The sequence below is a fragment of the Sus scrofa genome, chromosome 2 (genome assembly GCF_054392235.1).
Source record: "Sus scrofa isolate SSC_HxYL_T2T_F1_AM1 chromosome 2, Sscrofa_HxYL_maternal_Yorkshire_Landrace_v2.0, whole genome shotgun sequence".
Lineage (NCBI taxonomy): Eukaryota > Metazoa > Chordata > Mammalia > Artiodactyla > Suidae > Sus > Sus scrofa.
Genome location: NC_139384.1, coordinates 115,541,700 through 115,605,664, shown reverse-complemented (window position 1 = coordinate 115,605,664; position 63,965 = coordinate 115,541,700). Strand labels below are relative to the sequence as shown.

Here is a 63,965-nt window from a genome sequence, read left to right as displayed (position 1 = left end):
TTTCTTCATAAAAACCTCCAGCACTGCCTGCATTTTTATATCTCCAGTCTATGTTTTTTATTAGCTGTATACAACCTGCCTCCTTTGTCTCGCTCTCACCCTTTACTTCTTTGTCACTTTTTTCCATTTTCTCTTTCCTATTTCTATTATTTTCGTGGTCTTTTTCACACCTCTTCTTTTCATTAACTTTTTTCTGTGTTGTCGGCATGGAATTTCTTGCAATTCCTACCCTTTAAGAATCTTTTTTTTTTTTTTTTGTCTTTTTGCCTTTTCTAGGGCCGCTTCTGTGGCATATGTAGGTTCCCAGGCTAGGGGTCTAATTAGAGCTGCAGCCACCGGCCTACACCAGAGCCACAGCAATTCAGGATCCGAGCCGCATCTGCGATCTACACCTCAGCTCATGGCAACGCCAGATCCTTAACCCACTGTGCAAGGCCAGGGATCGAACCTGCAACCTCATGGCTCCTAGTCAGATTTGTTAACCACTGAGCCAGGATGGGAACTCCAGACAAAAAATTTTTAATGGCCACATCTATGGCATATAGAAGTTCCCCGGGGCCAGGGATTGAATCTGATTGGCAGCTTTGGCAACTCAGGATCCTTTAACCACTGCTCTGGGCTGGGGATCGAACCTGCACCTCTGCAGCAACCTGAACCACTGTAGTAGGATTCTTAACCCACCGTACCGCAGTGGGAACTCCTCCTCTTACTTCTTAACATTTGAGAGCGTGCAGAATCCTAACCACTAGACCACCAGGGAGCATCAACTTTCTCACATTTGAAAGAAAATCCTAACATCAGAGAGCAGAAGGACTTGCTCAAAGTCTGTTAGCTGCCATGGTAGCCCACTCCTCTTTCCTTTCTCCTCTTTTTACTGCCAGCAATTCTGAGAAGGCAGGACTGTGCTAACTGGCCTAGTCTGAACAATGAGAAGACATCTAGGGGTAGGTGTTACATTTATGTGTGAGCACTGGAGGCCCTGCTTCCAAACCTTTTACAAGCAACCCAATCTATGAGGACATTTCAGTGTCCTTCCCCAAAGCTGGATGCTCTCTCCGCGGGGACTCCTATTTGCTGAGGTGTATAATACATAATACATGACCAGAGATCTCTAACAATGATTTCACAGGGAGCAGCTTTTCTTCAGAGTTCCTCCTGTGCCCAGGGCACACTTAACCCCTGAACTTCTGTTCAGGGCAAATGGTTGCTCCCAAGTCAGGATTGCTCTTAGTGGAGCCCTTACAGAGTCACAGCTACAATGAGGAGCCAGGCAGGAGGCATCTTGTAGGCACGGCTCTGGTCTTACTAATTCTCCTAGGAGTCATGGTACAGAGTTCATCTCCTTCAGAGATAGGTTGAATCTCAGCAATCAGTGGAACTTTGACCCTGCCCTAAATTCTGCAGTGGTCACAGGGGCATAAACGCAAATTTCGTTCTAGAAATAGCTCAAGGGTTTGCTCATTCCTAAAAGTAAACACACACTTCTCCATCTCAGGTATATTTTTATGTAACATATATTAAAGGCTAGAGCCTAGTAGAACTTTATACCTCAAACATTCTTCTTGAGAGTTAAATATACTATCACATGTAAAGTTCACAGCAGCTAGTAGAGACCTAAATATTAAAGAAATACAAATCAAAAGTACAATGAGGTATCACTTCACACTGGTGAGAATGGCCATCATCAAAAAGTCTACAAACAGGAGTTCCCGTCGTGGCTCAGTAGTTAACGAATCCGACTAGGAACCATGAGGTTGAGGGTTCGATCCCTGGCCTTGCTCAGTGGGTTGGGGACCCAGTGTTGCTGTGAGCTGTGGTGTAGGTCGCAGGCACGGCTCAGATCCCGCGTTGCTGTGGTTCTGGTGTAGGCTGGTGTCTATAGCTCCAATTAGACCCCTAGCCTGGGAACCTCCACATGCCGTTGGAGCAGCCCTAGGAAAGGCAAAAAGACAAAAAAAAAAAAAAAAAAAAAAAAAAAAAGTCTACAAACTATATGGAGTTCCCATTGTGGAACAGTGGAAACAAATCTGACTAGGAACCATGAGGTTGCAGGTTTGATTCCCAGCCTCACTCAGTGGGTTAAGGATCTGGCATTGCTGTGAACTGTGATGTAGGCTGGCAGCTGTAGCTCCAATTGGAATCCTAGCCTGGGAACGTCCATATGTTATGGGTACAGAGCGAAAAAGCAAAAAAAAAAAAAAAAAAAAAAAACTACAAAAAATAAATGCTGGAGAAGATGTGGAGAAAAGGGAACCCTCCTACACTGTTGGTGGGAATATAAATTGGTATAACCACTGTGGGAAACAGTATGGAACTCCTTCAGAAAACTAAAAATAGAACTACCATATGATCCAGCTATCACACTCTTGGGCATCCATCTGGTAAAACATAATTCAAAAAGATACATACATCCCAATTGTTCATTTCAGCACTAATCACAATAGCGAAGACATGGAAGCAATTAAATGTCCATTAACAGAGAACATGTGGTATACGTATATATACACACTATGGAATACTACTCAGCTATAAAAAGAATGAAATAATACCATGTGCAGCAATATGGATGGACCCAGAGATTATCATACTAAGTTAAGTCAGAGAAAGACAAATATGATATACTATCACTTATCTGTAGAATCCAATAAAAATGACAAAAATAAACTTATTTACAAAATAGAAATAGACTCATAGATCTTGAAACCAAACTTATGGTTACCAAAGGGGAAACATGGGGAGAAGGGATAAATTAGGAGTTTGGAGTTAATGTATACATATTATATATATAAAATATATAACTAACAAGAACCTACAGTATTGCCCAAGAAACTCTCCTCAATATTCTGTAATAACCTACATGGGAAAAGAATCTAAGAAAGAATGGATATATATATATATATATGTGTGTGTGTGTGTGTGTGTATAAAACTTATTCACTCTACCTGAAACTAACACATCACTGTATATCAACTGTTCTTCAATAAAATTTAATTAAAAAAAAAAAAAGATGAGGATAGTCTTAGGCTTGGCAAGCCTAAGGCCACATGTCTAGTGAAGTGCATTGACGTGAATGGAGAACGGTGGGATCCCACCACCCACAATCTTGAGCACTATGCTCTGCTTGCCTTCTCTAAGGAAGAATATAGAAAATAACACATTTACACTGATGGGAACCCTTAATAACGGTCCTGTGGCACCAGACGTAACCATATGCATTCCACATTTGTCCTTCTGGTTTGCAGGCTAATGTCCACTTGCCACACTTCCTCCCAGATTCCCAGATAAACTTTCAGCTCTTTCCCAACCTCTAAAGGTCAAATTTCCACTTTGATGGGAGGCTAAAAAATCTTATATTTTGTGCTATCCCAAGTTATTTCACTAACCTTTCCTTTTCCTTCCTAAGAAGGTAGATGAACATTCATGCAGTGACTCCGGTCGAGAAGTTTTACTTGCACTTGGAGCCAATTGTCAGCTCCCACGATCCTCACCCACTGCCAACTGCCAACAATGTAATCATGGCATTGCTATTTGGCAGCTCCAAAGAAGGTCTTGAGAGAGAAAATGAGTTTATTGCCCCCCGCCCCCCACCATTTCACCCCTTCACCGTCAGTACCTCCTACCATATTGCTTCCTGTTAGCCTTTGGAAGCCCTTGGTGATAGTAAATAGCACCCTTTCCCTTGGCAGTACTACATTACTGATTGAGTTAATCCTGGCTCTTAAAACTGCCATTTAAGTTAGGTCCAATTCATACCTGGTTAATTTGTGTGTGACTTAGACTCGTATATCCCATCTGGTAGCAGAATGTTTACTTTTTTTTTCCTTCTGGAATTGGAGTGTCCGTAGCTGCAATTAAAAAAGTGGGTCCTAGAGTCATCACCCATGAAGAACTCTGTTAGAAAACATTGCCCCATTGCTTTTTTTTCTTGCTAGAGTTTGATACACCTACTTTAACATGTTTTAGTTAACAGGACTGGTTTGAACATCATTCTAACGAGGTCAATGGCATACATCCTATCTCTATGGGATATGTTAGTATATCCTACTGGGGCTTGGAGGCCCAGGGTCTTTGTAAATCCACACACTCTGTACAAGGGAGAGGCTAGAAATGCCCACTCCAAGCACATACCTTACAGATATCACATTTAGGGCACAAAGGACTGTATCTTCTATTATTGAGTTGGTGGGGTTAAGCACCTTGCTTACTAAAGATACTTGGCGAAAGAAAAGCAGTAAATTCAAAGGAAAATACCATCTAAACAATAACAATGTGAATATGACTTAATCATTTAAAAGACACACAGAATATAGATGGAAGCAGAAACAATATGGGGAGCTAGGTAGTGAAATAACAAAGAACTGTGAACTGCTTCCTGTTTCTTGAAATGTCTTGATTACATTCTCTATGAGGGAGAAAGGTGTTCCCTAGTTCACAAACAAATCGCTAATTAATTATTGGATGAGGGGGAGAGGAGGCTGTGGCGAAGTATTTTTGCACTGAAAGGCCAACAATCAAAGGCCATGTCATTCCAGGTGACCCCAGGCAATAGGATGCTGCTATACACTGTGGATACAAACAAAAAAAACAAAACAAAACAAAAACAATCAAAAAAGGGGAAAATTCAGATAACTAACAAGATTCTTAGGATTTGGTACTCACCATTTTCTGTTCAAGATAGTAACAACCTGTTCTTTAGTTTGCTGAACAGATGCTCAAGTTTCAATCCCTGAAAAGTTGGAGGTCTAGACATGAATAGAGCATAAGGAAGAAATTTTTACTTTTAAGCATAGACTTCACTGTGACTATTCTTAGTGTTCATTCAGCACAGACATATGCACTCGGTACTTAGTGGCTGTAACACCATCATCCTACTTTGTGTGTATGGTTCAGCTGACATAGTATTCCTTTTTTATTTGTTCTGAACCGCTACACATCAACACGAAGTGTAGGGTGAACATTCTCCTTAGGAAATGATTACATGTTTCCCCCAATCAGAATTTGCTCCATTTAGTTTTCTATCTAGTAGCACCAACAGTGCTTTCCTGTGCCTTCAGTTTGGGTGTAATTATTTTTCAAGCTTTTCTACCCATTGGCATGTTTCTTGAACAAAGAGCAACTTGTGATCTCTTGATGTCTCTTTCTGGAACACCCATGAAGTGGGGATTTACAAGTTTCCAAAACCAGAAAATCCTACCCCCAAGATTCTTCCCACCAGGAGTATGTTGTTGGTATGCAGGGTACCTTCAAAGAACCAAGCGCAGGTCCTACGTCTGCAGGCGACCAAAACTTACATTAGACACAGACCTTTGCGATAATACCAGTGGACCGATCCCACAGATTTGATTTATTAGCAATTGCTTAAAATTTTAAAAGGAAAAACTACAGTAGTGATGTAGTTTAGAAAATAAGTGAGTTTGTGAACAGGTCATACAACTTATTCAGTAGCCATAAAGGATTTTGCATAAACACACCCTCACGCCTTTCCTTCTGACATTTCTCCGCTCTTCCAGCAGGTGTCACTATAATCACAGAATAAACATTCCACAGCATGGTATGTAGCTTTATTTTTCTAGCATAATAATTTAAAGTATTTACACACTGCACACTCACTGTTTCACACAGATAGTTATTCATATACCTATGAACCACATCGAAAGGTTTCTTTGCAAAGACTCGACACACTGTGGGGGTTTCCAAGCATAACAAAGAGAAGGAAAGGCCAAAAAAAAAAGAAAAAAGTTTTGAGTCTTTTTTTAAAGACAGCCATGTGGAGCATTTGTGAAAACCAGTGTTTTCCCACAAGTTTCAGCTCCCCCAGAAGAGCTGAGAACAGCTACAGCCTAGCCATGTGTTGTATGACCCTAAACTCTTCTGGTTAAGGAGGATTTCAAAAACCAACATGTGCAAGTTAGCATTTTCTTTAGACATTCCACAAAAGAAATAGGGGGAAATAAACCAGGCCCTTCTCTCAAGAAATACCTGTATTTCTGAAACAGGTATGTCATAGAGGTATTTCTGTATGACACTAAGTCCTATCTGTGGGGATGACTTAAGTGTCATACAGAGACACTAACTATAAATGGAGAACAGCTAAATATACCAAAGCATCCTTCCCAGGTAAATGACACAGCAAAACAACCCAATTTTCTACTCCCAACTATTTATTAAGTAGAGGTGGTTGTTTTGCTCTCCCTGAAAAGAACAAAGGTATGTTAATCATATACACTCTAAACCCAGATATTGTAGAAACTTCTACTATTGTTTTTACTTCACTTTTAGACTATTTGCACAAAAATAGTGGTTAGCAGTACCCTAGATGTTTTTCCTCCTTCATTCTACTCAATTACACAACAAAATTACCAGCTAACCATAGCTTCTAACCTGGCACATGATTCCGTAAGTGAACAAAAGCAGCCGCAGTTCAGAGCTGATGGTTAGGTAAGCCCCCAGTCCAGCTTTTATCAGAGGATAACAAGTTTGGGGTTCAACTCTCTGGCACTGCATATTTACACACTGCAGGATGCCCTAATGATTTTCCCAGACTGGCCAAGATTATTCTCTCATATTCCAAGGGATGGTGGAGAGGAGGTTTGCCACCTCTGAATGAACCCACAGCTCCATCCTGTGACTGAATGACAGATCAGTTCACGAAGAAATAGAACTTCACCAAATGACATCCTCTTTCCTGCCAGTCTGGGCCTCTGTCAATGCCACTGATCAACAGGTCATGGCAAAAGGAAGAAATTACCCAGTCAGTTAAAATTAAGAATGACCCAAATTGCTGTGGTAAAGTTCAATAACTATTGTTTGCATTTATGTAAATGGTTAAGGTAAAGGAAAAATTCTACCACTAGTTCTTGAAACCACACATTTACATTTTCAATGTAACAATAAAAACCTACCTATCCTGGAGTTCACATTCTGTTACTCTTGCTCTTGCCTTTTGTTGGTGGTGTTTTCCTATTGCGAGAGGTGCCAACAAGGGAAATGGAAGAGGCAGGGAGATATTTTACTTTATAGTGATTTCACCAAGTTACATGAGCAACATTCACCTACAGAGGGAGTGGATCTGATTCAAGGGAGAAATCAGAGGGAGAGCATCTGATTCAAGAGAGAAGCCACCTAGGATGCAACACTGCACAACAAGAATGTCTGGACTAACCAGCACCAGAGCTAGCTGCACAAGGAGTCAAGCCAAGGAAGCCTTTCTGTCAGAAAGCCCTCGTCTGTTCCACTATGCACATGACATGTCAAAGACCGTGAGGAAGAACCACGGTGTGGAGGGCAAGGAAGAATGGAAAACTTTGTGATGGGTCTTGGGCCTTGATATTAAAGAAAGAATCTAACAACCCCCAGCCCCCAGGCTGCTAAAGTAAGACAGAGGAGGGCTTATTGGGGGTAGACACAGGGAACAATGTGTTTCTGGGACCAAGAGCCAAGAAAGAGAAGGCAAAGAGCATGGACTTGCACACATTACGGAGACAAGTCATGATCATTCAACTTATGTTTTTGCACTTTCTCTGTTCAATGTAGAAGAGAAAAGCTATAGTTCTAACAGGGACATGGGATGACAAAAAGTCAGAGCTGCTGGGGTCTAGCAAAACACCTGGTGTTTATCTATGAAATTGCCACCACTAGCCCCTTCTGACTTATAAAAACAGCAGTTTCATATGGTTCAAGCTACCATACTATAAGTGCTCAGGTATAACAACCCTAGTTAATAAGAATTGGGCTAATATTCTCCCCACCCTCTGAAAAAGTGACAGCCATGAAAGAGGGAGCAGGCTTCTTAGACTTCAGTGTTTCAGAGCCAAAAGCATCTGCAGGGGTGTTAACTATTCTTCCAAATTGAGTGGGGGAAGAAGAAAGGGGTAAGGACCTAGTTTAGGGAATGAGGCAGCTGCCTTAGGAGGCAGCAGGTGACAAGCTGCAGCCCTGGCAACCAGCTGCGTGGGAGAGGACGGGAGGGCTCAGCTAGGAAGAGCCACAAACAACTTCACTGGTCATCTTCAAAGGGAACGCTGCATATGGTGTCTGTGCATGTGTACTATATACATACTAACCAGGTACACACATAAATATTTAATATATAAAAAATAAAGTGCTTTCTAACAGGTCCCAGGCAGGGACATTATAAAACATTTCACAAAACTGCAAAACAAAAATCGATACAATCAAAGAACACTACATCCAACATACTTGAAAACAGTCAAACACAGTATGTACAATCAGGCAGGTGTCTCAGGGCAAACGTCCTATCATATACATGGTATATACATATATACTCTTTTACTCAATATATTATGACAATATATATTTTAAACTTTGTTATAGACAAAAATAAAAATAAAAAAAAAAACAAAAGACAACTCCTACAAAAACACACTGAGCATCAAGCATAGGAGTCCTAGACAGAGAGAGAGATGGCTGCCTCCAGGGGGCGCCCTGTGGCCACTGCTTGGGAAAATGTGCCAGCGTTCCTTCCTTGGGTGCAGCGCCGCCACGTCCTCCAAGGCACTGTGGGCTGCGGCGGTGAAGTTGGCATCACCGGTGGTGAGCAGGTCAAAGACACAGGACTGGAAGTAGATGTCCTTCACTGGCATCTTCTCGTGGCATTGAGCGTTGGCAGTCTCCAGTGTGTAGCCAGGCCAGGCCGGGGCTGAGGAGGTGCGAGGCAGGCTGTGCCCCAGGATGGCCGACACCTGGCCCTGCCCGTCATCGATGCGCTCGCCCAGGGGGCAGCCATTCACACACAGCTGCAGGTCCTGGCTCTCCTCGTAGGACATGGCCAGGTCTTCTGGCATGCGGATGGCGAGGGTCAGGTAGCGACCCAGCTGCCGCACAAACACCGTGGTCCCTATGTAGCGGGCGTGCATCTCCACGTAGCGGCCGCTCTCCCTCTCCACGATGCGCAGGCTCTTGGTGTCACCGTCCCCGCCGCTGGTGCTACCATCCACAAAGGCAGCTGGCAGGTCATCCGTCACAGCTTGGTATACTTTCTGATCTGTACACTCACGATGGGCTTTGAAGATGATCGTGATCTGTGGGACGGAAGGTGTATAAATTTAGCATGATAGGAGGGAAAGAGGATGGTGCAGCCCTGTGTAGCAAGAGCTGCCCTCCATTCTGAGGTGACTTGCTAGAGACAGAAATTCCAAACTCAGCCCATTTGCTCCTGCCTTGCAAATGAAGGGTGTCACTCTTTGGGAACATTTGAAAAGTCTTATACGTTTATAATGTAAATGTAACACAGATCCAGGGACTGTGTATCAGGAAAAATTTTTAGTCTCCTAAAAAAAGAATGAGGCTTTTTTTTTTTTTTTTTTGCTTTTTAGAGCCGCGCCTGCAGCTCCCAGGCTAGGAGTCAAATTGGAGCTACAGCTGCCGGCCTACCCCACAGCCAGATCTGAGCCACATCTGTGACCTACACCACAACTCCCGGCAACACCGGATCCTTGATCCACCGAGTGAGGTCAGGGATGGAACCCACAACCTCATGGTTCCTAGTAGGATTCATTTCCGCCATGCCATGACAGGAACTCCAGAGGCAATTTTTATTGATAACATATCTTGTCTCCTTCCAAAATCAGAGCAGCTGTGGTATAGCTCTGAGAAAAAAGATTCCTGAGTTAGGCAGAAACTTTAAAGGGCTTAGTTAACAATGTATCTATCAGAATTTTGATTTTGAAAAAGATTATCCATTGGATTCTAAAACCATATCCCATGACTTATCACTACAAACTCACATACACTCTGAGGAAAGAATCATCAGGCTGAGGAGGGGGCCAGCCCAGCTACAGCTACCAACCCTGCCCTTAGGAAAGATTTCTCTAAGTCTCTTAATCAAATGTTTCACATGACTGGCTAATCCCTGTGTCAGGGAAATCACTTGACAAAGACAGGTCCCAAGCACTGGCAGGGCATACATACCCTAAACCTAGTTACAGCAAATGTTTTCCCCAAATAGCACGATGGCCCTTCCTGTATCTCAGATCTGTTCCCCAGTCAAGACTCAACTCTCCAACTTAAGCAGACGATCCATGGAGGAAAAACTACTGATACTGCGAATGCTTCCCTTTAAGTGAATCTTTTTTCTTTCCTTAATTAGAACATTAAAAAAAAAAAAAAAAAAGAACTTTGAGCACCTTTGCCTGCAGCAGTCTCTACATCTCTGGTACAGGGCATGCAAAGACAATGACAAGGAAGAGGCCAAGCCTTCTGCATCATACAAAGTGGGAAAACCGTCCCAAAGGAAGAAGACTATACTTTGAGACTGGAGTTACTCTAAGTAACTGAGGTAACAGGGAATTACTTTTTCTTCTTGAAGGAAAAAAAAAGTATCAGGTAACTTCAGTCAAGGAGGAAGGTAGGCAGGCCAAGCACTCTACAAATTACTCTGGACGGAGGGAACCTTCCCCCTCCTGCAAGGGAACTAATCAAAACAATAGACCCTTGTTAAAAAGGCCAGAAAATGCACTGGTGCCCCCTCCCCACCCCTCTCTCTACAAGTCCTCACCACCACCCTCAAGTTTATGTCTGAAGTTTTTTTTTTTCCCCAAACCAGCCAGCATTTGCTCACACTATTTAATTCCACATGTTCCCACTGGTGTTACTTGACTGGAATTTTCCAGCCATTTCATTTCACTTCAGCCAGTTATAAAGCCAGATCTGAACCAGCTGCACTGTAGCAACTGGTTAAATTCATATCCGTTGTTTGCAGCTGCAACTAAAAGCCAGACAATGTACTATGAAAATGCTTGGTTTTCTCCCTTCCTAATTACCTGGAGCCACAATTTAATTTCACGACTGGCCTTCTCACATTTCAACACCTTCTTAACAACCTGAAGGAGGTGTACCAGAGATGATTTCAGGAAATTTGTTGTGCATCCAACCACAGGACCTTCCAGAGTTGAGTGGGATTTTGAGCTAGATATCTAATGGGACCATAAAAGAGATTTATTTGGTGGCTCGAAAAACAGTTTGACAAGTGCTTTTTTAAGGCAAGCTGGGATTCTTTCAGAGGTGAAAAAGATGAATTCAAGCAAATTCCGCACCGGAAAGAGTTAAAAGCTAGTATTGATGATTAAAATAAGAGTAACAGAGTTTTCATCGAATCACTATCCTCATTTTTCAACTAGAACATACACACTCAAAGAGTAAACAAGCCCTTCTACAATAGCAAAGCAATCTGTTCTAGTCTAACAAACCTCAAATTTAAACCAGCTTGGTCTTATGTGTAAGAATTAAGTACTTTTGTGTTTACCTTAGGAAAAACAAAGAGGAATTAGTTTTGTTGGGACAACACAGCAGAGAGATCCAATGCCAAACCCGAGTTTCCAAAAAGGCAAGCAGGGGTCAACATTAAGATGAGTGGAATAGTTCCACGTCTTACCAAGTCTCTGTTGTTTTCATTAAAAACACGAATTCCAACTCAGGAGTCCTTTCAAACACCTCTTATGTTACTGTCCTCTGCTATGCCTGTGACACAGTAACTCCCACTCCCCTAGAAGATCAAGTAAAACGTGACGCTACACCTGCACTACTATCTTCAAAATACTCCAGCTTATTACCTAGTGGATTTTCCTAGGACAACAAAGCTGTTATTTCTCTTGTTTCTCTTTTAGTTGAAATCATTCTCAGAGAATAGGTACAGAGCAAGTTCTTGAATCAAAATGTGGAGAGTAATGAATCAATCTCCAGGCGAGGGAGAGGTTTCCTGAGTGGCCTCTGTAGCTTAAGTAAGTACGGAAGAGGTACCTAGAGACAGAATCAATGTACGACGTAGAAAAAAACACAGGGTAATAGTTTCACATGACTTAAGTCTTGTAATGTAATTTCATTCCTCACACAATTACCAGTTGAGGTTTTAAAAAGCAAGCATTCAGCCATGAAGGGCCAGAAATTCATTTTTAGATTCTGTCTTCCTCTTCAGGAAAAAAAAAAAGAAAAAAGAAATATAAGAGTGTGTGTATATATATACATATATATATATAAAAGTGTGTATATATATATATATGAGTGTATAATATATACACTCAATAATCTTTACTTTAAAAACATTCAAAATTTAATCAGAGTTTTTGGAAATTCCCTATGTTTCATATTTCCAACCACCAGCTATCAGAGGGTAGGAACAGGGCATTTAAAATTATATTCTAAAGCTCTCGAACAGATAATTAAAAAACACCAGCTATGCTGCTTACTTTTCCCCTTCTATGAACTGATCCATATGCTGTAATAATTCAATTTGGCACATCTGTTCTATGCCACACCATTTATTATTGATGGATGGCATTTCTGTGCATTTAAAACATCAATGCCTTTTGTTAAACCTCCTCCACCCAGCCCCTTCCAACCCCCACCTTGGACAAACTACTCCAATCTCCTCATTCATTTTTAATGTTTCACTCCCTGAAACATTACCACCCACAGGGTCTTGTAGGGAGAGAAAGATAGTGGCTAGAAATCAACCTTTCCACATGTGAAAGGCAGTAAGGATTTAAGGTCTGCTATGCAATATCAACATTTAGAGGCACCTGCCTCTACTTCCCAACAGGAAAAAAAAAAAAAAATTTAATTTCAAAATGAGGCAGGCAACAAAAAGAAGAACCAGGCACTGCCTTGCCAATGTACAGACAGAGCTTCCCCAGGCTTGATAGCCTTGCAAAGTGCTGTGCATAGATTTTCGAACAGCAGAATTCCCCAACGGCTGTGTATTTAACTATGTGTGTTTATTGTATTTTGGAAGAAACATTTTTTTGGTATTTAATCAGGCCATTTGGCAGTGCAAGTACAGAACCTTACTGAAATCCTCAAATATCAGAATTGGGAGTTCCCTTTGTGGCTTAGTGGGTTAAGAACTGGACATAGTGTCAATGAGGATGAGGGTTAGATCCCTGGCCTTGCTTGTGGGTTAAAGATTGCTGCAAGCTGAGGCATATGTTACAGATGTGGCTTGGATCCAGGGTTGCTGTGGCCATGTTTGCGGTGTAGGCCTCAGCTGCAACTCTGATTTGACCCCTAGCCTCGGAACTTCCATATGCTGCAGTTGCCTCCATAAAAAGAAAAAAATATATGTCAAAACTGAACTTTTAGGAGTTCCCATTGTGGCTCAGTGGTAATGAACCCAACTAGTAACCATAATGTGGGTTCAATCCCTGGCCTCGCTTAGTAGGTGAAGGATCCAGTACCGCCATGAGCTATGGTGTAGGTCACAGAGGCGGCTTGGGACCTGGCATTGCTGTGGCTGTGGTGTAGGCCAGCAGCTGTAGCTCTGATTTGACCCCTAGCCTGAGAACCTCCATATGCCCTGGGTGCGGCCCAAAAAGACAAAAAAAAAAAGAACTGAACATTTAGATCAAGAGACTCCATCTTTCGGATTAAGATGGGCCAGCAAACCAAACTGAGTCACAGAAATCAGCCTGAGACATAGGGAAACACAACTGACACATACCTAGTTAAAATTCTACTTGTGTTAAAGGAAGCTAAAATGAATTTTATTTCATATAACTGACTGATATGTCTGTCTACTTCCTCAAATCCTCTGGGTGCAATTACAGCTTGAAATAACAGGCGGCTGTGGGAGAGTTAAGAGAATGCCGTGCCCATGGCCCCTTTGCTCTTACACAGCTCAGTGGCCTACAGCCTCTGTGCTCAGTCCTCGAGACTGAGCAAAAAAGAAACCATTCCAGCAGGAACATGTGCTTCAAATAAAAAAAATACACATGTTGTATTTCCAGCTCTAAAACACCTAATCTTAACTTAAGAGGGTCAATTTTTCTAAACGTTGAGAAGTCTGAGCCTGGGAAGCTCTGAAGCATGGGAAGGAAGGAAGCGGAGGTCCTTGAAGACAACTACCTGCCTTCCAGAGTTTTCCCTGCACCCCCTCACCCCACCTGCTCCCCCCAGGGAAACCAGGATTGTATGTTTCCTGCACAAGGGAGACCTCTGGATTGCTCTCCCTTTTGTGGAGCAGGAAACAAAAGAATACTCGTCTAGAGTAATTTTCTGTTTGAACGATTTCACGCAAAAACTTGGCGAGTACCACATTTAAGGAAAAAAATGTGGGACAGGTTAATAACTGATGCCATTGATAATTTTCCTAAAACACTAAGAAAAAAAAATTGACAGGAAGGTGTGAACTCAATGAACTGAATGTAATTTTACAATCACTACTCAGCCTACATATCAGCTGTCTCCCTACAGGAAGTCTGAACTTAATACTACAAAATACTTTCCTACAAAACTGTTTCCTTAAATAATTTCATTGGACTAGGACAAGACACTACCAGAAAGAGAGTAATCCGTGTGTTTAAGAGGAGGGTGGCAGGTTGAAAATCTTACTCCAGACTTCTTTTAGGGCTTGAAGGCGACTATAAAAATCTACTAAAGAGATTATTGAAATAGGTTTCTCTACCCTCATGAGTTTCTTTACACAGAGCTCTGTTCTAGGAGCACGGACAAGATTCCAGAGAAATGGAATGGATCAGACTTACTTATTCCTCAGTGTTGCCCTAGGTAATACATGCAGGAACAAGGGCTGCCTTGGCTGCTGGAGGGGTTCTTGGCAGCAGGTGGAGAAAGAAAAAACCAAACTAGAGGGGAAAGACACCCACAGCTGAGGCTGCTAGGGTGGTCCAGGGGAGAAGCATGGGGCTCAGCGGCTGGAAAGAGCATGTGAGAGAAGAAGGAAAGCAGGCCCAGGGATGACACCTAAAAGGGACTGGCAAAAAAATGTCGACTTCCAAAGGGCAATCTCTGTACACTTCAAATAAGGAGGGCTGGAAGCATAAATAGGCTCAGAAACAGGGAAATCGGCCAGCTTCCCTGTACAGACCAGAGCTACGACGACACTGGGCTGAGTTGGGGGAGGAAAGGCCTTTGGTCCTCACAGTCTTTGCCCTCAGAGAACTCCAAAGGGAAATTCCTGTCGGTTTGTTGTGTTTAGACTTTGCATTATGAGGAGGCCAGCAAATGTAGGAACTCTCTATGCTTCTACATGTCACGTTAAGCATGTATGGACAGTATTACAGGCCTAGGCTGCCACTGTGCTTTAGACCAGAGGCTAAAAATACTCTGAAAGGTGAGAGCCAGGGCCGGAGGCAGTAACTCTAGGGGCAGGAATCTGCCCTAGCAGGTCCTGCTTTCAGGGATCTTCCTGAAATAGCGAGGAGGTGGGGGGGTGGGGGGTGGGCGCAGCGCCACAGATTCTCAGGCTCTAGCGGGACCTCTGGCAAAGGCTCTGGGCCTAGGTTCAGCGCAGCTGTTTCCCAAACCAATGGGGATTAGGAACTCAGAGCCTCTTTGATCATTTTTCAGTTTGGGGTGGTGGTTTGAAAAGCAAAAGGGCTTGAAGGTCTTCACCATACACTCACCCTCTGTTACTTTTAAGTCAAGTTCCCAGGACTATTAAAAAAAAAAAAAAAAAAAAAAAAAGGAAAGCCCACTCAGGAACGAGGCAGTTAGAGACAGTGACCATATATTCCAAGAGGCCAGTTAACCAGAAATCTACGAAACAATGTCCTTCTGTCTTCACTTTCCTGAGACAGGGCGAGGGGAAGACACAGACATCACATAAACACACAAGTGCGTGCGTATGTTTGTACTCACACACACATTTAAATGGAAATTATACCCTGACCCCCAATCTCAGGAGCATATGCAGAGCAGATGAGAGGTTAGTGTTTAAAATGCTATCACATCAATTCTATCTCCAGTGTACAGACTTTGTTTCAACACTGAAAGAACCCCAGCAGAAATAGGCTCTAACCCCTAAAATAACCAGCTAACTGGGACGTACAGAACTCCTCTCTCCACAGACTCAATTTCATCTGAAGTTTCTTCTAGACTCAGCAGCATTGTTTTCACTGCAAGGGTGTTCTTTAAATTTTGTATCTTAGTTGTGTGTTGCTATCCTTGTTAGTTATCACTTACTGACAAGTTGAGCAGTTTAAGCTGTCCTAAAGTTACCCCACCCACAAAATTCAGAACAGTGGAAGAGCAAGTTCTACTGCAGTCAAAACAAACAAAGACAAAATGGGTAAGGTAGCCTTTTTCATTGTTCAACACCATAGGTAACTCTTTTTACACGCCACCACACATTCCACACAGGTAGAAACTGTTTGCTTTGCATTAATTGAAGCCAACAAAACAAAGGACCAACCACCCAATGTTTCCTTCGTGCCCCTTCCTCTCAAAATGTTGACTCAAAGAAAATTTAACAGGGCAGAGAGAGACATTTGGAAATGTGACAGGAAAACAAGTTCTAACTCTCAGCTGTGTATCTGACTTGGCCTCCTGCCTCTGGTTTAAACTAAGGAGGAGTGTGGATTTGCTTTAAAGTAGCAGAGGCCCACAGCACCCACATGGAATCCTGCCTGGCAGGTGTGGGTTAATTTCATTTACAAATGGGGGATTTTGAAGGTCCCCTTCATCCTTCCAAACCACATGTGGGTCAGAGAGAGTGGCACAGTCAGAGAGATGCAAAATATAAAACGCAGAAAATATCCAGACATGTATAAAATACATTTATACATTTTTAGATGGTCTCCACTAATATCTTCCACATTTCCTCATTCCAGAGACTAGAAGGATGGCAAAAGACTTATTATCCAGAGTATTCAAATGTCTATGGACAATATAAAGGTGTACCTTGTTTGGGAAGTACAGCATCAATAACCAAGGTAGGCCCATTTCTATCTCATAAAATGATCTTTCACACTTAGAGATATATCGTAGAACTAATAATTTCTCCTCCTTTTTCTGCTTTCTCTGCCCACATATACTTAGAAATCCTTTTACCTTCAAGCAATATGCTGAAACTATATAAAGCAAAGTTGAACTGTTCCTAGGCCTAAGACCTTGTAATCCAGGACAAACAAGAGCTATGCAGGAAACAGAAAGGGACAAATAGAAACACTATCACCTAGAATTATAGCTTATTTCTGCTCTTCTAAAAAGTGTTTTCCTTTTTTTGGCTATGCCCTCAGCATGTGGAAGATCCTGGGCCTGGAATCAAACCCTTGCCACAGTAGTGACCTGAGCCACTGAAGTGACAATGCCGGATCCTTATCCCACTGGGCCACAAGAGAACTCCTATTCTTTCATGTTGCAATATTGTCTGTACCATAAGTTCATAGAAGATAAGGATATCGAAGACATGCTTTCATGAGTTTTAAAGAGGAGGTGGGACTCTAAAAAATGAATTTACCTAAGAACTGGCTGACTCTGATGGTCAAATTCCCCAGGAAGCTTTTTGGTATTAAAGCAGAGATCCACAACCTTTCAGTAGTGGCAGTCAGGGTTTTTAGACCTTGCTTGGTCATACAAGAGGGAGTAAATCTGGGTGTAGGTGAGGAGGCCCTGTGCCGGTGGGGAGTGAAAAGGGAGATGGTGTCAAACCCTAGGAGTAGAACACTGACCTATGACAGAGACAAATGAGGATTAGGCCCTGGGTACAGGAGCCCATCTCTCTGGCCCACACTCCTGGTGCTTCCCAATATCTGAGACAACTTGCAGCACTAGAAACCAGCTTATAATGTGGGCCACCAATGCTATACTAAGAAACCCTGAATATGCATTTTTTCCCCCATACAAACCCCACAATTCTCCACTGACTGCTGCAAAATTTAGTTATGTGCTTAGACCGAGGCTACACTCACTTCTACATCTCCCATATACAAGAGGCCCTTTAATGCTTGTTGTTTCAAATGTAGCACCAAATGATCATACATTTTATCAGAGAAATGAGCATTTTTTTTTTTTAGCCTTTTTGTAAAACAAAGAGGACCACGACCAGAAGCTAATACATTTTAAAGAGATGGCAAGAATTACCTGCATCACAGATAGTAACAAAACAAAGAACAATTTCAGGTTTTAAGGATTAGTTACAATGTATCCACAAGACACTTTGTGCTCGCTGGAAAAAAAGGGCTCTATTCTATTCTCAAAGAAAACGCCACATGTTGCATGCAAGAACAGTGTCCATGCGCTCAAAACATAGTTCTACAGATGGGGTAACTTCCTTAATCAACAAAAATAAGGATGATCACCACTGTCTAGCTCACATTGTCTCCATAAAGATACTAGAAGGTAACTGGTTACAAAAACTTGGCCACAAAAAATGCACTAGGCCTAGGGTCAAGAGAGAACAGATTTCCAAACCTTGATCTAGAGATATGCTTAAAAAGATAGTTGAAAGTCTTTGCAATGCAGGCAGGCCTGGCTCTGATTTTGTAACCAACAGAGAATGATCCAGAACACTTGACTTCGGGCCCACATATTATTGCTGAACAACAGCTCATGCTAAGGGGCACATGAAACCATTTCAGGGTTTCTTTTTAGAGCACCACTTTGAGGAAGATAATAAGCAAGAATGAACCAAAGGAAGTAAGTCTTCCTATTATCTCTAATATCATCAACCAGTGGAAATCTTCAGGAAATTCCCCTGAAAGTAGCTAGAGTTAATTACGGATTTTTAAAAATATATAGACATCTGAAGCACAGGGACTCTTCTCATGCTTTGGAGAGGCACTGAGTGCTACTGCACATTGGCTTACTAGGACTAGTGACCCATGGCACAGGAACACTCGAGGCACTTCAGAATGCCCACTCACCTGGCCAACGGTCACCTGGCTTGGTCAAGCACAAAGAACATACCGCTTTTCCAAAATCGAATTGCCTAAAGGTAAACCAACTCCTCTCTGTACTCTGATGAAGCACAGATCTGTAGGAGAAGATCTATAAAAGGACATGCTGTCATCTCAATCTCCCTTCATACTTGCAATTTTGTTTTACTGAGTCTAAAGAAGAGGGTAAGAAAACCAGTGTGATGAGAACTGACATGATAATATTAAAATGAAAGGAAAAATAAGGCAAAGGCATACAAATTATTTGTACAAAAGAATTTATGAAAATATCGCCCTTGCTTATTAGGTATACAATAAATGCATTCTTGACCTTTTTTTTTTTTTTGCAAGAAGAATCATTTTAAAGGCACCTGAGAGATTGTCGATTTTGGTATGTGCCACTAGGAATGAATACATCTGTAAGGTTCGGAATCCTTTCATCAAATCATCTCTCTCTCACCCAGAGTGCCTGCAGGCCTGAAGCTGCCTCTTACAGCCAAAAGTGGGGAAGGTGGCCCAGAGCTGGCACAGATCTCAGCAGAGGTGTGCAGGTGGTGTGCCAGAAGCTCCGGCAGCCCCCAGGGTGAAGGGAAGAGATGAAAAAACAGCCCTGGCCTCCACTTGCTAGCTGGCAAGGTGGCTAACCGCACAGACTCCTGGGAACAAAACAGGTTGGCACGACAAAAACCCAATGGGTACACCAGGACCACCTGGAGAACCCTCCTGCGTTTCTCAGGGAAGAGGAGAGAAAGCAGACGAGGGGAGGTGAGGCCACACTGCTGAGCACTGTGGGCCTCACTGCCCTAAAATGAGGGAAATGTGGGTGTTTAGGGGCAGGTAGACCTCACAGAGACAGGCTTATAGCCAGTTTGCTCAAGAAGCCAGGTTCCCAGGACTGAGCTGTTTTAGGGACTTCCCTTAACAAAACACTTGAGTCTAGCGCTTTAGTTTAGTGTGCAAGGAGGTGAAATGAATGAATGCTTAAATACAATAATTTCAGTAGCACACGTGGCCAGCCTCTAAGATACGATACCCATGATCAGTCGTTAAATCTAGTGAACTGAACACATGGGTCATTACCAATGCTTGACCACAAAAATAACACAGATTTTTTTCCAAAGTTTTTTCTTTTTTGGTAAGAATTTCATTTTTTTTATTATAGTTGATTTACAATGTTCTGGCAATTTCTGCTGTACAGCACAGTGACTGTTTTATATATATACATATATATGTGTGTATATATATACACACATATATATACACACATATATAATAAATATATATATATATACACACACATACATTCTTACGCTCATTGGAACTTATTTGTACTTTTTTGGGTCTCATATCGTTTTTATTTTTACTGCCATCATTTCTCCCCCCCCCCCCCCCATTCCTTAGAATTTGTAAAAGGTTTTATTTTGACCCTGGGTGGGTAAAAGGAAACTGCACTGCAAATTTTTAGGCCTTTGTTTGGTTTCATCAGCAAAAGTCATAGCAACATGGAGAGAGGCCCTCAGCAGTAACCTTCCAGATGCTTTTGGGGGCTTTGGAGAGAGTTGCAAAAAGAAGGAAAAAACCAACTACTAGAGGTCATGGAGCCATAGAGTAATTTGTTGCTGAACAGCATGGTCACCAGATGTGGGGAAATACTTTCCAATGGTGCAATTAAAGACCAAGCAGTCTCATTGTCTGCTTGAATTTATGTTAGAGGATAACTTTCCCCCTCTCCTTTCTGGAATGGGGAAAACCTTTGATCCCTACCCAAGTGAGAGAGAAAACAAACTGTACTTCTTATTTATCTGCTAAAATCCATGACAGATTCAACCACAAGCGAAAGGTAATGATCTAAAGTACTTCAGTGTCAATTGTTCCATTAATATAAATTAATATGTATAAGGTAGCTAGCTGTCCCCAAATATTTTCACCATCATCAGTAAAAAAATATAAAATTCTGAAAGTCTGAACAACAAACAAGTGACATGTGACTGGATAGAGGGCCTAGAAAATTATGGGCTTATGAAAAGAAACAATATAATTGACTTTGAACAACATGGGGGTTGAGGCAAAGACCCCTGTGCAGTTAAAAATTCACACGTAACTTAACAGCCTACCCTCTGTATCGAGGGTAATACATCCATGGATTCACCCAACCACAGGTTGTGTAGTACCTAAGTATTTACTACTGAAAAAAATTCACACAAGTGGACTGGTGCAGTTCAAACCCATGTCGTTCAAGGGTCGATGGTATCTTCCCATATACACAGCATGTATGAATCTCAAAAGTAGCATTCGGTTACCCCTCCGAGCTGTCAATTATTTGCACAATCGATGACTTTCTCCATTCCCAAAGGAACTGCCTTCTTGAATTTTTAGTGTTAGGTCTTTCCAAAGACTATTGCCAGGTTTTATGCCCTATGACTCTGCAATAATGCTTGATTTTTGGTCATGGCTTGTCTTATAGCTTCAGACTTGTATTAATTTCACATCATAAAGACATAGCAAATACACATTTTAATACATAGACAGGAAAAATTATTTGCATGCTTATAAAAACCAGAGGAAGAAAAGTTTGAGATACAAAATTTGGAAAGGTAAGCTTGGGGTTTATTGGGAGTTGAAGTGTACAGTTTTTAAGTTCCTCTAAGATGTCTAGACCAATGGGATAGTCTTTGTTCAGAGCAATGGCTTCTAATCTTAGATTTGTGACACCCCTGGGGCATCTCCAGGTATCTCCGGAGGTGTTGTAAAATTCCCTCTCCAAAATGCCAAGTAAAATAATTTAAAGTCTAAAAACTATGCCACAGGTTTGGAGGCAAGAGAAGGTGTCCTAGAATCAAAAGACGACATATTCCATAAGAATAATAGTAAGTATTAAAAAGCTTGATCCTTGTCAATTATATTTCAGCCTAAACCCACTGATACTATAAATAAAATAAACAAGGGAAATTAAGCAGGATGAGATAATCTGTACATGTGATTTTTGTGGCTGGGGGAAACAAGAAAGCAGCTGGTTACTTGAGATGTGATTTTTGTAGAAAATCCTTTTTAACCTCTTTATATTTATTTACTACAAATGCCTGAATTATCGTAGACTGGCAATTGGAAACCCACTCGCAGTTGTCCTCTCCTCCTACTTGCACTAAAGACATTGGTTAGAGGATCTCCATTCAGTTTCGCTTTCTTTAAAACAACCAACCACCCACCACAGACACCCGCAGCTAGACAGGGTAAGCTTAGCTTAATTTTGTCAGTTTTTTGCTTTGCTTCTGAAGGAACAGATTGCATGGGGTTATCACCGCTCTGTAACATCCAATTCTTAACTTCCTTGGTTTCCACGAGGTTAGGAATTGAAATACCACTTTGGGTTTGCCAGAAGCTGGCTTATAACCCATTACATTTTACTATAGCCTTCCAAATTTCCAGTAAAACTTCCTGATAGGTTACCACCTCAGGCTTCTTTATTCAGAACAACCATTTCAGTCATCTGATAAACTGGAACATGGATTTCTTCAAGAGCCACCCACATTCACACTCAGAAGACATCACTGAAAAAAAAAAAGAACTTTTTTTTTTTGGTCTTTTTAGGGCCGCACCCAGGAGGTTACCAGGCTAGGGGTCGAAATGGAGCTGCAGCTGCTGGCCTACACCACAGCCATAGAAACACCTGCTCTGAGCTGTGTCTGAAACCCACACCACAGCTCACCAGATCTTTAATTCAGGAGGCCAGGGATCGAACCCACATTCTCAAGGGTACTAGTTGGGCTTGTTACTGCTAAGCCATGATGGGAACTCCCTGTTTTTCATTAAACAGGCCTGCCTTTTCCCTAGAGAATCCAACCTCACTGTTTACTTTTTATTTTTCAAATCACTGCCTATTTACATTTAGACTTATATTTTACACAAGCTCTAGAACTCCAGTGAGAAATTCTTTTACCAAGTAATTTTCATTTAATCCTTTACCCACCCTGATAATTGCGTGCCAACGTGAACAAGAAAAGTTCCTTTTAAACTAGATCTTTTGTATCACTCTTCAAAAGCTATCTGAAGAATTAAACATCTGAATGTTGTAAGAAAGAAGAAAAAAGTTCACTTGCCTTATTTGTAGCAGTAGCACTGGATCCAGGGACCACAGGCACATTAGTCACTTGAACTGAAAGATAATTATTATCTATAAGTGGCCAGGCCCCTTCCACTTTGCACGTCTGAAAGTGATCCTTGAAAGTTCTAAGGTGAGGATCTCCGAACAAGCCACAGAAAAGATAACTGGGAGGGTTCTGGTCCCCTCCCCTGTGTTCTCGGGCTCCCGCGTGGCTGTGATAGTTACAAGGGTCATGGGTTACTTCGGGGTTGGTAGAGGATGTGGGTCCATCCTTGGAACAGTTCCTCTGGCTCATGAGGTCACTGATACCCAACACAGCAGAATGGTACACTAGATTACCACGGCAGGCTTTTGAAGTTCGCTGGGTGCAGCCAGCGTAGGCACGCAGAGCCTTGCAAAACTCAGAGTCAAAGCCATCAACGGCAGAGTTCAGGTGTGAAGTCAGGGACACAAAGTCCGTGGTACATTTCTGGATTCGACACTGGGCTGGCTGTTGGCAGTCACCTATGAGAGAGAAGATAAGACCAAAGGTTTTTTACATGCTTTACAACTTCCTGAGCTACATGAGAAGATGACATTCTCCTCCGGGAACTGTGTGTTCTATTTCATACAGTCCTATTTTAAGGAGAGGCTTCCAGACACAGGGTTGTATTATGCTACTTTGCCTCTCACAAAACAAGCCACGGGGAGAAAAACTGCATGCGGCTAGTTAACCTAAATTAAAGCTAGTTAAAGCATGGGCCATTGGGAGTAAACAGGAGTTTACCCAGTGTTCTTAGGTTAAAATTGTAAGAGAATGATAAACGAAATATTTTATCAACTTCCCTACTGTTTTGAGATTTTGACAAAGATTCTTTTGCTCTAAGGTCAAAACAGAGATGTGAACTTTGATTTTGAAAACTACATAAGTAATTTGCTTCCGTCAATGCACAAAACCATGAATAAAGCCTGCAAACCTCAGGGAGAGGAAACTCCAAAATTACAGCATGATTACTTAAAACACCTTTATCTGATTCTAGTACAGCTATACAGAAAGAATATCAAGAAAAAAAAATCCAGGTACTAAGTTATTCTGCATTTCTCAAGAAACATTTATTGACAAATGGTGTATCAACTAACACTAAACCTCCTGGTTTCCACAAAGTGTAAATATTTTCTAAAAAAACATAAAGGGATTGACTTGACCAAGCTATGTATTCACCTAGTCCCCAACACCCATCACCCCTAGGATTCCAACTCCCAAACAGTTCACCATTAAAAGTGCACTAAATCAAAAAGTATACAACACTGACAGGTGATCCCACCAACTATGTTTTTTTTTTTTTTTCCAGAAACAGAATCAGAGAACTACAGGACACAGAATTCTTAGAGTATATATAAACTACTTTTTGCCTTGAATCAATAATTTCACATAAACAATGAATTCAAAGCTAAAATTCAGTAATGAAAAATCATGTATTACTGCCCTCCTACTTAAAAAGTCAATTTTTCAAATGATGGTTTCCTCTTGTTTCTCATATAAAAATCTACAAAATCGCCCAAAGCACAAAGACCACAATGAACTGCCAATACTAGGTTTGTGGTGTGTTCCAATCAGGTTAATACTGCATTCCTTAAAATGCAGAATATGAGAATTACTGAAAAGTATTTTTCTTTATCATCTACCTCAAATTTTATACAAATGAACTGTAACACACATTTGTGTTACTTGCATGTTCTTTACAGGTCTCTCAAGTGTGAAGGAGCCTCAATATCTTCATGTCTAAGGTTTCCCATATGAGAAATGCGGAGGTTGTTCTAAAGGAAACTCTGTGGTCTTTTTAGGCATAAAATACCTATGGGGGGAGGGAATCGGTCAGTAGAGCATTATTAAATGTGTAATTACTCAAGATTTGGGCATAATAAAACTTCAGGATGATATCAAGATTTAGGACTTCATCTGATAAAGACTTAAAACTAACACTACTAATCATCTTAGAAAGATAATGAAATCTTTTCAGTAGTAAAGTGCTTTTAAATCTGAACGAAACAGCCTGTAATCTGTTTCTGGCTTTAGCAGGAAAGCAGCAAAGGGCAGGAGATGACAACCTTTTCAAGACACCCCCCACCACCACTTTTAAATTTCAAAGACCTAAAAGGGGAAAATGTAGTGTAGATTGGATATTTGATTTAACACAAGTAAAAGGGAAGATTAAAATACTTTAATATTTTGGAGCTATGAATTTACTGCTATCATTAAATCACACTTAAAAAAAAATCACAAATGCAACTTCATGTGTTTGGTTCCTTTTATGTTTGCTCATTCCACAGTTGACAAAAGCAGCTCTGATATTTATATAATTCCTGTCTCCAAAGTTGATCAAATCATTCTTCAAATATTTTTGCTCAAAAAAGCAAAAATGTAAACAAAAAAAGCCAACCAGCCAACAATCCCAAAGGCATTATAGCCATTTTACAGGTGGGAAAATCTAGATAAAGGGACACAAAAAAGGCCTTATTTTGGCTGGACTGTAAACACTTAGTATGAAGTCCAGGGCATGGTGCCTTTCCTCAAATCTCATTTTCATTCCTCTAAACATCACATCTCCACTAAATTCCTGATTCTCAAGACAGTACTTGATCGTTTTGAAAAAAAAATCAGTAACTACAGTATTATTTCTTTTTTTCTTTTTAGATCAGATTCATAGTAAACAGAAAGAAAATATGAGCCAAGATCACTTGGTCATGAACAATTCTTAGGCTGTTCATATAAATGACAGCAAAAGAACTTTCCGCTAAACTTGCAGTGCCTATTTGTTCTTTTTATGGTCTATAAAATCTAGCCGAGCATACACTTACTTATAATTATTTCAAATAGTCATAATAAAATATCAAAAGTAAGTCCAGCACCAAAAATGCGGATGCGATGCAACTGTTCAGAAGGGAAGAGAAAAGCAGAATTTAGATTCTCAGCTCCTTTTTTCTTTCTTCTCTCCCTCCTTCCTTTTTCAGAGCAGGGAGGTGCTGATTCTTTTGAGAAATCTCACATAAAACAGAACTCCTTGCTTTTGTTGTTGTTGTAGATGAAGTTTCGAACAGGTTTTCTGAATACAGAAAGTGCATTTGGCTCAGCAGCTTCAGCCCCATCCCAGGCTCCTGTATAATGACTAACTTGCAGCATATATCCAGAAATATTCAGGCTTCATGAATTTATAATGACAATCCACACTCTGCTTGTTATAGGCGGTAAAGTAAGCCTCCTGTCAAAATGCCAAGACAATGCAGAGCAGAAACAAGCTCAAGGATGCAGCCAAGAAGGCCATGAAGTGTATGAGTAAGCAAGAAACTCCCATATTGGATCTCCATTCAGGAAGTGCAGAGGTTTGTGTAAGGGGGAAAAAAAATGAGTCAAAGTACTCTTTTCATTTCCCTAGGGCAGAATTCAAAATCTGCAGTTCAGATCTATTTTCTGAATCAGATCACCTATGATCAGTGTGACAGTATTTTCATTCCAGTAAAGGAAATTTATTAAAGGATTTTTGGGTCTAGAGCTTTCCATCAATGAATGATTTCAGACATAAAAACCCCACCATTCAAGACAGTTTCCTCAATGCCAGGACTGCATGTGTAAATTTGCAGCTAAACTGCCAATTCATAATAAAAGAAAGGAGATATGCTAAAGTGTATTAAGTGAAATGCAGGGCCATATGGGGTGTTGAGGCGTATTATATGGACCCAGGCATAAAACATATGGTAGCCCATCTGCAAAGAGCACTAGGCTAGGCTCCCTGCTCTGAGGAGAAACAACCTCTGCATTTCAACAGCTTCGTTCTTCAAAGAAACCTCTCAAAAAGAGTCCTCTTTTCTATAACCAGATTAATTGCTCCACTCCAACAAGCTGTTCACAGCTATCACTCACCACAGCAACCCTAGGTAAAATCTAACCGTGATTTTAGTGAGGGCGCATTAGGATACTGAGAGGAGTTTCACATTCCAAGTTCTTGAGCTAGGGCACCTTAATTTTCTAAACCCTTAAACCAACTTCTTAGGCCTTCACAGGCCAGCAAAGAAATCTTCACATTCCAATTCTGTTATAGGACCCTGTGGCAACTAAAGGAAATGATATCCAAGCAGTCAAGAGGGACACAGTCCTGCCTACCACTTCAATTTCCACGTCAAGAAACCTACATTTTGACATTATGGACACTTTTTTTTCCCCCCACACACAAAACAACAAAACACTCCTGAAGAGATTTTCTGACGCATCACAAAAAACTTCCATGTAACCATAAGCCAGACTGGTATTATTTTCTAAAGTTCTAAAGTCATTAATTTAAAGCCTTAATCACTGTAAAACTTGCTATTTATATTCACTCTCTTTAAGACTTCAGTATGCTTCCCCAAGTGACAGTGTTAAAATGCAGCTGTTACATCACAATGCAAAGTTACACAAAGTAAATTAAGTCGCCTCCTCAAAGGCCACATTTTTTCCTCCACTACTTTTAAAAGACCTCCCGGATTTTTAATACTGCTAGTATGACTCAATAAATAAATAAAAATTACTCCGAACAGTTGGCTGGCATTAAAGTTTAAGACTCTCCAGATCAGAGCATTGTGACTGCTGTCCTACAAATACAGGACAAAAAACCAAAAAAACAAAAACCCCAACAACAACAAAAAACAACAAAAAAACCTCGAAGGAATACTTACCTAATGCTCTAGTTGCTCTCAAAGAAAAAGATAAATTATCTTTTAATTTGGCATTAAAAGCTCTTTGTCTAGACATGCTCCTAGAAGTTGTACTTATTTGTAGAGTCCTAGATTTTTTCTCCAGCTTTACTGAGATGTAACTGACAGAACATTGTGTTAATGAAACTATTTTTTAAAAGATAAATAGGTAAAACATGCTAGAGGGCTCATCTTCGCTAAAAAGAGCAGAGAAGGCTTACTTCTCTAAGAACAGATTCCTCACTGTTGCTTCCACAGGGGAAGCACCAAAATACAGAAGGCAGCAAGAGATCTGTCAGCCTCTCCTGGAACCCGAAAATACGCGGCTAGCCACAGAGCACGAGTTTTCCCAAAGAGGTTGAAAGCTGAATTAAAAGCAGCTTGCGCAAATACGAACGAAATCCCGGTTTAAAGAAGTTTAAGTTACTTCGAGATTAAACTCCGGGTTTTCAAACGCTGGTGAAAATCTTTCCATCTGGTGTGATTTCTTCGCCTCACCGCCACCCCCAACTCCAGAGAAGCTGCACAAGGCTCCTAGTCTCCCCACCGAGGAGGCTGCGGCGGCGGCGGAAACCTGATCCCAGCCTGACTTTCAGTAAACACCAATGCAGAGAGCAATAAAGCATCCGGTACAGTCGTCCCCGGCGCACAGCCCCCGCCCGCTACATCTTTGATAAGTGGCTGTTGGAGGAGCGATTCATCAACGGTCGGAACAGAAGGCTGGGAAGGCGGGAGGGAAAGAGAAAGGGAGGGGAAGAGGCCTCTCCTCTGCGCCCTGGGCGCGCCACTCGGTCGGCGGGTGTGTTCCTGCCGCCGCGCCGCGAGCCCAGCTAAGGTGCGCGTCAGGGGCTGGTGAGGCCTTTCGCCACGCCGCCCTTCCGCCCCAGCAAGCGCCTTCGGGACCGGGGTTGTCGGGGAACAAAGCACTCAGCTCTATGGCTGTCTCCCCTTGCGCGAGCGCGTCGTACCTGCGTGGAGCAGCCCGAGGCTGAGCAGCAGCAGCAGCAGCAGCGCTAGCGGCGGCGGGCAGATCCGGGGGCGGCGGCGCTGCTCAGCCCCGGCGGCAGCGGCGGAGGCGGCGGCGGCGCAGGAAGATGCTGCTCTCAAGCCCATGCCCGTCCATGCAGGTCTTGTGGGCTCCGGCGAGGGCGGCGGCGCGGGCGCCGTGGCGGGTCCCTGGCCGTGGCTGCGGCATGGGCCGGAGGACGCGCCTCGCTTCCTCTTCTTCCTCCTTCAGGCCCACATCGGATACCGGCCGCCGCCACCGGCGCAGCGAAGAGTACGCCGCGGGCGGAGCGTGTCGGTGGCGGCGGCAAGAGGGCGCAGAGGCATCGTGGCGGCCGGAGACGGCGGCGGGCGGGGGAAGAAGGGGAGGGAGAGAAGACACAAAGACCGTGAGCGAGTGCAGAGCCCTGCCTGAAGCGCGCGGGCGCCCTGGCTCCGGCCAGCGTGGGCTCAGCAGGCGTGGAGCTCGGGCGTGGACCAACAGGAGGCGCACCCAAACCAAACGAGCAGCCAGCTGCGGCCCGGATATCTTTGCACCGCGGCCCCAGCGCTCAATCAATCTCAGCCCTGCACTGCCGCCCCGCCTGCCCCAAACTTGCCAATCCGCGCCCTCCCCACCCCGACATCGCCCCTCCCTCCAGCTCCATTGGCTGAGAGGCGGGTGCTTTGGCCTCAGCCGGCCAGTCGTAGGGCCCAAAGAGCCCGCCCCCCGCACCTCCTCCTGCGGCCAGCCAGCCCAGCGTAATTCGAGTTCCGCGTCTGCCGGCTGCTAGTCCTGTTTCGCCGGGACCAAGCCTCTCTCCCGCTCCCTCCTCAACTCTCCTCCTCTCCACCCCCTCTGCGATTTCCGATAGAAACAGTTCCGACTAGAACTCTCTCTAGCCTTCGTTGTAAAGAAACTGGCCTTTGAGCTCTCCTTGAATTAATGTGATCAGGTTCAAATTCCTCCCAAGACTTTTTACTAATTTTTTTTTTTTTTTTAATCATCCCCTCCCCCGGCCCCCGGCCCTCCAGCTCAAGCCGCCCTTTTACTCAGAGCCGTGCGGCGGGTCCCTTCGCAGCCAATCACATCTGGGAACCGCGTTCCGAGCCTGTTGGGGACCTTTAGTAAAGCTAGCACCCAGTTGCGTTGGAAATCCCAATGTGACTCGCGCGGTCCAGAGCAGATCAGATGGGCTGGGAAGGTACTTGCCCGCTCCCGGCGTAATTCGCTGGCAGCTCTGCGAGGCTCGGATGTTCCTGTTCCTTCGACATTTCCCCTCCTGAAAGCAGTGGGGGAGGGGGTCTGAGAGTGGGCGAACTTTAACGTGTTCGGTTACAGTGTAATTAAATTAATGAGGATAGTTTTTAATGGCAGTGTAGAGTAATTATGCCATGATTTGTTGTTGCTCAGTGGCTTTTCCACAAATTTTCACCGTCTATTAGCAGATAAATTCAATGGCAGGTCAGTTTCTACTTTTGCGATTGGATGAGATCCAAAAATGAGGGGGAAACCAATTGTCAGAAAAGAGGTTGCCAGTGGAGACAGAGGAAAGCATGTTGTGAAGTTGGTGACAGCTTCCAATTTGTTATCTGCAGGTGTGAAGTGGTATCTAATCTCAAGAACAGCTTCAAAGGCCGGGAGCCACTTCATAGTGCCCTTGTCTTTGCTCTTCCCCAAACGGCTCAGGGCATCCTCACTTACATCCAAGCCCCAGTCTGCAACTCTACCTGCTACATTACTCACAATCTCTAATTAGGAATTTCCTATCAACTACAGACACGTTAATATTCCATATGTTACAAAGTGCTAATCAATGGACCAGGATAATTGAAGGCAAACCTTCCATCGCTCCAGGTTACTCATTAGACACATTCTGAATTGTACAAACCACTAGGTCCCTAATGAAGGATGCCCATCTATTTTTACTGCAACTTTTCATTTCTTACTTATTACATACCGTGATGACTCAAGTGGTAAACACACCTTTCACTGCCCAAGATATAACCTAAATTTTGTGCATATCCATAATATGCTTAACAGTAGCTTCAGAGTTGCCTGGAGAAATTTTTGGGGGAGTTATCTGATATGATTTTTAGATGATACTGTGGAGTAAATGCTGTTAGACCAAAAATTTATACTCTTGCAATTACTACATATTACAAATGAACTAAGGTTAATGAAATACTGGTAATTTTCTTTTTAGAAGTAATCAAATGTGAACACTATTTCATAGTATTTTGCTAACAAAGACTAACAGTAAGGTGTTTCTTCTTCCTTAGTCCAAGATTTAATTAGGCCCCTATGAAAGAAGAATCTCATTCTTTGGACCATATTTTAAGACATGTAAGTAAGAGTTAAGGATCAAGTTTAATAGAGTTTGAGTCTTTTCCCTCCTGATTTTCTGATTGTCCCCCTTTTCATCGTCTTTCTTCTACATCCTATTCCTTAAGTACAAAACTTTTCTAAGATTTTATCAATAGAGGGCACCCTCGAGTCACTGCAAATCCTAGTGTCCTGAAATGGAACTTGTTCTCTAGAGGAAAAACTTCATTTCTTCTAAGGTGCTTTATTGCTCGTCTGTTGTAAAATTTGACAAGTTCAAGATTTATAAGCCTAACAATTCACTTTTTATTGCTGCATAAGTGTTCAGTATGTTAGAGGAAAATGTTAATTTTCACAATTAAACCGCAAGGTGGTTCCTATTTTCAAGACATTAGGTTAGTTGACACACTCTCGGGGTAAATTCGGACTGTTAGCAAGATTCCAAATCGCTTGGAAAGCAAGAACTCGGTGAATGGTCGCTTACAGTGCATTCACTCTGCCAGCTAGTGTGCTGAAAATTAAGGAGGATTTTAAGACTCTACAAGGAAAAATCTGGGGAGCGGAGGTAGAACACAAATATAAAATCGATTACTTATAAAAGTTTTTACATTTTAATCAGAAAAAAATCGTTAAGTGACAGCTTGCGCAACTCAAAAATCCACCCTGTTTCTTACCACTTGTACTCTTTCTTTCTTCATCTTTGTTTTCAGGAAGAAAAGATGAGACCAGAATAGTACAATTAGAGGACATTGCAAAACATCCCATGGTATGAACATGCCAAATGGACAGAATTAAAACACATGCCAGCAACATTAATGGATCGTAAACAAGATGTGGTTTCCTTTCCTGAACCTTTATGTGATATCTTAGTTGAATTCCTGTTAATATACAGAATCTCCATTTCCAGAAATCTAACACGTCGGTCTCTTAACAGATCACCGGGGTCAGAGGAGCCAAGAATCGCACCCGGGATTGAGATTTGTGCAACCCATTCTAGAGTAAAGTCTCCCTCGCTGCTCCCCAGCCCACCGTACGCAAAGCAGGGGCTGAAGTAGCTCGAGTCCGACAGCCCAGCAGCAAGCAGCTAGTGGATTGTACTTACATCATTCTTAACCCTTCCGCTCCTGGAGAGGACTTGGCAGTATCGAGGGGTGTCTGAGTTCCGTAACGCACAGGACCTGGGTGTGAGAGAAGAGTCCCAGAGCTGGGGGTGAGCGCTGAGCCCCCAGAAAGAGAGGGCCCGGAGTGAGCGTAGAGCTCATCGCCCGAGCGTACACAACGGGCCCCAGTTATCCCTGCAGGCTTCTCTGTGGCTCGCACCGCTCAAAACGGCAGGTGCAAAAAGCATTTGGGAGTCGCTTGCCAGCGCGCGGAGGTAATGCGCTTCCTGTCCATTTATCTCAGGAAACCAGCGCAGCCTTCCCTTCCAAACAAAATTAACCTCTCATTAGCCAGCCACTCACTCCCGAGAAGGCCCTAAAAGCTTTACCAGCTCGCTAATGTATTTAGGCTTTTCTTCCAGGCAAACGCAGCCGGTGCCGCGACTGCTATCAGCCCCGGGGGTTCCTCTGGGTTCCCCTGGGAGCCGACTGCTTACTCGCCCCGGCCTCAAGTCGGGGAAACTCTGGCCAACCCAAATCCTAGTTTGTAGTAAAGGGCAGACCTGACACCTCTGAACCGACTTCATACCAGAAACAACTAAAACAAGTTTCCAGTAATTTCACGATCGCCCCTCATATCAAATCCTCAACTCCACTATCCTCAAGGAACCGGGAAGGGTATCCGGGAAGAATTTCAATAGCCAGCTGTCTCTGGGCGGTGGGCGTTAACTCTCCTTTGGAGCGCAAGCCCTGTTTGCAACCGGTGCTGGAAGCACTGATCAGGGGCATGGGGATAGTGATAGCTGGGATCTAGATGATTCTAAGAGTGGAGAATCAAATGTGGTTCTAGGTCTGCAAGTGGCAAGGAGGGGCCTTTTGCAGAGTTGGGATTTTCACACCCTGGCCCCCCGCCGCCCTGAGACTGGCAGATTTATACCACACAGGTGGACCGAGACCTAAACAAAATAGTCCCGGCCGCTGCCTGCTGCTCGCCCCCCACGTCCCCCTGGCCCACCGCAAACTTCAACAAAATAAACAACTCACCACAGGCATTCCCTTGTCTGCAGCGCGACGCTTGCCAGCTGGGAAAATAAGCCGCAAGCCACGCGGCCGGGGCGCTGAGGGAGGCAGCACGGCGCCGGCCTCTCTCCCCCAGGTGGGGGCAGCGGTAACCAGGGCAGAAGGGAGGCTCCGCCTCGGGGGCTGCTCTCCCGATTCTGCAACTGCTGAGAGAGCGCGGGGCGAGGGGCTGTGCCCTTCCAGCTGCCGGGATGTCTCTGTCGCCTAGGGGAGGGGGCGGGAGGCAAATCCCTCAATTCCGTCTTTCTCCAATCTGCTTTCTCTTCTCCCCGATTCCGAAGACCAAACCTAAGAACCTCTACCCCACCCCTCCAGCGTCACACCTCCCCCTGCCGGCACAACCCGGATCTTTCTGGCACCGCTGCAGAGTGGCGGGTAGCGGCGACCCAAAACCCCAGACTCCAGGTCCCGCTGGGCTTGCGCCTCTCTCATTCCCACCCCTCTAAGGCCTGCACAAAGAGGTCTTTCGCGTTGCCACCACCACCCTTTGCGCCGCTCTCCAGGCCGGCCGTGTTTACCCACCCGAGGCACCAATCTATTCCTCGTTGGTCACTATTCCTCGGTCAGGGCGGCAGCGAACGCGTGCAGGTTGTTCTGCTCTGCGCCTCGGAACAGGCACAAATGTGGTCCCTTGCCTCTCCTTCCACCACTTGCTCTAGCTCTCCACCGACGGCCACAAAATCACCCTTTCCTTTCCATAAGTGCTCCTTGAAGGTCTTCAGAGTATAGTTAAATGGGGGTGGGGGTGGGGGTGGTAAGGGGCTGCAATAGTCCTCTGGACATTCGCCGAAATAAGGAATCCAGCGACTTTTCCTGTCCATCTAAATGTGGCTTGAATTTACAGTTTAAGAAAACCCAGGATAACGATTTGGGAAATAGGAGGGGAGACAGGATTGAGGGAGACAGGACTGAGAGATACATCTAAGACACAGGTGAGCAAGTGTGGTATAAAAGAACAAGCCCACGCGACGTTCAAGGAAAGACGATCACTCGAATAAGAGTAGAAGGCGTGGAGGGCGAAAGAGAAGGGATTAGCTGATCTTCCAAAATGGAAAATAAGCATTCCAGGTATTCAGCGGTAGCTACTGTTCTATGCATTTAATGCCTGGTACGAGCAGGCTGCTTCTCTCTGTCTAGGCAGATAAATATTCAAGCGTCTTGACCTAGGTATTGAACTTTTCGCCTTAGAAGTTTCTCCGACCCTCTCCAGCTTTTCTTCACCATCTGCTGCCCCCACCCTTTATAGTTTCTCGATGTAAACGCTAGAGGCAGCATAGGGCAGCGTAAAGAGGGCGGAGTGGGAATCCAGCGAGGAGAGTCTAGTTCTGACTTTCTGGATAGGAGTCTTAAGCAACTGCTGTCTTTGACTTGGGGTCGCTACCGAAAAAGGGTGTGTTAGGGCCAATGGCCTAATTCCTTATGGTTCTGAAATCCCATGACAAGAGATACCTCCTCACATCCTCTCTATAGGTTATCCTTTTCCCTTTTTAAGTATTTCCCCACCTTGTTTTATCTTCTCCAAACGGCAATCAAATTGAAAAAAAAAAATACTAGTGATGTTTTGAGGTAAACATAAGATACATTGAAAAATGCTCTTTTTGCTACTTAGAATTTTAAAAATGATAAACCTCAGCTCCGGTGCACAGAAGCAAGGAATTTTAATGTCCCCACTTGCTTGCCTTTGAAAAGCCACTCCAGCAATCAGCAGAGCAGAGCTTTGATTTAGAATCTAAAGGCAAATCTCCTGTGTTTTTCTTTTCCTTTCCACCAACACAAAGAAAAGCTGCCACATAAAATAATGATGAACAAGAGTTCAAAGCAAGCTAGCCCAGAGGACTTTTCTAATACAGCCCCAGTCCTTCACCACTGCCCTGCAAAAACTGGCTTTACTCAGCACGTAACTAGTAGGCACAAGCTGCCAGAATCCCCTTTCCACCAGCCTCTTCATATAACTATTGGTCAGTGGAACCTGTATGCTCTCTTGTCAGTCATCATGTAAATGCATTAATCAAATCAATACATTAAATTTTTCCTTAGCCTGATGATACTTTCCAGAATTTTCAATTCACTACTCACTTTGGAGTCTTTAGCTTTAGTTCTTCCTCTGGACATCCTTGATTGTTTTCAGTAGAATCTTTTCTGAAACCAAGACAAAAAAGGGTGAAACATAATGAAGTACTAATTTTTAAACTACAAGTCTCTAGCTTCTTCAGTTTCTTTTCCACTGTGCTTGTAGCACACAGAGGCTAGGGCTCGAACCCACGCCCATGCAGGGGCTAGGGCTCGAACCCATGCCAAAGCTGTGACCTGAGCCACAGCAGTAGCAATGCCAGACCTTAACCCGCTGTCACCAGGGAACTCCATTTTTCTTCAGAAAGGAATTTTTATGTTTACTTTTTAGAGCCACACCCGAGGCATATGGAAGTTCCTAGGCTAGGGATCTAACCAGAGCTACAGCTGCCAGCCTGCACCACAGCCATAGCAAAGTGGGATCCAAGCCGCGTCTACGACCTAGACCACGTTCACGGCAACACCAGATCCTTAACTCATTGAGCAAGACCAAGGATCGAACCCTCATCCTCATGGATACTAGTTAAATTTGTTTCTGCTGTGCCACAATGGGAACTCTCAGAAAAGATTTTTTTTTTTAATTGCTTAGCTTTCATGGCAATGTACACTTGAAAATTATACATTAAAGGAATTCTTAAGTGCACTTTTTATTTGGGGAATATAAGTTTCTTTCAACAATAGCGGTGGGGAAATATTTCAGCTTGTCTAATTCTGTTGTTTTCATTTGATTCAGTCATACCCACCCTCATGATTGTCCCATTCACATATGTTAAAAACATTTATATTTCTAATTAGACACTATATTCCATTAGTAAAAGAATACAGCTTATCTTTTCCTCCCAAAATTCTTCTTCTTCTTCTTCTTTTTTTTTTTTTTTTGTCTTTTTTTAGGGCCACACCTGAGGCATATGGAAGTTCCCAGGCTAGGTGTTGAATCAGAGCTGAGGCGCCAGCCCATGCCACAGCCATAGCAACACAAGATCCCGGCCGTCATCTGTGACCTACACCAGCGACACCAGATTCCTTAATCCACTGAGTGAGGCCAGGGATTGAACCCAAGTCCTCATGATGGATACTATTCCAGTGTGTTACCACTGAGCCACAGTGGGAACTCCCCAAAATTCTTTATTTTACTTCTGCTCCATGACTTTTTTCTCTTATCTTGTTTTAATCTTGTTTTCCTCATGCGAACCAAAATAAACCAAAGATAGGAACAGAAAAAGGACATGAAATCACTTTTAGTGACTGACTTAACATTTCTCTATTGACTGTAAAGAAACTTTCTGATATTGATTCAATGTGTATTTGCACCATCTTCTGAATTTCCACTTAAATGTGATAGAACTTAAGCTTTTAAAGTGTTCAGTAATATATACATTCAACTCTCTAGTTGTCAAGGTCATAGTTTTCTTACTTTTAATATTTTTAAATTTTTCCTTTTGTCAATTGGGAGAGTCATATCAATGATCAAGTTTCTCAGTATTTCTTACTCTCCTTTTCTTGCATTTTTTTTTGGTAATTTTTCTCTAGTTTCAGATGAATGCTCAATTTAATATTTCCTTTAGTCATAATGTTTGAGAACTATTATTGCTAATAAATTACACTAATTTAAATATCAGTAGTACTAATGATAAGAGTGGTAAAGAATAGAATTTTTATAAAACAATACTAGGAGAAAATGCTACCTTCTACGTGATTAATAAAAATATTTTATTTAGTTAAATGTTATTGAAGTTTATCAAGATCTTTTTTCTTATAAGATTAGTGTTTAAAATGAGTGAAAACATAAAAGATTTAAGGCTTACTTCTATTTGTAAAAAGGTGAGAATTTGCTTTGCTTTTTTCTTTCTATGCAAAGATGTAAGAGAGCTATCTCGAACCATCAGCTCACATGGTAGCTGAGGTAAACATTCTGGCAAATTGCAAATTTTAAAATGAAACTTCTAGACATATAGTTAATGATCAAAGAAAATAAAAAAAAATTGTTCAGAAGATAAAAACTATTGCATTCTATCCTCAATGAAGCCTAATTTTCTAGAGAAACCCTGCAATTCTAAACTATTTGTACATATGTATACATAAAGTAGGTAAATGAATGCATATGAAATTAATGAAGTTAATATTCATGAAAACATATGTGATAAAAAAAAAGACAATAATAATCTCCTCAAAGTGCTGGGAAAAAAGCTATAATTTGGGGGGGGGGCTTACTATTAGAAAAGCTCTTGTTATGAAATCTTTTAGCCATTCAGTACAGGGTAAGATAGTAGAACACTAAACAGGGGGGACTGACCTTATCCCTATTGTATTTGTTGACTTCTTCAATCGTAATAATTATAGACACACACACACACACTTTTTTTTTTTTTGTCTTTTTTTTGCTATTTCTTTGTGCCGCTCCCTCGTCATATGGAGGTTCCCAGACTAGAGTTCGAATCGGAACTGTAGCCTCCGGCCTACGCCAGAGCCACAGCAACGCGGGATCTGAGCCGAGTCTGCAACCTACACCACAGCTCACGGCAACGCTGGATCGTTAACCCACTGAGCAAGGGCAGGGACCGAACCCGCAACCTTATGGTTCCTAGTCGGATTCATTAACCACTGCGCCACGAGGGGAACTCCACACACACACTTTAAATTTTCTAGATCTTGTAATATTACAAGATGTCTTTAAACATTTAAAAATTTATACAATTTTACAATTTATTTTCCATTTACAGTTATTATAAAATCTTGGCTATATTACCCATTTTGTATAATATATACTTCAGCCTATCTTAACCCAATAGTTTGTTTTTTCTGTTCTTATATTTTATCATGCCATCATTTCAAGGTGTCCAGGCCACATAAAGAGGCTCAGGTGGTGTTTGTGCCAGAAACAAGGTTAGACCTAAGCCTGAAAAATGAACCAAGGGAAGAAACAGTGCATGTTCATCAGAGGTTTGAGTGAAATAAATGTGGCTGAATTCAGGAGTGGGGGCTTTTTCAAAAGAAGAGTAGGAAAGGATTCTCAGAGGTCAGTCTCTTGCTGTTGAGTTGTTAATGTGCTCTTCAGCTGTCCCAGCTGGGACTGTCCATCAACCAAGAATGTAAGGAATGCATGACTGGTGAGGGGAATCTGTGTGAAATAGATGAAATGTCCCTTTCTCCGTCCCCTGGTGGGGGTGCCACAGGGGAGATGGGGGATATACCCCCAGACCCCACTGGTGAGCAATCAGCATCCAGAACACTTGGTTCTTGGTAAAGAAAGGATCATGCTCAAATATAATTCCTTTCTTTTAATTCTTTCATTAAGCAAATGCTTTTTGAGTTCTCACCAATGAGCCTGGCAATCGTCTAAATCCTGGGGCTACTGCTGAAAATAATTCAGAAAAGGCTCTTAAGAATTACATTCCAACGGTGGGAGGAAAAACAGGTAAACAAGTCAATAAACAAAATATCCTTAATAATGCTGTATAGTTTAAGAAGTAGGGTGTATGAGAGTAACAAGGGTGAGAAGGAGACATCATTAGCGGAAAGGGCTTTGTGAGCTATCACGGTAAGGCCTGAAATAATATGGAGAAAAGGGTTCCAGGTAGAGATCAGGGTCTCAAGGTCTGAACAATCTTGGAATATTTAAGGAACAGGAAAACCTATGGCAGAAAGTACCTTACCTGGGAGAATTTTAACAATCTAAGGCAGAATTCTTAAATTTCCAGTTGGCGTTTGAATGAGGGAGATTTCTTGGTTGTTCCCAAACCTCAGGAAGGTAAGAAAGGGAAGAAGTATTTATTTAATTACTATTAGGAGTGACACCTTGCGTCTGATTGGGAGGTGGGGGTGGGTGGGCTTGCACTGCACCCTAATTTCCCTCTCTGAAGCTCAGATTATTGTTCTAATTTAGTTGATGAGGAAATTTAGGTTGAAAGATTGAAAACGTTATGTCCAAAGATACATAATAAATGGTTGGTGCAGGATATGAACTGAGTCTTTCTGATTCTAAAGTCCAGTTGTTTCCATTAGACTTAATTTCTCTGTTATCTACGGACAGTCCTGGCATTAGAATGCAAAGAGATTGGTCATAAAGATTTTATGCCATTGACAAATAAAATGAATATAATTAATAGGAGAATTAAAAAGTGAACTGATTGGAGAAAAACATTAAGAATGTTTAGAAGTTTAATTTTAAACTTGTAGCCCTCTTCTAGCCCAATCAAGAATCTCCCCTCAACAGTGCAGAGAGGAGTTCCCGTTGTGGCTCGGCAGAAACAAAACTGACTAGAATCCATGAGGACGCAGGTTCAATCCCTGGCCTTGCTCAGTGGGTTAAGGATCTGGTGTTGCCATGAGCTGTGGTGTACGCCAGTGGTTACAGCTCCAATTCGATCCCTAGCCTGGGAACCTCCATATGCTGTGGATGCAGCCCTAAACAGACAAAAAACCAACTAACCAAACCAAACCAAACAACAGCAACAGTACAGAGAGCTGAAGAGACTCATTTCCTCAACTCACATTTTACCCTCCATATAGCTCTCATTAAGACTTGAGTGAACATTCTTCATTTGCTTTAGTGTCTAGTAGTCTATGGCTTCATCTTGGAAGTTGAAGGACAATCCTTTAATGGGAAGGTTTTGAAGGACAATCCTTTAATGGGAAGTCTATATGTTTTCTAGTGAATTCACAAGGAGAATTATCTTATGGAGAATTATCTTATTGACATAATCTTGCCTGTTTTACAACTCAGCTTGTGCCATTTCTTTAGTAAGGGCTGTGTGACTATGGAAATGCATAAGTGGTGTCCATGGTGCCAGGTACACAATAATATTAGTGGTTTCATACTACATTCAGAGCCTGGAAAGAGCACATGAGGTAACTACCTGGGAAAAGTCCAATAGAATCATAATGGAAAATAATCAGAGCCATCAGTGCACAACTTAATCAGTGCACTCATTATTAAGAGGTAGTACTGTTATATCCACTGTTCTTTCAATCCATCAGTTGGTTATTTGGCCAATCTTTTCACAAACATTTGTTGAACTATCTACTAAGTACCAATACTCTTTTAGGCTCTAGGGATACATCAATGCAAGAAAAAAGAGTAAGGAACTAAGAAATATATCAAAGAATGAATCATCAAATCTATGATTAACATAAACAGGAGAACATTCTAGGGTATATTAAAAGTAACTCAAAAGAAGCCCAGAAAGTAACTATATGCAAAACAAGCAATGCAAATGAAATTCACTCAATTGTGTTAAATACTCTGTGTGGTGAAGAATAAAATATGTTACAGAATTGTGTGTTAGTGACACATTGATATATTTCATTTTTCTTATGCTCTTTGGTATTCCATTTTTATTATTGTTTTATGGTACTCACTGTTTTCTATGTGAACAACTTTACATTTCTTCTTTATTGAATGAACTATTTTTATTGTTTTTAACCCATTTTGTCAACTTCTCAGGCTCATATCCTATTTTAATCCTAATTTTAAAAAATATTGTCATTCTCTTAATCATTTATAATTTTGATTAGTATTAAAAGCTCCAATCCAAGCTTTTAATGAACATGTGGAATGATGTTGGCTTCTAAAGGACCACTGTAGAACTCTAAGCAGCATTTTCTCCCAATCAGTTCAATTAGAATATCACACATTCGCATATAATTACTTTCTGGGATTCTTGTGAGTTTTTTGTTTGTTTGTTTGGCAATATTGTCTAATCAGTAATGCAATTTTAGTTTCTCCCATCTCTTGTCACAGGGGAAAATGCACACAGTATTGGCTTGAATAATTATTCCTAGGTAGAGCCATTTTGGCGACAGGTGCTTTTGGTCATCTTACCTTCCCAGCTGCCAAAATTCTAATTGTTTCCAAGGGTTGATTGCAAGGGCTAACTTAAAAAAAATCAGTATGTGTGCATCTGCAATACTTATAACCTGATTTCTTCAGAAATGCAGTTCCAGCCATGGATCCTGGAAGCTGGTCAATACTGGGTAACAATCCAGTAAGTGAGTGATTAAAGAAATTATAAAGCTGGTTGCATGTGAGTAGCTAAAATCTGTGAAAAACAGATATTTCAAAATTTAGCATATAACTGAATTCACTGTCTGACATTTGCCTAACACTTATCACAAAGAATCTCAGTTTTAGTATAGCTTTTGGTTTTCCTATACTTCTTGCAAGGTACCCCATGTTAACTCACTGATTTCTGTCAAGACTGATGTCAAGCAAGTTGTCCATCAAATCCCATTTTCTCAGTGTGAAACTTCTAGTTTCTGTTTGGGTTTCTGCCAGAATAGTAAATTCTTGAGTCATTCTTTCTCGTTTATTTTCTTAAAAATAACTCAATAAAATGCAGCTTGAAGGGAACTTTTTCCTTTCTTTTTTTATCTTTCAGAGGATGTTTCTAATCAGGAAGGTTAAAAAACATAAAGTAATTTGACATGTTAACTGAATAGGAAAAAGAACTGTTATGTACCTTCTATTACTGTCCTTTGTTCTGGGAACAACAGGAAACTGATGGAACACTTGGATCTTTCCAATCATCTATCCTCTCATATCTGGTTTGCCAAGTATATAGTTTGCATCTTCACACTAAAATTTAGAGCTATAAGAATTCATTCTATATGGAGGTGAATTGTGCCATAACTGTTTTAGGGTTTAAAAAAAAAGACTTTTGATTATATCATATCTGAGAGTTCTTAACTGATTCAGAGAAGAGTGCTAAGCGTAGTATTTTTTTTATGTTTACCTTATAGATAGTTAATCATGTATGGTGTTTTAGTTCCTGGACATCAACAAAAATTTTATTTATTAACTAAATATTTTTATAGGGAAAGTAGAGGCTTTCTGGCTTATTATGTTAAACACATTTTATTAAAAAACTATTTATTGGCACAACATTGTAAATCAGCAATACTTTGAAAATTAAAAAAAACTGCTTAATCACAGAATGATACACAGAAAAAGGAAATGAATGTCACATCAGAAATACATAAAACAGATGAAGTGTAATATATCTGTCAACTTTTTGATATGCAGGTGAGTCTGAAGGAAAGACGTTGTTCAGAAAAATTCTTACTGAGAAACACCTGGTTCTGGAAGAACAATTCACTTTATTTTTAATTTATGGTTCTCAACTCTCCTCGCTTTAGTAGGATTTGTATTCATTTGTGTTATGTAGCATGTTCGCAAAAAGAGACACAAAGATGTATTGAAAGAAAGCAAACAAGAAAATGGATAGGTAGATATACAACAGAAACAAAAGGATTCAGAACATTTGGGATTTTACTAACTAGGGAAACTGGTTGGATATTGTAGCTAAAAATCTATGAGAAAGAGATAATTCAAAATTTAGCATAAACTTCTCTAAGTGACGTAACATATCAGGACTAGTTTCAGTGTTCCAGGTTAATTTCCCTCCTACAAAAGCATACTAGCTGGCCTGCCTTTGTCATATTTCTCCTCTCGAAATAAAATTCCTTTTAGCTAGCATTTTCCTGTGGAAAATACACATAACAGTGTGCCCACATGGAATTCAAGGGAGAACAATAAGACATGAAAAGTTTTCTGGGTAACAAAAGTCAAACTTAAAAAGTCTGTGCTCCAAACTTTAGAGCCTACAGTTCGTGTATTTCCTATCATTGGATAGCTCAGTGGATCTCAAAGTGTGGTCCCTGGACCAGCAACTTCAGTATCATCTCAAAACTTGTGAGAGACAAATTTTTAGGCCTCACTCTGGACCTATTGAATCAGAAGGTCTGAGAGTGGGGCCCAACAACCTGTTTTAACAAACCCTTCAAGTGATTCTGGTGTGTATGGTGAGTACTTTTGGGCTGGCCCCTTGCTAATTCACAGTGTGGCTCTTAAGCCAGCAGCAAAGGTTTTCACTTGGAAATTATTAAGAAATTCAGATTCTTGGGGATCAGAATATGCATTTTTAACTAGATCGTCAGATGATTTCTCTGCACAGTAAGGTTTGGGAAGCACAGGGCTAGCCATTCTCTCATAGTTTTCAGCCTTGAGTACATAATGAAACCACTGGGGATGTTTAAAAGACTACCTCCAGAGATTCTGATTTAATTGGCCTGGGGTGTTGTCTAGACACCAGGGATTTTTTCAAAAGCTCCTTCAGGGTGATTCTAGTGGGCTGGCAAGGTGGAGAATCACTGCTTTAAGCCCTTAAACAGAGTTTATTTACTTTTGTTTTTGACAAGCTTCTTTATAGGGTTTCCAACCTTGCAAGACATTTTAATCTTCAGCTACAGAGTAGAAGAGGGACATCCCAGGCAAGAGGGGTGATGATTGTGCTTTGAATGATCAGATCACACCCAAAGCACTGCTTTCAGCTCTGGGTTCCCTTCTGGAGAAGAATGTAGAAAAACTAGAGCCTGTTCAGAGGGGTGGGACCAAGAGAAGCAATGCAAATTATTTCTGTGAGAAATAGTTACAGGAATCTGTAACGTTTAGGCAGCCAGAATGATCTTTTAAACCATAAATCAGATTTTATCACAGTCATGCCTGTCACTCGCCTTTGGATTTGGAGAGAAATGTCAGCCTTTTGCCAAGTCCCTGCACGATTTGGGGCCACGTACCTTTCCTCTCCCACCGTGTCTCCCACTCCTTGCTCCTCCCATTTCTCACCCTCTCCAGCCACTGTTTTCTGTCTCCTTTATGTTCGAGGTCACTTTGAGAGTTTTCTTATCTGAGAGTAAATTCATGTTCTGTTCCTTCTGCCTAAAGTGCTTTTTGCTTGGCTCTTCCCAGGAGTGGAGCTCCATCTTTCATGTTTCTATTCCTAGCCTGGGAACCTCCATATGCTATGGTGCAGCCCCAAAAAACAAAAGACAAAATAAATAAATAAATAAAAATAAAGAACTGTAACTGGAAAGGAATTCAGATTTGAATGGCTATCACTAAAACCAAAAGATAAACATTCTAAGGGGATTAATAGGTAAAAAAATTCGCAAAGCTGGAAGGTGCAATAGGCAGCCACAGTAAGAAGTAAGTTGTCATTAAGTAGATGGGTACACAGGTTTCAGCTGCATGGCATCTGAGCTGTCAATGAGGAGACAAATATTTGGAAGGTGATGAATTTCAATGATCATTGATGTCCTATTCAGTCTCACGACTCTAAGAGAATGAAAATGAAGGAAGGCTGTTAGGGAGAGGTAAAATGTCAATGATGAGAAGGTAGAGCAGACAGTCTTACAGCAATGGAGAAAGGCAGAAAACATTTCAAAAGAAGAGGATTCTAATAGAGGCTGATTTTTTTGGTGTGTTAGAGCAAATAGCTCTATGCTCATCAGTAAGTCTGAAGGTCACTGCTACATCACCGCACAACATCATTCATAGTAACATTTATATTTTCCTCTTTTATTTCATTTTTTGTCTTTTCAGGGTTGCACCTGAGGCATATGGAGGTTCCCAGGCCAGGAGTCTAATCAGAGCTCTAGATGCCAGCCTATGCCACAGGCATAGCAATGCAGGATCTGAGGAATCTGAGCCGCATTTGGGACCGACACCACAGTCAAGGCAATTCTGGATCCTCAACCCACTGAGGGAGGCCAGGGATAGAACCTATGTCCTCATGGCTATTAGATTCATTTCCTCTGAGCCACGAGGGAACTCCTATATTTTCCTCTTTTAAAAGTGTGACATGTTCATTGTCAGTTTTCACTTTGTAAAAATGCTGTAAATGTTGCATATTTTATTGTTTATCTATACTATTTCAATGGCTTTTGAGTATACAAAAAATAATCATTTATGAAATCAATCTTATATGAATAATCTCTTTGAAGTAAAATCTTTGTGTACCTTTATGATTATGCTATGAAGATAAATTCCTAGTAATGAAAATAATGGTTTGAAGGGTATTCAAGTATTTAAGGTTTTAATAATTGTTATTTATAATGATAAATTTGAGTCATTAATATTCTTTGTTTAAAGAGTCAAGCAAAGTAAGTGATTTATTTTGGAAGAATTCTACTCAACATAATTAAAATGAAAGAGTTTGGGTGTGTAAAATTATGAAATCACCTTTCCAAAAAAGGCCAACTATCCAAAAATATCTATTAATCAATGGTCCCATAGCCTAGATTCTAAATTCTTTTTCTAAATGTGTATACAGGGATTTATATTACTTGAATAGAAATGTGCTTAATACCATAGGTAATTATAGTGCCTTATTGGTACTGCCCACTCCATCAGTGGAAATGCACTGTCATAATTAAGTTGAACTCTTTTCCAGTAATGAAAAAGTGATTATTGGGCTAAAATATTTCACTCATTGATCCATACTCAGTGATCCATATGTTGAACAGATGTTTTGACCTTCACTTCATTTTGGTATATAGACTTATTCCTCATGTTTCCAGTCAGCAAACTTCATCATAAGGGTTCAGAGGAAATTCCATAGGAGGGCCTGGTACCAACTAAATACTAAGGTTATTTCTAAGGGTAGCTCTACCTCACTTTGGATATTCCGCTGTTTCTTTTTTGTTATTGCCATTTACTGTGTGTTACCATTAAACTGTTTATCAATGAGTTCAATGCTTACAACTTAGTTTGGGCAATTAATTACTGGATTGACTGATGGAGGCCCTACCAGAGAATTAGAGTCTGACTAATCAACACGTTCACAGAAGTTAAATTATAGTTTACCACTGCTACTGCCAATTACATCTTGGAACTTTGGAGCAGGATTTCTTAACAAACTGATAACATGGTCTGTGCTTTTATTCTACATCATGATGAAATCATCAGTGGTCTCTCTGAATCCTCAAATCTTCCAGGTTACATTTAATTATCTGTTCTTCACTCTATTTAGTCCTTTGCAAAAATTTGTTGTTTCTACTTTACATTATCTCCTAAGTTTGCTCTTTTTTCCTATCACTATAGTCCTCTATCACATTATTATCTCTTGCTTGAATTATCAATTAATACAATGTTAAATGAGAATGGAGTTGAAAAAAACTAATATTTATTTAGAATTTTTGTAAGCTAGGCATCATATAGACATGTTTCAAACATTATTCAATTTTCACCACAACTGTGGAAATTACATTATTATTTCTATTTTAATGTGGAGAAGCTGAGGTGCCAAGATGTTCTGGACTATAGACAATATCTAGTTTGAACTTAGTTGTGCTTGCTTTATAGCTCTCTTCACAGTGCCGCATACGCTCTCTCTATAATTTGAATTGTGTAGGATCTATGGATATGAAAACATATCTTTTCCCACTTTCCTGTGTGAGCTCATACTTAAGAAGGGAAACAGGCCTACACACACATAAGACAATTCTGTAACACATTTGGGAAGGGGTAGAATGAGGAGACTCGCAGAAAATAAGGAGGATGGTTGTGAGGACTAGGAATCATTCATGGATGACTAGAGAGAAAAAGAAAAGGTCCTTTTTATTTGCTGAAACCTGTGTGTCAAAGTAGCATGACGGGCAGATGGAAACAGGGACTTAACAAATGGCAGCTAGAACTGGGGTTTTTCTTTCTCTCTCTCATCTCTACATTGTCCTGGTTGACTTTGACTCCAAGAGTGTTCTCCATGATTAGCAGCCTCTGCTAATATTTTGTGGTCTGGTCTTCAAATGCCATGTAAAACAGCATAGACTGTTGTCCCCGGATTTCTAGAAGTGTCTCTTTGTCTCTAATTGGATGAGGGGTCCAACACTGAGCTAATCAATCTGGCCCAGGGCAATGTGCCATGCTAATTAGCTTAGGACTGTGTCACACACTATCCCCAAGCCATGTGTGACCGCTCACCTGGAACCCATGTAATGAGAAGGAGGTAGAACTACATCAGGGCACTGTTACCAGGAGAAACATGAGTGGGTCCTCGGTGGTAAAAACAGCCATTCACAAATATCATTGTTCTCCACACATATTGGCTTTTCTAGTGTTCCTTTTTCTTTTCAGATCCAGTTAAATGCACCAATGCCTTGTTAATTCAATCAAGTAATGAGTACCTGTTTTATGCCTGGTCCTGCGTGAGTTCTTGGAGGAACGTGGTTGAAAAAGACAGAGATCCTACTTTCAAAAAGGTCATAGGAAAGAAAACATTTAGTCTCTCATCTCTAAATAACAAACTTGTATTTTCTTGTATTTTATTGACATAATTTAATCTTTTGGCTTTATCAGCAGTATGTTTATCTGCCTTAGATAGTAGGTTTATGGAAGACAGAAACTGTGCTTTTTTAGCTTGTTTTGTACTTGTTCTCAGCTTTTCAGACAACTACTTTTCAGTGAAGATTCTTCCAAAGGACGTTACTTTTCCAAGGGCTAAAGGGATACTGAGAATTCGTGAAATTTATGTTTAGCTTCAAGTGGTATCACACATATCAGGGACAGATCAAAGTAATGGGTAGGAATTCAACAGTCTTCTTGGTGAACTGCATTGCTATTTAACTCTACTTCTGTTGATAAAGCACCAAAGTATCGAAGTTTTCTTTAATCTGTCATATAAGCTGTCAGATTTTATGTATGTTTATAATGCAGCTCATTTTGTCTTCAAATTTTTAAAAAGCTTTTACCAAAGCAAGTACCATGCAGCATGACCTCTGCCACAATCCAACCAAAACTTACTTTTTTTTTTTTTTAAAGAGACGTCAGGAGACACTTAAGAGCCAAGAATTACATCTGTTTTAATGTTGATAATCTGTTCATTTTTGAAATAGTCAAGACTATTACTTGTTATTAACTATGTTATTTAAATAATGCAAACTTGCAAAGGAAATGTATTTTCTGTTTGCCTAAATTATTATTTGTAGCTCCTTGGAGTCAGAACTTTGTAATTAGTTCTTCCTTTCCTTCTTTCCAATGTCTATCATGAAATTTTTCCCTCTTGTCTTGTGTTTATTTGTATCTATGTGTATAAATATACATATATACATATATGTATGTCAGTATTTGTCTATTAAGCTTTATCTAGTTAAACAAAAACACTGCACTTAGTAAGACAAACATAAATGTTACCATTTCACAAAGAGGGAGCAGAGTCTGATTGATCTGAGGTCTCTTAATCAGTCAGTTCCCCAGATGGCAAGGGGAAGTAATTCTTTTTGATGTATGTTTCAGATGAAGATAATTAAAAGTTTTTGCTTTTTTTGTTTATGTGCATGCTGTAAATTCATGAATATTATTTATTTCTTCCTGGTGAATTGCTCCTTTTATTATTAGGTAAATTTCTTCTTTATTTTGGTTAATGACTTTTGACCTTATTTTTCCTGATATTAATATTGTTAGCTAAGCTTTTTACAGGTATAGTATTTTGATAATATCTCTGTTCCTTTCCTTTTATTATCAATTTTTCAGTTTGGCTCTGTTTTTATTCAGTTTGTTGAAAGCAGAGTATAGGCTGGAATTTTAAAAAGAAATCCATGCTAATTGCTATAATTAGAACTGTGCACTTCTTTTTATGGCAGTCCCTATATTTGGGCTTATTTCTGTATTATTTTGTATTGTGTGGTTACTATTCCTTTTTTTAAATCCTCCTTGCTTTTCCCTTTTTTTTTTCCCCCGCTTTTTAGGGCCACACCTGTGGCATATGGAAGTTCCCAGGCTAGGGGTCAAATTGGGGCTGCAGCTGCCGGTCTACACCACAGCTGCAGCAACATGGGATCTGAGCTTCATCTATGACCTACACCACAGCTCACAACAATGCTGGATACTTAACCCACTGAGCAGGGCCAGGGATTGAACAAGAGTCCACCTAGTCAGGTTCATTACCACTGAGCCATGACGGAACTCCTCCTTGCTTTCTGTTAGTTTGATAATTTTTCTTTATTCTGTTATTTGAAAGCTATAACTTGTATTTTTATTGATTTAGTGTTACTTTTAAAATGTTAAGATACATTTTAAATTATTTTTTTCAAGTGGGCTTTCCATTATTTAGTATTTCTATTCTTTTCCCTAAACATGACAAAGATATTAGTATACTTTAAGCATGCATTGAGCATCTTTCTGCAATTTTATTTTATTATTATTATTTTTTGTCTTTTGAGGGCCACACTAGAGGCATATGGAGGTTCCCAGGCTAGGGGTCTAATCAGAGCTGTTGCTGCCAGCCTATGCCAGAGCCATAGCAACGCCAGATCTGAGCCGCGTCTGTGACCTACACCACAGCTCGTGGCAAAGCCGGATCCTTAACCTACAGAGCGAGGCCAAGGATTGAACCTGCAACTTCATGGTTCCTAGCTGGATTCGTTTCCACTGCACCACGATGGAAACTCCTTTCTTTGTGTGTGTATGCAACTTTATTATTATTATTTAGAATTTTACTTTTTGCAATTTAATCCCACAAATGTGTTTTTATTTTATTGTAAAAATAGCTGAAATTTTATAAACTTCTGTGTTTTTAATTTCTTTTGGCTATGTACATCCTTTAATAGCTCTCTTAGTGCAGGTCTGTGGGTGGTAAACTCCCATAGTCTTTAAAATTTTTTTTTTACTTTCACTGCTTTATGTTGTTTCTAACTACATAAAAAGTTCTAAATTGATAGTTATTTTATTTTTTGTCTAATTGATGTATCAATTGCTAAGGGGGTATTAAAATCTCTAAGAGGGTTAAATTCTCTATTTCTTTTCTGTCGATCTTTGCATTATTTTGATGGACTCATATCTTTCTTATGAATTAAAACACTTTATCATCATGAATTTTTTTTCTTTTCTTTAGCTCTTGTAATAGTCTTTTTCTTGATTTCTTTCTTTACCTGATAATATAGATACCTCCGTCTTCTTAGGCCTACTGTTTGCACAACACATCTTCTTCCATGTGTTTATTTATTTATTTTTTTCTTTTTAGGGCCTTACTAGTGGCATATGGAAGTTCCAAGGCTAGGGGAGTTCCCAAGCAGCAGTTAGCTTATGCCACAGGTACAGCAACACCAGATCCAAGCCGCATCTGTGACCCACACCACGGCTTGTGGCAATGCCATATGCTTAACCCAGTGAGTGAGGCCAGGGATTGAACCTACATCCTCAAGGATACTAATCAGGTTCTTAACCTGCTGAGTCGTAATGAGAACTCCTCCACTTATTTGCTTTCATTTTACATTTTTACATCTTACCTTTGATCTTTATTTTTTAATATAACATGCATCTCTTTAGATTTGTGTATATTTTAAAAATCCATTCTGAAGAAAATGCATTCTTGCTTTTTAATTAGAGTATTTAGTGCATTAATACTGAATTAAATTATTGTTAGGTTTATATTTAGATCTACTATCTCATTATTTTTTTGGTTTGTTCCTTCTTTTTAATTTTTGGCTTTCTGTTCTTTTTTTACCTTATGTGGGATCATTTAAATATTTTTATAATTCTATCTTAATTTATCTGTTTTTAAAATTTGTGACTTTACATTACTTTTTTAATGGGTGTTCTATAATTTACATCCTAAATTTTTCCACGATCTCTACACAGTTAATATTTTACTGCTTTGCATGAAATAAACTTTTGAATAATATAGGTCCATTTACCTCCATTCTTTGTGTCTCAGTTGTCATATATTCCATAATACTTTTTAAACCCATAAAACAATGCTATAATTTTTTTTTTGCTTTAAATAGCCCTATGTGTTTTAAAGCAAGGAAAAGAATGTACTACTCTTATATTTACCCAGATATTTACCATTTCTTATATTCTTCATTCTTACCTGAAGATTCAAGTTTCCATCTGGTATCATTCCCTTTTGCCTGACGAACTCCCTCTAGCACTTCGTGCAGAACAGGTCTGCTGGCAATATATAATTTTTGTTTTGTTTTCTTTTATTTATAAAAGGTTTTTATTCTATTTCAGATTTGGGAATATTTTAACTGGGTATAGACTATAGTGTTAATAGTCCTCTCCCCTCTTTCCCATCTCTAGGTTTTTAAAGATGTTGTTCTGCTCTCCTCTGGTTTTCAGAAGTCTTAAGTGGAAATTAATGATGAAATTAATTGTCATTGCCCTATATATAATGTGTCATTTTCCTCTGGCTGCTTTTAAGATTACTTGTTATCTTTGGTTTTCATCAGTTTGACTATCATGTTGCATACATAGTTTTCTTCATAGTAGCCCTGCTTGGAGATTCTTGAGATTTCTGAAACTATAAATTTATATTTTTATCAAACTTGGAAAATTTTCACCATTTTTTACTCAAATATATTTTCCGGTTTCATTCTCTTTTCTGCTGCTATGACTCCATATATATACATTTTTTATACTGTACAACAGGTTCCTGAAGTTCTAATCTCTTAAAAATTAAAAAAAATTTATGTTCTTCAGATTGTATTATTTCTATTGGCCTAACTTGAAGTTCATTGGCTTGCTATTGTCACCTTCCTTCAGCTATTAAAGCCATCAAAATATTTTTTTTTAATTTCAGATATAGTTTTTCAGTTTTAGAATTTCCAATTTAAAAAATTTATTTATTGTGTGTATATTTTCCTTTATGTACTTGAACGTGGTTATAATAGCTGCTTTAAAATCTGTGGCTGTTGCTTCCAATTTATGATCATCCAGGACTGGTCTCTGTTTATTATATTTTTCCCTTAAAAACGGATCATATTTTCCTGGTTGAGTAATTTTGGATTTTCTTCTAGATATTGTGAAATGCTATGTTTTGGAAACTCTGTTATATTCCTCCAAAGAGTGTTGACTTTTGTATTTGAGCAGACGTTAACTTGGTTGCACTCAAATTGCAAACTCTGACTCTTTGGAAAGAGCTCAAATCTTAGACTGAGTTCTTTTATCTTTAGTGGAGTCTGTCCAATTCATGCATGATTTGGGATTAACCAGAGATTTGTGCAGAGTCTAAACACAGACTTTGGTGCTTTCCTTCTCTGTTTTCTTTTTTCTAGAATTCCCCTCCTTCCCACTTTTCAGTGTTTGTGGTTGCGCTAAACTCTATCCTCTGATTCTTCAGGCAAGAAAGATTGTAGTTTTTCTACTGGAGTTTTAGCCACTTTGTGCAATGTCCATGTTTATTTGCTCTCAGACTAAAAGCTGTAAAAAATGGGAACCTCAATCCTTGCTTTGACTCACTCTCTGGTGCCTTCACATTGTTGCTTTGGGTATTTCTGTCCAGAGTTTACAGTTGTTATATGCAGGAGAGTCAGATGTGGTAAAAGCTTACACATCCAGATCATAATGCGAACCCTGACTGATTGTTTTTTTAATATGAATTTGGATCTTATGTCCTTTGTGCCTAACTTGGTTTCATGATGTCTTATTATTTATACATGGATGTCGCATCCTTATTTCTCTTTGAAATCCTCCAAATATTTCAAACTCATTTTTATGTTTTATGAAATAAATTCCTCTTTGAGTATAACCTGCTTTTTTCATTGCTTTTTCTTAGCTTCTCATTTTTTAAAATTTGTTTTAGAATTTTCAGGCTTATTTTGAGTGGTTTTATTTTTATTTTCTCTATTCTCTCTAATACTGAGCTGTTTAATGGTTGACTTAGTTCTTAATTCTCTGGGCTCCCAGTCAAAAACTCAAAATTAATTAATTAATTAATTTTGTCTTTTATGGTCGTACCTGCAGCATATGGAGGTTCCCAGGCAAGGGGTCGAATCGGAGCTACAGCTGCCAGTCTACACTGCAGCCACAGCAACACCAGATCTGAGCCGTGTTTGCGTCCTACACTACAGCTCACAGCAATGCCAGATCCTTAACCCACTGAGTGAGGACAGAGATTGAACCTGATTCCTCACGGATGCTAGTTAGATTCATTTCCACTGAGCCAGGATGGGAACTCTGCAAAAACTAAAATTTATAATCATACTGCAACAATGTATGGTAGTGTGGAAGACCTAGTAAACAGTTTAACTGAGCTTCTAGTACCAAGCTTGTGTTTTTTTCTTGGGCTTACAGCTACCAATTACCTACAGCCCCCACCAGCAGGTCTGCCCAGTTTTTTCTTATCTTCCTTTCACATGTAAGAGAAAGAGGCAAGTGGTGACACCACTCTCCCCATCTTGCATGAAACACTTTCATTTCCCCTTCCACCACAAGCGTCAAATTCCCAGTGGTTATTTTGACCTGGTTGACAACCCCCAACTACTCTTTGGATAGCCTGGATATTATCTTTTCTATAAATCTGAGTATGTCTTTTTTGGTTTCTCTTAATATTTCACCCATTTTTACTATGTGTTTGAAGTAGAAGGTGTTTATGAAACATGCCCTCATTGCAAAGTTTGACTCTTGTCAAGGCAAGTTTTTCTATCTTCTTTCCTATATACGGTAATGCTTCTATATATTCTTTTGCTTCCCTGTTTTGTGTTTATCAGAAAGTACATTTTGTTTCCCTTTCCCTTTTCTGTTTAAGCCAGTAGATGCAATCTTATTTGTATGAAGCAGTCTTCCTGATTTTTAGAATTAAGGTGAGGAAGATAGAGTTAGTGAGTATATATATGTGAGGTGAGATATCAAGAGGAAGAAGGAATGGTATTTTTGATAAGGAGACACTGTAATTTGAGGGTTAGGATAACAGGGTGTGGCAAGGATGGAGTAGGGAGAGATCTGTCCTTAACTCTTTCTATGGGCATACTAAAATTATAATTATTTACAGAATAATTATTGATGAAAATGACCTAAAGGCTAGCAGGAAAGATTTTCCACAGCAAAAGGTATAAAGAAGGAGCCACAATAAGGTGATAGGCGGGGAAGAGGCACAGTATAGTCCAGGTAGGCAACCCATGGGAGGTTAATCACAATTGCAGAGGTCCTCCCCAAGGAGTGAGGAGGTCTGAATCCCACACTGGGCTCTTTCACCTGGAGGTCCTACATCAGGAAGATGAGGCCTCCAAATGTATGGCTCTGAAGCCAGTGGGACTTGCCTCTAGAACAGCCAGAGAGCTGAAGGAAAGAGAGACTCTGTTCTCAAAGGGCACAGGCAAAATCTCACACATTCCAAGGCCCAGGGCAGAAGCAGTAATCTGAAAGGAGTCTGAATCTAACCCACCTGCTGATTATGGAGAGGCTCCCAAAGAGGCAGAAGAGGCAGGAAGCAACTGGGACTCCTCCTGGGGACATAGAGAATGACGGCAGTCATTTTGGGGAGTGCATTCCCATGAAGACTCTGGTGATGGCAAACACTGTTTTGGAGTTCTTTCTCTAACCCATTAGCACTAGAGGCTTACCCTCTTACTAGCCAGGCGGCAAAAGTCCTCAGACAATGCCCCCTACTGCAGGCCCCATAGCTAGCTGCCTCAGGACTTGGCCCCATTCACTAGCAGCAGAGAACTGGTTCTGGGATCCCCTGAACCCACTGCCAGCTGTGCTAGGACCTGGACCCACCCATCAGAAGGCTGACAGCCTCCACACAATGCAAAGCTGACAGCCTCCACACAATGCAGGGCTGGCAGCCAACTGGACTGTGGCTAGAGCCACATGCCAGTGTGCCCACAGTAGCTGGACCTGCTACAACAGAAGGGCTGGCACGGCTCTCATAGAGGGTACCCCTGGAATGTATAGCTCTGGTAATCAGAGGAGAATGTGCTGCTAGGCTCCGTAGGAAGTTTCCTACATAAGGCCACTTCTCCAAGATTGGGAAACATAATCAATTTATTTAATACACAGAAATCAAAACAGAGAATTAGGGGAAAATGAGGTAACTGAGAAATGTGTTCCAAACAAAGGAACAAGAGAAAGTCCCAGAAGAAAAACTCAATGAAATGAAGATAAGCAATCTACTCAATAAAAAGTTCCAGTTAATGATCATTAATTTGCTCAACAAACTTGGGAGAAGAAGGGATGAACATAATGAGAAGTTTAACAAAGAGTTAGAAAATATAAAGAACCAAACAGAGTTGAAGAATATAATAACAGAAATAAAAAATGCACCAGAAGGAATCAACAATATATTAGATGATGCAGAGAAAGAGATCAATGAACTGGAAGATAGAGTAGTGGAAAGCTGAACCCAAGTAGTGGAAAGCTACCCAAGCTGAAAACACACACACACAAAAAAAAAAAAAAAAAATTAAAAAAATGAGGATAATTTAAAAGACCCCTGAAATATAAAGCATACAAACACTTGCATTATGTGGTGTCTTGGAAAGAGAAGAGAGAGGGACAGAGTGCTTATTTGAAGAGCTAACTTAAACTTTCCTAACCAGGGAAAGGATGGTAGGTTCCCAGGAGGATGGTGACAGACCCATCCACCCCCCAAAAGTTGCTGATCACCTTGGAGATCTTCAGTGGACTTGGGTATGGCCCAGTGTAAGATTTACACCCTTCCTTGGAATGTGAATGCTCAAGTTGGGCAGCAGGATACAATGGCCTGCAAAAAACAACTGCCTGAATAAATTAACCACCCACGAAGATTAACTGTCCTCTGTCATGGGACTTGACTCCCATACCCCTCCCCTGACCTTCCCCTCCTCCTTCTTCATTGTTCCCACCACGAGTTCCCTCCATAAACTCTTCCCACAGATTCCCACCACAGATCCTTTACAAGCCTAACATCTCCTCACAGTTGGTGCTGGTGCCATCTTGAGTTCAGCCCTTCCAATTTGGATGCCTTAATCCAAATCTCTCCTGGTTTGTCAACTTGGCCTTGTGCATTCTTCCCTCAGCAAACCTAACATTTGGTGTCAAAACCCAGGAGGAAATGATAAGGGAAAATGGAACTGGTCAGTGGTGCCACAAACCCCTGGGTTCACAACCCCGGGAGAGCAGCAGGCAGCAGCAGCTCATCCTGGGCTAACCCCCAGATCCCACCCAGGTTTGGATCCCTAACTCAGGCTCTTTCCCACCAACCCTCTAGCCGAACCAGAAATGTTGCCTTTCTATTACCGACTCTGTATCTAACACTGGCCTTTTAATTCCTGGGTGAGTAATTGCCACCTTTCTGGGTCTTCTGTCAGTACGGCCACTGGGCCCCAATTCCTCTGATGCATCAGGGCGCAACCCTCTCAGACAAAACTTAGTGCTAGGTAGGAAGACTCCACGGTCTCTCGGCCCCGGTTCCTCTGATCTGGGGACACCCACATCAGAGCACAATCTCTATCTCTCTTCTTTTTGTTTTTGTTTTTTTCTGGAAACAAAACAAAACACTCTTGGTGTGGCCTCCTCTTTTTCTTCTGGAGTAGGATATCTTTTTTAAGGTTTCTGGTCCATTTGGGTGAAGACCACTCAGGCTTTAGTTGTGAATTTTGTTGTTTTTAGGAGGGAAGTTGAGCTCCAGTCCTTCTATTCTGCCATCTTAATCCCATCTCCTCTCTCTCTCTTCTTGAGTCCACTACTCAGACTTTGGTGATGCCCAGCTTGAGTAGTGGCACTAGCAAAGGTGGTAATTTACCTTCTGATCCTTCTTAGTCCTCTCTTGTCTTCTCCTCATGGGGAACACTTCCTCCAGTCCTCCGGGAACATGCCTCTTGGCTGGCTCTTGTGAAATTCAGAACGCTCAGACTAAGAGGAGACATTAGGTCCAAGCATCTTAAATTTATAATACCACTTGGACACAATATAGATTGGATAACAGGTCTCATTGACCCCCAAAAATGGCACTTTTGATTTAAATATCTTGCACGACCTTGATAACTTTTGTCACCATAATGGCAAGTGGTCTGAAGTTCCCTATGTTCAGGCTTTCGTTACCCTCCGTTCCCGACCCTTCCTCTGTTCATCTTGCTCCACCTTTCAATTTTTTCTCCTTTCTTCTAAAGATTCACAACTGCCTCCCTCTGATTCTGATACCTCCTCTTTTGATCCTGCAGAGCATCACCTTCTCCCTGTATAACCCCATCTGGGCCACCGGCTCTCCCACCAACTCACAGTCATCCTCTCCTCCACCCCTGGCTTCCTCAGCTCCTGCTGATCCTAATCCAGATCCCATTCCCTCTTTCTCCCTTCCTCATACAAGGTCCCAGACTTGACCTCCTGTCTCCAAAGACACCCCCAACTGGCTTCTTTACTCCCTTTATGTGAATTTGCAGAACTGAAGGGTTTGTCCAGGTCCAAGCCCCTTACTCTATGTCCAACCTTTCTCAAATTAAAAGAAGATTAGGCTCTTTCTCTTCTGACCCCTCCACCTACATTAAGGAATCTGAATATCTCATTCAGTCCTGTGACCTTACCTGGCATGGCATCTATATCATCTTATCCTCTATCCTCCCACCCAAGAAAAAGGAAAGGATCTGGTTAGCTGCTAAGGCCCCTACTGATGGCCCTCACTGGCAAGATAACCACCATGCAGTTGGAGCAGTAGCAGTCCCCAGACAAGATCTAGCCTGGGACCAAGTAGATTCCCCAGCTGTGAACTATGAAAAACTAAAGGAAATTAGTCAAGGCTCACATAAAAACCCTGCCCTCTTTCTCACTTAATGGAGGCTCTCCAAAAATATAAAAATTTAGACCCTTCCCCAGTAGAAGGAAGTTTTTTCTCAAACACTCACTTCATCTCTCAGTCTGTACCTGACATACGGTGGAAACTACAAAAATTGGAGAATGGTCATTAAACCCTGCAACAGGATCTCTTGAATCTCACCTTCAAGGTCTTTAATAATCAGGATGAAGAGGCTGAAAGCCACAAATTAAAAAGAGATCAGGCTAAATACCAAATGCTGGCAACTACCATTCAGGGCTCCCAAAGATAAAGGCTCCCTTGAAATGACAATGGCTCTGAGGCTCCTCCAGGCCCATGTTACAGATATGGCAAGGAAGGCCATTGGGCAAAGGCCTGCCCTAACCCTTGCTCTCCCCCAGGCCTTGTCCACAATGTGGCAAGAGAGGCCACTGGAAGGTCGACTGTGACCAGCCCCCTCAGGGAGGGCCACATCCCTTCACGCAGAGAGACTAGAATCATTGAACCTCAACCTGCTGAGCCTCCTCGGCCTGGCCGCAGAAGACTGAAGATGCCTGGGTTTCCCAGCCCCCACACCTATCACTCCATTGGAGCCCTGGATAACTCTGCTGGTTGCAGGTAAGCCGATCTCTTTTCTTATTGACACGGAGGCCACTTATTTGGCACTGCCTTAATTTGCAGGCCAAATGCACCCCTCTCAAGTCTCCATAATGGGGGTTGATGGCCTAATCTCCAAACTCTTAACAGCACCTCCTCTAAATTGCACCCTATCAGGAACTCCCTTCCTGATACTACCCAGGTGTCCAACCCCGATTCTCAGCAGAGATATTCTACCTAAATTCAGAGCCTCCCTTATGCTTCTCACTCCTGTCTCCATTGCCAACCCTTCCCAATTCCTCCTTCTTACTCATCCAGAACCTGATAAACTACCTCTCCCAGCCTCCATGTTTCACCCAAGATATGTGATACCTCCACCCCTTCCATAGCTCAATATCATGCTCCCATTCAAATTAAGTTAAAGATCCATCCACTTAACCCTGCCAACCTCATATCCTTTGTCCCTTGAGAGCAAAAGGGGCCTCTAACCTATTATTAACTATCTTCTTTCTCATAACTTACTCTGACCCACTCACTCCCCATTCAACACTCCAGTTTCTACTGGTAAAATAAGCCAGATGGCTCTTACTGCCTCGTCCAAGATCTCCGCATTATAAACCAGGCAGTCCTTCCAACTCACACGGGGATTCCTAACCCCTATAATATCCTATCCTTTATTCCCCCAGATACCTCCCATTTCACTATACTGGAACTTAAGGATGGCTTCTTTACTATCCCTTTACACACAGACTCTCAGAACCTTTTTGCCTTCACTCAGACAGATCCCAACACCCATCAATGGCATCAACTTACCTGGGTGGTCCTTCCTCAGGGTTTTTGGGACAGCCCCCATTTTTTCAGATAGGCCCTAGCTTCAGATATCACCACTCTCGATCTCACCCCCAGCAGCTTCCTCCAACATGTGGATGATCTCTTACTCTGTAGCCCATCTTATGACACTTCTCTTAAACATATGGCAAAACTTTTAAACCACCTGGCCAATAAAGGATATCTGGTCTCTCCCACCAAACTTCAACCCCTCTACCCTAGGTCAAATACCTCAGACTCTATTACCCTAGGACATCACACTATCACTTTCTCTCCTCTCACTTCCAAACAGGAACTCCTATCTTTCCTTGGCCTTGCAGGATTCCTCTGTATGTGGATCCCCAACTTAGGGCTTTTGGCTCATCCTTTATACCAAGCTACCAAAGGGCCTCTAACAGAGCACTGGACCCCACTGTCAGTATTAAAGATCCCTTCCAAAAAAAAAAAAAAAAGACCTGGAAAAAAAAAAAAAGGTCCCTTCCATAAATTATAGCAGACCCTTATCTTTGCCCCTGCTCTTTCCCTTCCTGACTTATCACAACCCTTCAAATTCTGTACAGCAGAAAGAAGGAATAGCACTAGGTCTGTGTGGGCATTTTCTCTTCTCTTCCTCACTCTTCCCTGTGACAAGATTCCCTGGTACTCCTCAGACTGCCTCCACCAAGCGTTTATTGGGAAAATAGCTCCTTCTCTCTAGATTAATAGTCCTCTATGAATAGACCATATTGTCTGTGCCCTCTCTGCTTCGCCCTAAATCTTAACACCCCATATTCTCTCCCTCTACAAATACTGACCATAGCAGCCACTGCCCCTCTTGATCTTCACATTCGTATCCTCACCTTATTGTGGGAATCACTCCTACAGGAAGACTTGGAGTTGGATCACATGCCTTCTGGATCCTTCTTAAGAAATTGCCCAACTCATCAGATCCTCAAAACTTCCTTTTCCACCTTACTCACTCTAATACTTCTCTTTCAACACCTACCCTCTTCTGGAGGGTCTTGTCACCCGCTCACCCCCTACTGTCCAGTCTATAGCACAGGCTACAAATCTAACCAATTGCTGGATTTTCCAAAAACTTCTCAGGAGTCCTCAACAGTTTTATGGGCCTTTCCTCTCAGTCCAGAGATCCTTCATAGCCTAAATTTAAATTACCATAAAGCCTCTGTTTTTCCAAAAGATCAACAGTTCAGGACCAATTTAAGTAAATGTCCAGGGGTCTCTCAACCAATAGGAGAAGTTACCCATTTGGCTGATAAGGCCTATCTCTGTTTCCAGCATATATCTGACTACAACTGGTCTTCTCCCCTAGGAAACCTGAATATTTCCTACTGCAACCACACACTCTCACTCAGTGTCACTACAGGTACATGGATGCCTGTGGGTCCCCATATGCCTGCTGAACAACACAATGTAACACTTCATTGGGGGAAAATTTGCAAAATACCACACAAAAACTTAGGAACACAATCTCTTTATCTTTAATAACTCTCACACTATACCCTTTGGGCTAACTTATCAAACAGGACAGACTCTCACAAAACCCATGGCTAATGGAACTTTTACCTCAATGGGCCCCAAAACAACCTCTGTCATCTTTCATTCCCAAATCTGCTCTATCAGCACACTCCAAGAGTAGAGGTAAAAAGATAACAACAATAAAAAACAAAACAAAAATAGCAGGTAGCCTCCATATAGTCTTATGTTCAGATCAGTATTTTATATGAGATTATAGATATAACGCTGCCTCAGATTTAATTCCTATTTTAGGGTAATTCTTAGCACATGCTCTAAAAGGCCAAAACACAAAAGGGAAGGGAAACAGGCCCACCAGAACTTGTCTATGTGGATGCTCAAGTTGGCAGGAAGAAACAATGACCTGCCACATAGATTAACCACCTACAAAGATTAACTGCCCTCTGTCATGGTACTTGACCCTCCACCCCTCCCTTGACCTTCCCTCCTCCTTCTTCATTGTTCCCACCACAAGTTCCCACCACAGATCCTTTACAAGCCTATCATCTCCTCACAGTTGGTTCTGTTGCCGTCTTGAGCTCAGCTCATCTGCTTTGGATGCCTTAATAAACCTTTCCTGCTTTATCAACTTGGCCTTGCACCTTCCTCCCTTGGTAAACCTAACAAAGGGTACAGACATCCTGGTCCAGGAAGCAAACTCAAAGAGAGTCCCAAACAAGATGAACCCCAAAAGATCCACTAAGACATATTATAATTAAAATGGCCAGAATTAAAGATAAAGAAGGAATCTTAAAAACAACAAAGGAAAAGCAACCTCACAGGTAACCACAAACCCAAAATCTATAATAGATATACACACAAAAAAGAGAAAGGAATCACAACATAACACTAAAGATAGTCAACTAATCACAAGGGAAGAGAGGAAAAGAAGAAGAAAGGAATAAAGAAGAACTACAAAAACAACCATAAAACAATCAACAAAATGAAAAAAGTATATAGCGATCAGTAATTACTCTAAATATAAATGGATTATGTGCTCCAGTCAAAGCATAAAACATAAGACCCATTTATATGCTACAAATGAGACTCACTTCAGATCTAAAGACATGCACAGACTGAAAGTGAGAAGATAGAAAAATGCGAACAGAGGAGTTCCTGTCATGGGCGATGGAAACGAATCTGACTAGGAACCATGAGGTTGCGGGTTCGATCCCTGGCCTTGCTCAGTGGGCTAATGATCCGGCATTGCTGTGAGCTGTGGTGTAGGTTGCAGACATGGCTCGGATCTAGTGTTGCTGTGGCTCTGGCGTAGGCTGGCAGCAACAGCTCCGATTAGACCCCTAGCCTGGGAACCTCCATATGCCATGGGTGTGGCCCTATGAAGACAAAAAGACAAAAAAAGAAAAAGAGAACAGAAAAATGCAAACAGAAATGAAAAGAAAGCTGAGGCAGCAATACTTATATCAGATAAGAGACTTTAAAACAAGAGAGAGAAGGGGGCATTATGTAATGATAAAAGGATTAATCCAACAGGAAGGTATAACAATTGTAAATATATATGTACCCAACATAGGAAGACCTAAATATATAAACAACCATAAAGGGAGAAATTAATAACAGAAAATATGGAAGCAAACTAAGTGTCCATTGACCTATGAATGGATAAAGAAAATGTGGTATATATACATAAAATGGAATAATATTTCATTGTGGATATATACAATATACCATATATATGTGTGTGTGTGTATATATATATATGAAATATCACTCAGCCATAAAAAAAGAATGAAATGTTGCCATTTGCAACAACATGGATGGACTTGGAGGGTATTATGCTAAATGAAATAAGTCTGACAGAGAATGACAAATATTGTATGGTATCACTTGTATATGTAATCTAAAAAACAAAAGCAAATGAATAAACATAACACAACAGACACATACTCATAGATGCAGAGAACTGATGGCTGACAGAGGAAAGTGGGAGTCGTGGGGGGCAGTGAGTGAAATGGGTGAAGGAGATTAAAAGGTACAAAATTCCAGTTACAAAACAAATGAGTCATAGGTATGAAATGTACAGCAGGAGGAATATAGTCAATAATATTGTAATAATTTTGTATGGTAACAGATGGGACGTAACTTACTGTGGAGATCATTTTGTAATGTATAGAATTATAAAATCACCATGTCTGTCTTTGGAACTAACATAGTGTTGCAGGTCAATCCAATTAAAAAGAAAAAGATAACAGGCAGCAGATTCCAAGCATGTGGTCTACAATCCTCACTCCACTGTATACTAGCTCTGTGGTGCTGAAAGTGTATTAAGTTTGACCTTGGCAAAAGGATTTCTATTAGGGAAGACATTTTAACTTTGGTTCGGCAAAAGACTTTGATAGGCCACTTGGAGTAGATAATGAAACTCTTTAGGTACTAGTAATCATACTGCTCCAGGGTCAAATAAAGGGATAGTAAATATTTCTGTAGAAGAACATAAAATATATGTATATATAAAATATGTGTTTTCTGCTCTTGAAAGGCCATGTGTATGGAACATGGTAGTGAGTTCAAGACATGGTGGAGGAGGACAGAGCATTAGAAGTTCTCCAGGGATGGTGTGGCTATATCTAAAGAATAAGAATGCATTGAAGTTCCCATTGTGGCTCAGCAGGTTAAGAACCCAATCGTAACCATGAGGATGTGGGTTCAATCCCTGGCCTCACTCAGAGGGTTAAGGATCTTGTGTTGCCATAAGCTGCATCATAGGTTGCAGATGCGGTATGTATCCAGCATACCTGTGGCTGGCAGCTCTGGTTCGACCCCCAGCCTGGGAACTTTCATATACTGCAAGTGTGGCCCTAATAATGATAATAATGCTTAATGTTCACTATAAAGTTGCTTGTTTACCTGATCTATAATTTTGTCGTGTTCCACAGCCCTCAAACTTCAGGGAATAATACTAAATTCATGCTTATATGAAATTTTTGTTTATTTATGATTTTCATGGAAATAGCAGAGTGAGGCAGTCCATAGACTGAATGACATTATCAGAACGAGTCGAATGAATGAGAGGTGAGCAGAAAATGTACAATCCTTGAGTGTTTATAACAATGCCAAGGGGGACTTCAGATATCTATAGGGATTTGATCCTATTATATTAACGAGGAGATCCCAAGTTAACATGTGGTTATGAAGATGAGGTAGGAGTGGAAGGTAAAGTGATCAAAGCTCTTGGCTGAGTGGGAGGTAGTAAAAGATCAACTTAAGGCAGCCATGAGATCACAATGAAGTGTAACTTGAGAGTATTCCCATGGTCTGATCATCCCTGGACTAATTCTGACCACAAGTATTTGCAGAAGATTCTCGTTATTTGCGGTAGTAGTGTCTCTAAAGTTGCCACGAACAGTGAGTTAATGAATACTGCACTAGGAGAAAACAGGGATAGGTCCCTGCGAGCCTCTGGTCACAACAGTGACGTGTTGTGATTGATCAATACATAACTTGCTTTTATGTGTGTTTGTGTTTAAGGACACCTTATTTAATAGATACAGTCAATTCGTGAACACTGAATTCATGGCCTCCAGCACCATAACTTGGCCTGAAAGAAGCTTATCTAATATATGCATTTCTCCTTTAAAGCACATTAGGCCTTTCTGTGCTGAGCAACGCTAGACAGAACTTTATTACTTTGCTTGGGGATATTTTAAATAGCGAAATGACCAAGAAAAAGCACAAAAAATGTGAAAAATGTGGCACCAAATAGACCACAAAAAGACACTTGTTTAT

General features: G+C 41.1%; 1 protein-coding gene and 1 long non-coding RNA gene across 8 annotated transcripts; one reads left to right on the top strand and one right to left on the bottom strand.

Moving 5' to 3' along the window:
- Positions 1-5,305: 5,305 nt before the first annotated feature.
- Positions 5,306-33,180, bottom strand: RGMB (repulsive guidance molecule BMP co-receptor b). 7 transcript variants are annotated; one of them, XM_085014110.1, is made up of 6 exons: positions 32,890-33,180; positions 31,848-31,923; positions 29,633-29,702; positions 28,404-28,666; positions 22,724-23,232; positions 5,306-9,041 (listed from the first exon to the last, which is right to left on the bottom strand). In XM_085014110.1, the coding sequence occupies exons 3-6, from the start codon at positions 29,692-29,694 to the stop codon at positions 8,373-8,375; spliced, it is 1,503 nt and encodes a 500-aa protein (XP_084870236.1). In that variant the 5' UTR covers positions 29,695-29,702; positions 31,848-31,923; positions 32,890-33,180; the 3' UTR covers positions 5,306-8,372. The 7 variants fall into 7 exon arrangements, with proteins under 7 accessions (XP_084870236.1, XP_084870238.1, XP_084870237.1 ...); XM_085014112.1 differs by lacking the exon at positions 29,633-29,702 and having other exon boundaries at positions 5,306-8,427; positions 8,755-9,041; XM_085014111.1 differs by lacking the exon at positions 29,633-29,702 and having other exon boundaries at positions 27,418-28,666.
- Positions 28,148-31,561, top strand: LOC106509507 (uncharacterized). The gene is made up of 3 exons (XR_014838416.1): positions 28,148-28,270; positions 30,703-30,766; positions 31,456-31,561. It is a non-coding gene; the product is annotated as an uncharacterized LOC106509507 (long non-coding RNA).
- Positions 33,181-63,965: the final 30,785 nt, after the last annotated feature.

Excerpts from the sequence above, each read along its gene's own strand:
- RGMB (XM_085014110.1), bottom strand. The coding sequence starts at position 29,694 with ATGTCGAAGGAACAGGAACATCCGAGCCTCGCAGAGCTGCCAGCGAAT. Across the intron at positions 28,667-29,632 it reads GCGAATTACGCCGGGAGCGG|GAGGAAGAAGAGGAAGCGAG; the intron begins GCAAGTACCTTC and ends GTGGGCCTGAAG. Across the intron at positions 9,042-22,723 it reads GTGCTACTGCTACAAATAAG|ATCACGATCATCTTCAAAGC; the intron begins GCAAGTGAACTT and ends TCCGTCCCACAG.